The following is a 71,113-nucleotide window of genomic DNA, read 5'->3' as shown; positions in this document are numbered from 1 at the left end:
TTAGCTTAGCTTTGGATGGATAAGGCCCTCTGGCTGCCCTAGCAGACTCAGCTCTCAGCTGAGGGATATCTTCCTTGATGGAACATGGAAGGCGGCCACATCTGCCCTTCTCTCCAGCCCCTGGGGCCCTGACCTCTGTGCCACTGGCCAGGTGTGTCCAGGAATGACCAGGGAGGCAACGTTCCTTCTAAGCACATGAGCCCCTCTGTCCTCTCTGTTTTGGGACCACATGTGACTTGCCTCTCATGTGACTCAGATCAGCCCAGGGCCATGGGAGAGGGATACACTGTAAAGCCATATCAGTTCTCACCAAGTAACTCACAGACGTGTGTCCACCCAGGCCTGAGAGTGCAGCCTGGCAGCTCTAGAATGTTCCTGGGCACCAAGCTGAAAGTCAGAGCTTATGCTGCAGCCCCTCCCTCGCCTCAGTAACTTGCAGCAACCTCACTCCCCACTTTCTGTTTATGAATATTACTGTCCCAGCTGCACAGTCCCTTGTCTATTGCTAACATGGTACCACAGGCCTGGGAGTCCCATGGAAGAGGCTTATTTTGGTCCTGCATGTATGAGGGTGAGATGCCACATCTCACAGAGGCTGCTGGCTGGCAGATTCCCAGAGTGGGACAGGGAAAGACAGAGAGAGTACAAATGTGTGCTCTTCCAGGTTCATTCTGTTCTTATGAAGCCATCGGGACTCAACCTTGAGACCCCTGATGACCTTAGCTAGCTCTGGTCTTAGTCCCCTGCCTACTCACTGTGCTGGACTGAGTTCATGTCCCCTCCCTGTCATTTCCACAGATGAACCCTTGGGGACACTCAGTGGATCACCTCCAGGAGTATCTTATAGATGGCGCCCTATAGTATTTGTTCTTTTGTGACTGACTTGTGTCACTTATAATAGTGAATTCAGCTGAGTGCACTCCAGGCTCATCATGTGACGGGTGACATAACTCTATCACACCCCGGCCACCTCTTGCTCAATGCACATGCCATGATGTCCGTTCATACCCCGCTGCTGCCGCCCCACTTTCTCATAGCCTGGGTTCACCCCACTCCCAATTCATGTTTTTCCAGGAGTCCAAACTCCAAGGGGGCTCTGCTTAGACCAAGGACCTTTCCTTGAGGGACCCACAGCTTGGTGAAGGACACAAGGGGTACAAGTGTGAGCCATGTCCAATAGAGTGGCCTGGGGTTACCTGGCCTTGGGAATGAACCAGGTTAAGGGCTCAGCTTAATGGCTGAGTTTCTACTCTTTGTGGCCAGGAGTATTCTGGAGTTCCCGGGCTGCACCAAGGCCCTGGGTGGACAGGACATTTCGTGTTGACCATAAATAACAGGGCATGCTTATTGACTCCATGTTTCTAATGCTCTAGAGCTTTCTGAGTCTGCAGAGCTAGTGGGAGACGTGCGGTCAGGCCTGTGATGGCTGGGGTCTCCAGGCAGCGGCTCTCTGGGTTAACAGTGGGGAAGAGAGATTCACCATGGCTTTCTAAGGAAGGAGTTTGCCCTCAACTGACTGATCTGAGGTCTGTAGCCACGAGACCTTGGCAACTGAGTAAGGTTCACATCCAGTGAGCTATGGCGGCTCAGGAGGGGGAGGGATAATGGAAGTACTTTTGCTTCCCTACCTATGGCATACTGCCTCATCTGCTACTTCCTACTTCCAGGCACTAGTGGGATTGGGTGTGGTCTTTAGGTGACAGCTCCTTACCCATCACCCCCTAGGGGCAGAGCCTAGTACCCTAGCTGGGGCTGTGCAGGTTCCTCTGATCACTGTATGTGAGAGGGGAAGGATTCAGCAGAGTCCTTGAAGTGTCTCCTTCTATCAGGTGAATGTGGGGGCCAAGGATGCTCTGCTTGGACCTTGCCCTTTGGGAAGCTTCTGGACTCTGGACACAGAGAGGGGCCAGCCAGAGTGGCGCTCTCTCAACTGTACATGCAGCCTGGCTCAGCCTTGCTGCTTTGCCCCAAGGTACCCCTTGCACTTAGCACAGCATCCTATTCCTGCCCCAGGGCCTTTGCACTCTCCGTGCTCCCTGTCTTGTATATCTTCCGGAGTTGCAGGTATATTCCTATGAGTGATGGCACAGGACTGGCTGCCATGACAGGCTCCAAAATAGCTGTGACGTAAACAAGGGGAGCGTTTATTCTTTGGCCAGGAATACACAGGTCAGCAGACTCTCGCGACCCGATTTTGTACCGTGTACTCCGATTAGCAGTCTTATCATTTACTTAATGTTTTAAAATCATCTTGTTTTTTTTTTTTAAGCTTAAATGCTTATGACCTACATGGCAGAATCTGGAACTGTGGGATGGAGATGCTATATATATATGTATTCAATACATGTGACCATAAATAAATGTTAAAACAGTATTTCTCTTTCTTGCTGGACACCCTTTAAAATCGTCTGTCAGTTCCCTTTGGGAGGTTCTGTGCTGCCTGGCTGAGAAGCTGAGGTTTCCAGGTGTCACGTGCCTCGGCCTCTGAGGGTCCTGGCTTCGATTAAGCCATGGCCCAGGCCACATGCTGCCCTCCTCCACAGCCACTTCACTGCCTCCTGGAGTCAGACTCCTTCTGGAGAGGTGTCTAAGTCAGAGTGGCCTTGGAATTCAGACCTGCAGAATCCCATGTGCCCTGCTTGCATGATGACCTGGGGGGCCTCTTGGTGGTTGTAGTCAATCTGGTCTGACCCCTGACCCCTCTGGCCTCAGTGGCTTACACTGGCATTCTGGGCTCACCTTTAGTCTCTCATACTGCTCACTGGTTCTGACCACTCTGTGCTCTTTGTCCTTTAGTTGGGTGTCCCCTCCCACTCCCTCTGAGAAACCCTAGCTCTGGGCCCCACCACTCCCTCTTTTGGGGGAGATTTCCTCTGCTCTCTGATAAGGAGGAGCAGAAGGATGGAGCTCCCACCCTCTACCCACAGCGGCTGGACCACTGAGAAGGAATCTTTCCCAGAAATGACTCTGGGCTCTGTGTCCTACAAGGTTGGGCTGCAGGAGGGACTCGGAGATATCTGGCGTGATGAGCAGGACTCCTGTGTGCCTCCCATCCTGTCTTAGACACTTAGGGTCTGTCTGTCTCACACTCAGAGATGCCTTGGAGGTATTATTGTCCTTTGCCCCTAAGCAATCCTTAGTCAGGCACCTGCTGAAGGCCCTGCAGGCTGGGAGGGTATTTGTGGTCCAGGGTTGGGGCTGGTGGAAAATGTGAGACTTGGATTCCCTGTCTGGAGATTGGAGGCTGAGAAGAATGCACAACATGAATGGCAGAGACTCAGTCTACCTCACTTGATCTGAGGAGGGAAGGGGAGTCTCCGGGGTGGGGGGAGAAATGGGGTCTTGCTGGATGAGGAGGTGAACAGTACATCTCTGTCACTCTGAGGGCTGCTTCTGTCTATCTTGTGGCTTGTCCTTCCTCCTATCCCTCCTCCTAACCCTCCTCCTATCCCTCTTTTCAGCCTTTAAAGGCTCGCTGCTCATGGCGGTAGGTCACTTAGCAGCCTGCCAGTACCTTGGTAGGGTGTAGTTACATCTTCCTTTTCCTAACTCTCCTGGTGTGTAACAAAGTTTGACGACCCCCCATTGGGGGACATTAGTGCCCGCCATCTCCTAGGTGAGTGTGGATGTTGGTACCCTGGGGCTCTGAGCTCACATGTAGCCCAGGCTGCCTTGTATGTAGGGCTTTATCTACCCCTGGTCTGCCCTGGGACAGGGCGAGCTCCTGAGTTTGCTTAGTAAAGCTGCAGACCTAGCTAGTATCCTGGGGGCTGCTGGAAATGTTGAGGATGGGCTAGGGGGATGGAAGGATGGGGGTGGGGCATATATCCTTAGCTCCTGACCACATGGTTTCTTAGAACCACAGCTCACTTGAGGGAGGCTCAAGCGCTAGCAGGCAGGAGAGTCCCAATGGGACAGAAACAGTGGTCTTTCAGGCTGCTCTGACGTGGTGACCTGACATGATTTTGGGGAAGTGAGTCACAGGTCCAGCCCACCCTCAAGATGAGAGACCTCATCCCTGGGGGAATGAGCAGCAGCCTGGAGCCTCCACGCCCAGCCTGTGGGGTAAATTAGAGGTTGCAGCCTGCTCCTGGCCTTCGGTGACAGCCTCCTGTAGCTGGGTGGGGCTCTGCTGGGTGGCCTCTGGCCCTGCTTATGTAAGCTAAGGAGCACCAGGACCTGATGGTCCTATAGTTGTCCCCGCTCGGAGGTACCCTAGCAGTGGCTGCCTCCCCTCCCACCAAAGCTGTCCTGGCTGCAGGCACAGCACGGGGAGGCCAGTGCTCCCACCCCTATACCTCTTTCTAGGCCAATGGGAAAGGGTATAACCAGTTTCTCTACTAAAGTGTTGCAATTTTCCTGGAAATGTAAGGGATCCCAGAAGGGGCCTGAACCACTGGTCTCATTGCAAGCTGCGCCATGGACTTCAGTTGGCGGGGCAGCAATTCCCAGGGTGGCCTTTCCAGGAACTGGTGGTCAGTAGCCAGACCGAGGCCCCCATGGGCACAGCATGGAGGAAGACATCCAGGACTAGGGAATAGTTGGTGGGGCAGGGCACAGGGAGAACATCAGGAAGTGACAGAGTTGGTTAAGACCCTCTGGCTTCCTGGTTGCTTCCAAACTAGCTGAGCCTTCAGGGTGAGGGGCTGTTCCTGGGGCTCTCTGGCTACTTTTCCTCCTCCTAAGGGCTTTGTTCTCCTGGACTATGGGGTAGCTTTACAGTGTGGGGATTAGGTCCTTTGAGGACTATGGTTGGCCTGAGGTTGGTGGTCCCAGTATTGTTCCAGATTAGCCTTGCTGTGTGACTCAGAGGAAGGCTGTAGTGGTTAGTTACCCCAACCCCTCCTGATGCTAAACTTTTTTTGTGTGTGGTTAAGGGACAGGGTCTCTCATTGATTCAACTGAACCGCCTGGACGGTGAATCCAGGGATCTGCCTGCTTCTTCTCCCCAGGCCTGGGGTTACAGGCGTGTGTTATCGTTTTTATAAAGATTCGGAGCATCCAAACTCAGGTTCTCCTACTTGCATGGCCAGTGCCTTCCCAACCCGGCCATCCCTTAGCCTCTGACTCCTTGCCTTTACAAGATGCTCAGGAACCGATGAACTGATCTGCTGCTCAGAGAGACCATAGATCAGTCCCTGGGCTGTGGTTTGCACACTTCTAGGGACTGGCCTCACTTGAGTGTTGAGGAAATGAAGAAAATACAAGCAGACAGTCACAGAAAGGCTGGGATCTGGTGGGCTGGGCTCTGGTGGGCGAGCCCCAGTACCCTGGCAGCTCTGTGTGTTTACACAGTTGAACAGGGAGGTGGGGTGATTGCATGCAAGAAGGAGGGTTTCAGAGAGAGCTATGGTGGGTATTTTCTGCATGCATTGTCAGCATTGGCCCTCTGACCTGAGGACTGCTTTTCCATTCCTCTGTGCCCTGCCTGGGGAGGGCTTTACCACTCCCATAGGGCTGGGGCATCGTGTTCCGTGATATGGCCTCGCCCATGTCGACAGGGCACAGCCACTCAGGATTCCCTCTTCCCTAAACCCTTGGGCTGGGTTCCTCTTCTGCTTACTGAGAAGAGGATACCCTGTGGCCTAACTGGACTCCTGCATGCCTCTTTTGATTTCTGTACCTGTTTTTTCTTCCACAGGACTTTTAGGGTCAAGTAATAGTCCGGCATATAGTCTGCTCTGTGGGACGTCACTGGAGCCAGCACCAGCCTGCACACTGCCCGCCGTCCACACATCAGTAAAAGGCACACTTTACCTCAGCTCCACCCCCCACACCACCCCCTGAAGGCGTTGGGTTCAGCTTTTTCTGGGCATTGATAGGGTCTCTTCCTCTGCCTTTCTAGAAGTCCATCAGGCAAATTTTAAGGTGACCCCAAGGGGGAAGGTACCATTTTCCCACCAGGCCCTGTCACCCCCTCCAATCTGGCTCCAGAACCTTCCTCTCACCTTGGAAACTTGAGGTAGTTTCCGGCAGCCTCATGTTGACCGGGATTCCATAGTGGCCTCCCAGTATAGCACTCTTGTTCTGGGCTGCAGGATGCTACCCCAGGCATGTAGTCTCCTATCTCCAAGTCCACAAACCCATTTCTGCCCCAACCCCGTTTTCTGCTACCTTGGTCATTACCCAGCACTGCCCCTGTGGTGTAAACTACCCTTAGCCTCACTTAGCATCTCCCCAGGGATGAGTCAAGAGCTCAGTCATTCTTTCTGGGTCGACGCTTACACGCCTTCCTCTGGTTCTCCCCTCCACAGGAAGCAAGGATATCCCCCTTTTCCAAGATGCTCAGGGGCCCTCCTACCCACTGCTACCCTGGCAGACCTCCCATTCAGAGCCAAGGCACAAGCTGCCTCACATCAATGTCCGTAACAGAGCTGGGAGGGCGGACCTCAGCTGCCACTCCCCCACCTTTACTACAATCAGAATTCTTTCTGCCCATCTCTGGGTGACCCCCAGAATTTGTTGTTTCCCAGCCTCCCTTGAAGTTAGCAGACTCACCTGGGTCTAGTCCAGTCACTCCCCAAACTAGAAAGGGGCATGCACCCTGGACTTGCTGGTTGAGCCCAGCCCCTCCTTTAGCCTAAACTTCTAAGGGACAAGCAGAGTGAGATTCGAGTAAGGTGTTGTCACTTGGGTCTGTGGTGCACATTTATATCCAATAAACACGAAGACAATGGCTCTGTCCATAGCAACAGGACCCCTTCCAGGCTGCAGTGGGTTAGTTCTTTGGCCAACCACTTAACTCTTGGAAACACCAATCCAGTGACTCTTTAACTGGTCTCCCTAGACCTCCATGGGGTCTCAGGTATGCTGTGGAACCACCCGGGTCTCCAGGGTGGGACTCTTCCTCACCTGAGACTCCCCTAGAGCGGAGACCACCTGGCACTTAGCCCAGGGTATTATGTGTGCAGGGATATCTCAGAGCCTTACTCCTTTGCACATCTCTGGATCCCTGTGCAGCCACAACTACAACACAGCTTCCTCCTCTTCCTCCTCCTTCTCTTCTTCTTTTTCTTCTTCTTTTCTTGTCCTCCTCCTCCTCCTCCTCCTCCTCCTCCTCCTCCTCCTCCTCCTCCTCCTCTTCTTCTTCTTCTTCTTCTTCTTCTTCTTCTTCTTCTTCTTCTTCTTTCCTCCTCCTCCTCCTCCTCCTCCTCCTCCTCCTCCTCCTCCTCCTCCTCCTCCTCTTCTTCTTCTTCTTCTTCTTCTTCTTCTTCTTCTTTCCTCCTCCTCCTCTCCATTATTTAGCTCTGTGACCCTCTCCATGTAACAGGTATTAGCAGGACTTTTTTTTTTAAAATCTGTTCTTGTTGTATGATAAATACCCTGACAAAAACAACTTAGGGAATCACAGATTTATTTTATGTATAGTTCCAAGTTGTGCTCCATCATGGTGGTGGTGGGCTCATGGCAGCAGGAACTTGAAGCAGCTGCTCACACCTAGAGTCAAGATCAGAGACGGGATGGATGCATATGTGCTCTGCGTTCATCTTGAGGTCTTTGTTGTTACAGTCCAGGATCCAAAGCTAGGGGATCCCACTTCATCCCACACTGCGTCTTCCCATCCCAATTAATGAACGCAAGTCTTCAAGTTAACAAGGTTCAGATAATCCATGTTGAGATTTCTCTTCTTGCGTGATTCTGGGTTTGTGTCAAGTTGACAAATCTAACCATCACAATGTCATCCTTTGTCAACTTGACAGACAGACACTTTACGCCGTAAACATTCAGCCTTTATTCCTAAAGTCTCATGTGTACCTCATAATGTAAAACGGAGCCCCATCTTTAAAGTTCCATGGTCTTTAAAAAGCCTGGCTCATCAGTGAAGAGCAATTGCTGCTCCTTCGGAGGACCTGAGTTTGACCACAGCATCCTCAAGAGCTCACAAGTGACTGTAACTCTACCCCCAAGGGATCTGAAGCCTCCTTCTGGCCTGCACGGGCCACATACACACACCCCTACACATACACCTACACCCATTCACACCCCACCCACACCCCACCCCCAAATAGAATCTTTTTTAAAAGTTCCAAAAAAAAAAGTGCCAATACTTTACAAGTTCAAAGTCTATTCACTATGTCTATAAAATAAATTGCAGGCTTTCAACATACGATGGCATATTGTGTTCCTGCTCCAAAATGGAAGACTCGGGGCACAGCAGAGAGCCACCACACCAAAGCAATACCAAAACCCAGCAGGGAGCAGCGTCCAGTTCTGAAGTTCCCTGTCCAGCGCCAAGGGCTTGTAATGTAATTATCTGGGTCCCAAAGTGCTTGAGTACCGCCACCCCTCAGGTCTGCCATCTCACCACACACAGACTTTCCTCTAGGCTGGCTACAAACCATACCTATAGCTCTCTTGGGCAAGTGTCCCATGTTCTGGGCATCTCCAATATTCTGATGTCTCACTGAAATTGAGGCTTTTCCTTCATGGATTCATGCCTCTCAGGGCCTCTCCACAGAGACTATGAACCTGCTACATGGTGCTTGGCTGCTCCCCCAGAGCCCCTCAGTCTTCCACCTTTGCTTTTAAAACTGGTACCTTATGGACATTTAGAACATTGCCAGGTTCTGTTGCTACCTGCTTAGAGATTAGCCTACCACATCTGTTCCAGCTGTGCACTGACCCTGGCTATTATCCTAATGTGCAGAGGAGGCTGTAGTGGTGCTAATCTCTGTCACAACTGCTTCCTCAACACCAGCTTAACTCCAATCCTGCAAAGCAAGTGAGTCTATCATCTTTAAATTCAACTTCACTTAGGTTCTCAGGAAATGGACAGAACGAAGGCAGATTCCTGGCCAGATAGCCCCTAGTCTAGTTCCTCTCAGAGTTCTTGTCTCCTCTGAAGCTTTATAAGTTCCCCGTTTCTCTCTGAAGCACTGTCTTCCCCTCTCCCATCAGGACAACCCTAATTTGATTTGCTTACAGCAGTCAACGACTCCTCTATCTCAATGTGCCAGGTGCTTCTGCATTCTTCCTGCTAAACAGTTCAAAGGTATAAAAAGCCACATGGTCAGGTTTATCACAGGAGTAGCTGCCTTTCTTGCGATTTTTGTCTTAGTTTCATTTCTTGATGCTATGGTAAAATGCCCTGATAAAAGAATCTTCAGCCACAGTTCCAGGTCATAGGTCCATCACAGCAGGAAAGGCAAGGCGGCAGGAACTTGAGGCAGGCAGACAATGTGAGTGATGGATATGTACTACTCTCATCTTGCTTTCTCCACTCTCACCCAGTGCAGGATATAAACCTAGGGAATGGTGCCGCCCTCTCTGAGGGCTGAGTCTTCCTATATGAATTAACACAGTCAAGACAGTTCCCCACAGACATGCCTGAAAGCTAATCTGATCTAAATGATCCCTCCCCGAAACACTTCTCCTAAGTGATTCTAGATCTCAAGTTGACAGTTTAAACTAAACCATCACAAGCAGCAGGCGGGACACATAACTGTTCTGTACAGAATCTGTGCTTATTTGGGTGGGTTGGCCCAGGACTGGGGGCAACACATCCCCGCCCCAACCCCATGCATCCACTAGATCCACTAGTGACTGGGCAGACTAAACAACAGCTTGCAGAATGAACGACAGCAAGGTTGGCAGGGCACAGGGGGTTGGAAAGAAGTTGACAGGGGCTCAGATCCAGCTCCTTCTTGCTTTGTGTGCCCACCAGGTTCCTGATGAGAGAGAGGCATTTACATAGTTCCAGGGGCAGAGGCAACTTCTCGAGCCCAGCTGCAACCTCTGCTAGCCTCTGCTTTTTCTCCCTGCTGCTCTGGTGACCCCTGGACCCAGCTTGTATCAGGATACTGACAAAGGCTCTGCTTCCTGTTCTTATGTGTGTGTGTGTGTGTGTGTGTGTTTGTGTGTGTGTCTCTGTGTGTATCTGTGTGTGTCTATGTGTGTGTGTCTGTGTCTCTGAGTGTCTCTGTGTGTGTCTGTGCATATGTATCTGTGTGTGTATATCTGTGTGTAATTGTGTGTGTGTATGTGCCTCTCTTTGTGTATGTCTCTGTAGGTGCCTGTGTGTGTGTCTGTGTATATGTATCTGTGTGTGTGTGTAATTGTGTGTGTCTATATGTCTCTCTCTCTCTGTATGTCTGTGTGTGTCTCTGTCTGCCTCTCTCTGTGTGTCTGTATGTCTGTGTGTCTCTGCATGTGTCTCTGTCTCTCTTTCTCTCTCTGTCTCTCTGTCTCTCTCTCTGTCTCTGTCTCTGTCTCTCTGTGTGTGTGTGTGTGTGTGTGTGTGTGTTGCTGATGGGGGTGGAGGCTGAATTCTCTAGATGTAATTACTTCCTGCTAGAATTCCTAGACAGAGTCAATTACCCCAGCCCACAGCACCCTGGAGACAGGAGGTGCAGGTACGGCCAGGACAGGAAAGGCAGGTCTGGCTGGGTTGGGAAGGCTGTTTCCCTTCTGAAGACCCAGGGTTGGAAGGGAAAAGGGACTTGGGGTCCAGGAGCACCACGGTGAAGGAAGAGCTTTGACGGATGATGAGGAGCCTGTAGTACAGCAAGGTTGAAAGAGGGGATTCTGGGATACAGAGGTAATATGTAGGTGTAGATAGAAGACCTCAGAACACAAGGGAACGAATCCCAGCCAGGGTTCCCTGCTCAGATCACTCAAGGTTTGGGCACTTCTGTAGGTGGGGACGGCTGGCTGAGGAGCAAGCGATGATGAGCAGTGTGGCTTTGGGTAGAGGCTTGCTCCTTGGTGAGTGCCTGCCCAGGTGTCACTGTGGTCTTAGCTCATAGGCTGAGGCTTTTCTCCAGACCTGGGTCTCTCTGGTACAGTGGCCCTGGCCATATGGGGTGGGCTCAGCAACCACCGGGTGCCTGGGTCTTCTCCTTTGCCATTCTAACTTGGACCTTCTGGTGTTTATGGTCGGCACGCAGCGACTTCCTGTTTTTGAAGAGAAGGGGATTAGAAACACTTATTAAAACGCCTTTGAAAGGCATCAAAAGACTTCCTGAACGTCAAATGACTCTTACAAAAGAGCTGTTTAATGATTTAAAGGGTACAATGAGAAACACACCGCTGGCCCCTCCTTTGGGCTCTGGGGTCCTACTCAGCCGAGGAGGGTAGTGGACCGTGTGTGTGGGAGAGCTGAGAGGTGCAGAAGGACTAAAAATAGCCCTTGCTCTGACTCAGGTATTAAGGGGATGTTAGGGGACATGGCTCAGGCTTGGTGAGCAGCCCCATCCTAAACTCTTGCTCTAATCTCTCTTGCTTCCCGAATCTTGAACCTCCGCAGGCTACTCAGCTCCTCCAAATTTCCACCTAAAATCTTCCGATGCTTATTCCCGTTCCAGCCACCCAAGTGCCACCTGCATGTCTGACCTGTCCCCATCCTAGCCCGCACACATCCTGCCTCGCTCTGCTTCTTCTATCTGGGATGCTTCTCGGTCCTTCATATACAACCCAGGACTTCTCAGTTGACTCTGCACTGCTGTGGATCAGCTCATCTGTGGCCCTCTGCAGTCACCTCAGGGTTCCGTCATGGATGCAGACGACAAAGGAGAGTTGCTGACAGCCCCTGGATCCAGTAAGGCATCCATAGGTGCCCAGCTGTCCACCGATAAGGTGTGGTGACAGCCAGTAGCTCCGTCCTGGGAGCTAGAATAGCAGGGATCTGAGACACACAGGCAAATGCCAGCTCCCCCCCGCCCACCCCAGTTCCCTGGAGCCTATCATCACGGCAGATGGGAGGCCCCGAGCCATGCCCTCTGAATTGTGGGTATTGCTGCCCTGCTTGAGTTTGACCCCACCCAGAGGCCCCACTACCCAGACTCTCAGCCCTTTCAGAACTATCATCCGTCCCCAGAGCTGGTGACCCTGCCACAGCCCTGTCTCGCCCACCAAGCCAGTCAGCGAGTGCCCCTTGGTCTTGCCACTTTGGCCTAATTCCCACGCCTGGGCTGTGACCTCGTGTGTCCTCCCAACCTTACCCCCAGCCGTGACTCTTTTCTTCTCTGTTTTCTCCAAAGAGGGCACAACGTTACTTAGGCAGCTATTAAACCCTTCAGTGGCTCTCAGAAAATGCCAAGGAATTCTTGGAATAAAAATAACAATGAATAAAGTTGCCTGGAAATGAGGCTGTAGGGCTGAATTTGATTACACTCATTTGGAAGAGAAAATTAGCTTATTACAGTTGAGGTGAGGCAAGGTTTTCTGTTTGCCTCAGTAAAAAATAGTGCCTTTGCGCCTCTCCCACCAGCCTAGCTCCCCCAGCCATGAGCTGAACTGTAGAGGGTTTGTAGCTGAAGTCACACCCCTGGACTGATCCTTTAGGAACAACTTCCCACAGTACTGACTGTGTCTGGGGGCCATACACTCCTCAACCATGGTGGCTCTGACCTGACTATCTACACAGGTAACAGACAGAAGGGGCCACACTCCAGGCACCTCTGTGAGGTGAGGCCTGTGACTGCCCTGTACACCACCAGTGCCTGTCCCTCACCCTCACTGTACAGTCCACAGGGCATGTTGAAATCTAAGCAAGAAACTTCCTTCTGGTTTTACAGTGCAGTGTACACATTGTGAGAGGACAGGACTCTCACGAGAGGTGGCAACTCTTTGCCTTATGATTTCTCCCTAGACCCATACATAGGCTGCCGTAGGGTCACAGTGACAGCTCAAGAAAACACTGAGGGATGAATGGTTCAGAACTAGACCTGACGACAGATGGCCCCCTGGGACACCCGACGAATTATAACAGAGGGTCAAGAAGGGACCATCACCAAACAGGCCTCTATGTGCACACGTCCCTCTATTCCTCTGCAAGTTTTCATGAAGCACCTACTGTGTGCCCAATGCTGGCGTACAGGGAGAGCTCCCAGCCAAGAGGATCAGTGTCCACAATGACTCTGACAGTGACCTGGGGAACAGTGGCCACTACAAGAAGACGCAGTGTTAAATCCCTGACCCCTGATGCCACAAGGAGAAGTTTCAAAAATGTGGCTAGGTCATAGCTCTATAGCTGGAGAGATTGTGATGGGTTCCCAGGAGCCTTGAGAGAGGCAGGCAGGCAGGAACATGCACGGGCTGCCTAGAGAGCGCCATTGGAAGTATTTCTGAGTGTGTTGCTCAGGTTGGCTTGTGGAGAGAGCAAAGATTGCACTCAGGCCTCCAGCTCATCTCTGCTACAAATACCTAGTTGTCTTGCTTTAGCCCTGCACTAGATGTTATAAGTTAAACCAATCCTGACACCGTGACTTGGCCAGGAGGCTCTCTAGAATCCAGTGTTTCTCTGGCCCGACACCTGCTCCTGAGGCTGGCTCAGTCCCTGCTCTGTTTCTGACAGTGGTCTCTTCCCAGACCCTTGCTGGGTCTCACCTCCATCCTGCCTGGTGTTTCTTCCTTGCTTCCATCTTTTCATGGCCCTGGTTTCTCAGGTCTGTGGGCGTGCAGAAAAGGGACAGGGCTTTAAGAGCTTGCTGGTTTGCTTGCGTCGTCTCTGTCCTCCACTAGTCTCAGGACACAGATGCCACTCACTGTCAACCTGCTGCTGAGAGCATGAGCTTGGGAGTCACAGGTGGGTTCATGTCTCAGTACCTCTGCTTTCTAGGACTGTGACTTTGGGTGAGCCACCAGGTTACCATTAACCTAGTTGTACAGTAGAAGCAACATCAGGGTCCCTGTTTCCATGAACTGGATCATGCCTGGAGAGCACGTGTCTCAGCAAGTACAGGCATGCAGAGGCTATGTGTACACTGTCTTATACCTGTGCTCTCTCCCAAGCTCTGGAACCTAATGTGTCTAGTGTGTGTAGCAGTGTTGCTGGCCTTGGGGGTGACTGGGTGATGGCAGTATTGAATGGATGGATGTCTGTAGAGTACACAGGACACAGTATGACTTCCACATACAGTGTCCATGTCCTTATGATGCCATCACAACAGGAACCAGGGCCTATGTGGAAGGGGCCAGGCAGGTGAGAGGCACCTGCTAAGTGTGTGCATACCTGTGCAGGAATGTCAAATGCAAAGGCTCTAGCATTGCCACAGGACATGGCCCTAGGACCATATATTGGCATCTGGCTCTTCTCTGTATCTTCTGATCCTGGCCAAGAAAGGAAGCAGGACAAACCTGGGCAAATGGCCTTGGTACAGAGAGCAGACACAAAGTCAACGTGAGAGGCTCGGAATCTGTGTTTGCTATATATGGGAGAGCTAAGATGGAAGAACGCGGCCCTTCTCAGACTTTTGAAAGGACCAAAGTACTCCCTTTCGCTGGTGGGTGAAAATGTTTCTATGAATGAAGATCCAAAGCAATGAACAGTTGGATGGGCAAATGCTCTGCAGTGGGCACCTTGTTGGGTTGCTGGATTAGAGCTGGGCTATGGATGAACAGACTGTGGAAAGGTGGAAGATCAGTGAGTGGGCGGATCTATGGGGCAGTGCAGGAATTGACAGAGGGCTGGATGGAGTGGCTTGTTGGTTAGCGGGCTCAGTGAACAGACAGTGATATATGGGTAGATGGGCAGGAGGACTGGTGGATGTGTGGTTGAATGGATGGGTGGATAGAGGATTGGATGGAGGGATAGCTAGATAAGGTGATGGATAAGTGGGTGGACACCTAGGTCTGTCGCGGGAGGGATGGACTGAGGTGGTGTGGTGACAATAGCGGTAGTGTTAAAGCTCCACCTTAGCGGATCACACGGACAGGTCACTACACTGGTGTTAGCTGCATGCAGGATAACCAAGTGCCAGGGACAGGGGAGGACATGGCATCTCCCACTTTGTGTTGCTTTGAGTTGCTCCTGCCTTGTCACGTTTCACAAACTGACTGGGCTGGGCTGGTTCTTCTGATACTTGGGTTAGGCTTGGGAGCTCAAATGTAAGCCACGAGGCAAAGGACAGCATGCTTGGGAGCAGAGGTTAGACTCAGCTTGAGGAAATAGCTCAGGTGCTACCCCAGGCTAACCTGGGAACTTGACCACGACAGAGGGCCTGAAGAGAGCTCTGATGGGGGATGTGTGGGTAGCCTGCAGAGGCATCTCTGTGCCTTCCTCTTCTAACCTTGGGCATGTATGCCTTTCTTGGGTCTCAGGCCCCTTGTATGCCTCTCTATGGATGAGATGAGACACCCTCTTAGGCCGCTTGAAGCCAGCCTGCCAGGGCAGGAGCCAGCACCTGAACCAGGCCAGCAGGATAAGCTGAGAAGATCCTAGGCAGGGCTGCCTGCCCTCTCTGGTGAGCAGCTAAGGGTTCTGGGGCAGATGAGGGAGCCACAGAAAGACAGGGGGTGTGGTGGTATAGGCGGAGAGGAGGCTGCCAGACCTGGGCTGACATCCAGGCTCCAGCGAGTTAGTTCCCACCCACCTACATCCTCTCCTCCTCCCACACACAGACTCACGTGCATGCTGCTTAAGCACCCTGAAACACCTGCACCCCCAGATCCATCCCAACAGCCCACACCCTCTGAAGATCCCCGACAGCATCCTCCTCATGCTCCTGAGGACTTCTCCCACGCTCCGCTCCCCGCATCAGGAATACAAGCAGCCACCAACTTAAAGTCCTGGAGCCTATGACCACACCCACACGGACACGCCTACTCCTCAGAGCTGCTGGCCACGCCCTGTGGACCAGGCAGGGACTCTGTGAGAGTTCCAGGGGTACCTTCTGCTGCATCCCTCACTGAACCCCCAAAGGAGCAGAAGCAGTTTACAAAGAGGGGTAAGGTAAGTCTCAGAGGACCCCTCCCCACAGCTCCAGGTTTTGGGGATGTAGTTTCTTGTCTCAGTTTCTTTACTATGTAATAGGAACCTGCTCGGTCCAGCCCAGGCTGACCTGTGTCTCTTGAGAGCTACCTTTTGCATCAGGCACTGTGCCAGGGTTCCCCCTCCCTCGCCAGGCCTGCACAATCCACACGCCTAACAAGCCAAGCCTGGTGGTGCAGGTCTATAATCCTAGCTACTCTAGAGGCTGAGGCAGGAGGATGGCATAATAACCGCCTGTGCAATGCAGTGAGGACGGGCTCCGCAGTCAATGTGAACACAGGGCTGGAGATAAAGCTCAATGGTAGAATGGCTGGTTGGCATGTTTGAAGCCCCGTGTGCTGAAAGATCCTTTCTCTCTTGGGGAGGAAAGCAAATGCCTTCTCCCCCATGCACCAGACCTACCCACTATTGAGAAAGACTAGGTGGAGCTGGGGAGGGGTGCTTAGCCCATTCAGTCTAGCCAGAGCCCTACCTGTGCTGACTCCTACACGGCCACTCATTCTGCACCGTCACAGGGTGGGTGAGGCTGAGGTCCTGAATTTGGACATCACTCTGAAGAACAAATGGCTCTGGCACGCACTTGCGAGTTCTTCGCATCACAGGCATGCTTTGCTGAGAACAGTTAGGTGATGCTGGGGCCTCCGGGGGATGGGTGAAGATTCAAGTCCGTGCTGCTGGTGCCCTGGACTCCACCTAGTAGAATCCACTCTGAGCTGGCTAACAGGGTCCAGCCTAGACCCCTCGTGGGCCCCAGTGGCCTCAGATAACCCTTCTGAGCCTCCTGTGCTGGGATGCGTGGTGGGGAAGCTAGCTCGTTGGCTTGGAGCCGTGGAGTGTTTGTCGTGTTCTGCGATGTGGCTGTGGATGCCTGCCACCGCTTATCATTATAATTAAGTACAATTTGGCAGAGGGTGGGTGGGGGGAGCTGTCAGACCCGCCCCCGCGCCTGCCTGGCAGCACAGGTAGAGAGGCCTTGTGTGGTCTCCCGCTCCACCCTCTTCTGCCCTCCCCTCTCACAGAGCAGAGGTCACCCTCCCAGCAGGACACCAGGAGACCAGTCTAGAGCCAATAGCCACCCACATACGAGGTACGAATTCCCTTGGGGTGGACTTCCGGCCTCAGTTTAGCTGCAGGAAGACCTAAAGGGGTCAGATGAGAAGCCAGTGCCTTCCTGGGGAGGGAATGTGGAGTCTGGCCACAGAGAGCGGTTGTGCGGGGGTTCCACCGATCAGCATCTTTCCCAGCAGGGGCTCTTGGCTGTCATGTTGGTTTTCTGGGCCTGCGCTGTCTTCCGATTCACCCCACTCCCCTGCTCACCTCTCACTCCACCCATCAGATGATCAGAAAGAAGCTCCTGCCACCCCTCCTAAAGCCACTTCTGAAGCAGTCTCCCATTTATTGCTGCTTAATAATATGCGAAACTGTCTCTGAAATGTCTCTCTTCCTCACCAAAAGGAAAGCCGAAAGGGTAAGAACGGCGGGCACACTTGTCCGGCTTCCTCGGGTCTTAGCACGGATACTAAGGAGTGCAAATGTGGAATGTGGCTGGTCGCCAGGCAAATCAGCTCATAGGCAGGTTCAGAGGAGCTTCACACTTCGCTCTGCAGCCCTGATTGCTGGTTCTCTGACCGGAAGGCTACCCGGCAGTCAGAGCTGCTTTCCAGACTCAGAAGCAAATGTTCGTGTGTTTATTGAAGACTAAGGGAGAGTTTGGATGATTAAGGTGCCATTAGCTTGCATGGGAGGAAAAATCCAGGGTCTGAGTCTTGGGAGAAAAGGCTACGAGTCTGTGGGGAAGACAATCACGGGTACTCTGGAGCCTGGTGCTTCCTTGTCCGAATGGATCTCCGGTCTTTATCTTTGGCTAGGCCAAACCTGATTAGTGCTTGACCCTTGTTCCTCAGGCCTGCTCCCAGGCTAGTTTCCCACCCCATAATCAGAGATGGTAAGATGTTTTTTTATCTGATCTGTTTTGATCAAATGGTCATTGTGATGATTAATACTACCAGGTTTTCTGTCACAGCAATTAAAAAAAAAAGTAACTATAGCAATACCTTCTGTACTGTGATGAGAAATATTCTGGTAATTGACAGATGGGTGATTGATTAGTGATGTCTGCCATGAGTGTAGCCTATGCAAGACATGGACATATGTGCTCAGGGTCTGAGCATTCCTGTGCTAGACTGTAGAATACAGATAATTAGACAAGGAAAGTTATGAGACATTTTCAGTTTGGAGCCTTTTATGTTATGCAAGGGGGATCCTGAGACGCAGAGATACACTATCAGGACCACTACCAGATGTGGGTGATTCCTAGATTCTGCAGAGATTCAGGCCCGGTACTTGGGAAGGCAGCTCAGGAGTTCAGCTGTGGCTTTGGACAGCAGGAGCAACAGGCATCTAGTACTCAAGGGCTCTCTGTCAGCCACCTGTGTCTGCAGCAGGGCTGGAGATGCTTCCAGGAGGGCATCTAGCTAGGCAAGAGATAGTTCAGGCACAAAATGGCACACAGACCAGCTTCTTCCTTCACTCTCTGGAGAGGTTTTATGGGTGGAGGGCTGGGGGGGGGGATAAGGTAGATTGGGGCTCACGGGCATCAGGAGGATCTTCAGCTTTATGCGGGGGTTCCCTGCTGCGTCCTGTGCACAAGGGTCTGGGGGCCTCACTAGCACTTGCTGCCTATGCTCCAGAGCCCTGACCGCAGTCGGTAGGCAGCACATGACTGTGCTATCCATTTATAATCTACAGTAGATCAAGACCAGGAAGGCAGGGGTGCAGTGGGGCAGGGAGGGACAGGGGTCGAAGCTGCAGCTGCTGAAAACAGTTTTTCTGGTAAACATGTAATCTCCCCATTTATTAAAGATGGTAAAGTAACGTTCTGATGACAAGGGACATGCTCATTCTCACATAAAGGATGAAATCCTGGTTGAATATTTGATATTGAAGGACTCAGAATATTTTCAGTGTTAGTACAAAACGGCAGAAGCCTGTCTGGGGCCATTTCAGGCCTCTTTTTTTTTTTTTTTTTATTTTAGAAATTCTGTTCTAATCTCAAGCCAAATTAATTTAGCATTTTAAGGAAATGAAACTCAAGTCAGCCTAGATGTCCATGGATGACGAAAATGCACAATGTAATTTTACTCAGCTCTAAGGAAAGCTGAAATGAGGAAATGGCAGGAGAATGGATGGGATTGAAGAATATTATATCAAGTGAGCTAACCTGGGCTCAGACAGACGAGCACATGTTTTCTCATAAGAAGGCCCTGGCTTCTGACTTTATATATGTGCATTTATATGGGAAAGAGTTTGTGCCATCAGGGAACTAGAGAAGGACCCATAAGGAGTGATAGAAGAGGCTTCTAGGTTGGGGAAGGTGCTAGAACACATTTGAAGGAGCAAGGTGGAACAGTGAGGGTGGAAAGGTTTAAGGGGGAGAGGCAGGGAGGTGGGGGAGAAAAGGAATGGGTGAGGGGAGATCAACTCCAAATGAGGATCTATGAAAAAGCCACAGGCAGTTCTGATACTTGATAAGCTAATTAAAAAATAAAACAGTGGCTGACAAGGCAGTTTGGTGGGTAAATGTTCTAGCTGCCCAGCCTGGCAGACAACCTGAGTTAGATCCCCAGAGCCTATGTATTGGAAGGAGAGAGCCCACTCCTGCACATTGTCCCCTGACTTCCATACATGAACTGTGACATATGTATACTCTCTGTTTATCTTGTATATAACAAAATAAATCAAAATCAAAGAGACTTTTAATGGTGGTACCCTTCATGAGTATATAAAGCTACTCCCAGAAGGCACAGGTTACTAAGATAAAAATCTCAGAGCCACAGTGCAAAACCTGGCATTGGCCAGGGAGGCCTCTGAGTCCCCAAACAATCCAGGCTGTCACTACTGCAGTTGATTGCCCACCAGATATAGATATAAGACCTTATTGCTGAAGATGTGACATTCTCCTGTTGTAGTACACAAAGAGATCAAGTTGGAAGTGAGCTGGAAGTGTCGTCTGTCCTGCTGGCTAGCCCTCATAGCACTGAAAGGCGCTGTACAGGCTGTTAGGGGTGGGGTTGTGATCACCAGTCTTACCCGGCTGTGGCCCCTGTGTGCCTCACTACCACAATGCCAGGCAAGATGTGCCCAGAGGTGCTATAGTGGCATCTCTCTTATGGGAATCACAATCACTTTCTGATTGGATGGAAGGTTGGCTCTACAGGATGGAATTTAGGTCTGGTGTTGTAAACTTGGTCCTGTGGCTGTGGAGGTCATGGGATCCAGGAGGGATAAGCCATAACTATTGTTTGGCTAAATGGCCGAGATGCGCCAGTTGGATTGCCTCGAGCCGTGCTGATCCCATAGCCTGTGCTACTGACTGCTTTGGTCAGAGAAGTGTCCTTCACAGTGGGTACCTGCGGAAAATCGATGGTCACAGTGCTGGGAGCATGTGACTGAAAGGCATGGCATGGCTGTGACATTCTTGTGACATCATGACTACCTGCACAGGACCTGTACAATACTGAGCCTATTACTGTTCTGCCATGGACAGAGGAGAGGCTCATGGGCCCCCAGAGAGGCAGTTAATGGCTACTGAGGGTGGGAGAGATATTCAGTGGTGTTGCCTCTGGTAAGCTGCTTATGCTCCGGACACCATCCATATACCCATCCCTGTGAAAGTTCACTGGTGTGTGCATGTGTGTGCATGTGCACACATACACACTGACACACATATACATAAACACACAAACTCACACCTACACATACACATACAAACGCACATACAAACTGACACACACATATACACACACCTACACACACACACACACAAACTCATACATACAGATATACACACTGACACACACATACATACATACTCCTACACACCCACACCCACATCCTACACACACACACACACACACAGACAGAGAGAGAGAGAGAGAGAGAGAGAGAGAGAGAGAGAGAGAGACATGAAAGTAGAAAGGGGGACTGGTTGGGAAGGGAAAACAGATCAAGAGGAGGGGGCTGGGTAAGAGAAGGTGATGGGGTGAACATAATAGATGCGTCATGCACATGTAGAGAAGTGTCACAGTGAAGCCTATTATCATGGATAATTAGTATATGCAATAAAACAAAAGCAAACAATTCGTTGATGTGCATGTAATCTCACCAGTTATTAGAGATGACAGCAAGTTCACATCCCAGTGACATAGATATGCTTATTTTTACATGAATTAAACCTTGGTTAAATGCTTCACACTGCAGGACACAGGGCATCTTCGATGCATTTCAGAGAGACTGATATTTTGATCTTACAATCGTCAATGCTGGGAATGAATGCTGCTTCGTGTAAATCCATATTGTAAAATGGTAGAGGCATGTGTAGGGACATTCCAAAAAATTAAAAATTCTGTTCAAATCCCAAGTTAAATGATAGCAAATTTTAAAATGAAATTTAAGTTAGCAACTCAAAAAAAGTGTTTAAAATCAAACATTTGGCGCTGGAGAGGTGGCTCCATGGTCAATGGTGCATATTGCTCTTGCAGAGGAACTGAGTGCGGGTCTCAGAATCACGCTGTAGCCAATAATCGCTGGAAACACCAGTTTAGAGGATACAAGGCCTTCAGCTGGCCTCTGGGGGCACCTGAACTTACATGCACAAACCCATGCACATGATGACACAGACATATGGACACAGATGCAAACACAGACTCAGATTCACACACAGACACAGACACATGGACACAGATACACAGACACAGACAGACATAGACACATGGACACTGACACACAGACAGACAGACAACTGACAGACATAGACACGTGGACACAGACACAGATGTCGACACAGAAATGGACACAGATGCAGACACATAGACAGGCAACAGACACAGGGACACAGACACATGGACACAGACACAGGTACAGGCACAGGCACAGACATAGACACAGATGCAGGTGCAGACACATACACAGACACACACAGACACAGACACATAGAAATAGACACAGACTCAGATGTAGATGCAGACACAGGCACAGACACAGACACACAAACACACAGACACATAGACACAGACTCAGACACAGAGAGACACACAGACACAGACACACAATACACATATACACATGGTTAAAAATAAATCTTCAAAAAGTATGTTAAAAACTACAACAAAGCAAAGTTTCAGTAATTTGATGCTCACGTGTTGAAGAATACAAAAGGGAAACATTAAAAGTCTTTATTAGGGAGGATGGAGAGATGGCTCAGCAATAGTTAAGAGCACTGGCTGCTCTTGCAGGAGACCAGGGATTTGAATTCCGGCACCCACCTAGCAGCTCACAACCATCTGTAACTCCAATTCCAGGAGATCTAATGCCCTCTTATGGCCTCTTCAGGCATTGCATGCATATGGTGCACAGACATATGCACAGATAAATACACACATTTTTGAAAAAAGTCCCACTTTCTGTAGTTAAAACATGGTTTCTGTAATAACTGAAAACTATGCATACTGTCAACACTGCACGCAGCCCATACCACACTCTGAGCTGTGGCACTGCAGGCTGTGTTTGTGGGTGTGGCACGGTGTGGCATGGTGTGGCAGTGTGCACCTTGCAAAGTGCACATGTAGTGTGTTTGAGACCAAGGCTGCAGTGAAGTTGTGTGATATGGCACAGCTGGGTTTGAATTAATTCAGTTGTCCTTGTGCCTTAGGAAGATGTTTAGTGCTGTCAATTTCCCCACATTCATTTATGCAGCCCCTTCCCCCTGCAAGGAGTATCAACCCAAATTTTAAGAAGATCTGAAAAATGCTTCTTTGCACAGCCTAGCCTGGAACTTTGAGCATACATGGCTTCAGGTGGTTAGAAGCTCTGAAGCAGGAGGGAAGAGCTTGGACAGTGGATATGGAGCCAGGGACACAATGATTGTCACCTCTGTCCCCAGCAACACCCATCTGGGGTCCTCAATCGGGCCTTTTCCTTCCTCTGGGCTTCCTGCACACAGCCCCAGAGCAAAGCTGAGGCTGTCTCGTCAATTGGCATAACACGAATTTGCCCCAGGCTCTCTCCAAACTCCTGCCTCTGGATCCCTTCTCCACCCTGTCGGAAAAGCACCCTTTAGCACACTCCGAAGTCCTCTGGCCATCTGGCTGTCCCTTTGCCTCTGGGAGCCAGGTTCTAGTGTCCAGCAGGAAGGGTCTGGGCTCTGAGTCCCAAGACTAGGCGGCACCCGGGAAGTTACCCAGAGCTGAGTCCTGTCCAGCCTGGCACCAGTGGACATTGCTCAGGGCCACTGTGTTGCAATCCTTCTTGGCCACTGACCCATTTTTCTGGCAATTGTAGTTTTTCTCGGCTATGTTTTTTCCTCCTAAATAGTCAATCTGGAAAAAGAGACTGGAACACTAAGAAGGCTGGCTTCAGTTGCTACACTATGTGCCCCAGCGACATGACTTCCACCCCAGAGACATGCCTCCCACCCTAGAGACATGCCTCCCACCCCAAGGACACACCTCCCACCAGCCATTCCATGTCTTCCTCCCACCATTGGCTTTCAGGGAGGGGCAGCCCTCCCCCATCCCACCCCCACCCCCCCAGTGTGATTCCTTCCCTGTGCACACTCTTGATGGTCTCAACTGTCTACTCAGACTTTCTCTTACCTGGATGCCTGCTGCAGCCTGCTGCAGACTGTTCACCAATGACACCCACTCTTGGCACCAGGGGCCTCAGTCACAGAGAGGTCAAGACATGTGCTAGAAGCCATATAGCTGGAATAAACAGGCACCAGGTCCATGGGGCCCTTTGTGAAGGGGACTGTGGTGAATTTGGACTCCAGCCTCCTTCCTGTGTGGGGGATCTGAAACAGACTCCAGTGAAAGGCTCGGTCTTGTTTGCTTCATCAAGGTGGCCCCACCCCCATGATCTCCTCCAAGTCTATCACAGAGAATGACAGACGGATTGCCGAAGGGATCTTTGGGCTCAGCACCGGTTTCAGTAATGGGGAAACTGAGGCACAGATCAAGGTGAGTGCGAGAATAGATTACGAGGATAGGGTTTGGACCTTCTGAGCCTTGATCTGGTTTAACCACCCAGGCCTTGCAACCTCTTTTCTTGGGTGGGCAGTGTGGGAGGCTCAGAAGATCCCAGAGTGACCTGTGGTCACTGCCGTGGGCATCTCCAGGCTGGGGCAGAGGCTGCAGGTGTTTCCTTCCATTGGGTCCTGTCCCCAACCTCAAACTCTGCCCCACCGTAGGATGTGTGACTATGGCTGAGCATGTATTTGGAGATTTGGAATAGGGGGAGTGGGTACAGCTATCTGAGGCTAGGCTGGGACGTCAATTGTTCTCAACAGTAACACCATTTCATGTTGTTAGCCATGATTTAAAAAATTAACACCACTTGCACGCCCTGAATAGATGGAACTTCAGAGGGTGCGTGGAAGGCCCTGTGCCTAGTGGTTTTACGACTGGCTTGTACGCCAAGGTTGTAGGAGCCAGGAGTTAGGTTTTTAACTTCCACAGCACCTCCTAGCCAGCCACAGGCCCATGGCCTGCCTTCACACCAGCCCTATCATACCCAGTTCCCAGGGGAGACAGGTCCAGGCCATTATCCTGGCATCTCTGCATGTGGGGGCAGGCGAATGAGCTGTGAGGTGTCCTGGTCCTCATGTCCATAGGCTTAGGCCGGCCATGTGGATCACTTGGCCACACTCCCCGGGGAAAACTGTATTTCCCTAGGGCTGAGCCAATCATCGAGTGGGCCTGGGTTTGTTGCAAGGGTCCCTGATACAAGGAGAACCCTGGTGTCTCCCTTCTGGGAGTTTTAGGGGTGAAACCAGGGGAGTCCTGTTCGGCTGTCCTGCCTTTTGTTCTAACCCTCGGAGTAAACAGTAAACAGGAACATTAAATCACGACGTGGGGGTCAGGAAACTGGAAATAATCAAAACATAGTGTCCTGTCCTCTGCCTGGGCACTGGGCCGCCTGTCACAGTCCCAGCTCTGCTGCCGGAGGTTTTCCCAGCTCCACCTCCGTCTGAGTGCTGACCCTGCTGTGCCTGGGTGTGCCCAGTGGCCATGACAAGGAGCCACCCCCACCTGAGCTTGGGTATCACTTAGCTGTGGACAGTACCCAAGGCTGGCTTTGCACTACCTGACCTCTGCAAGAACCCTGGGGATAGGAGTAAAGATGGGGGGGGGGGAACCCTGAAAGTGCCCAGGATCTGGAACTCACTAATTGTCCTTCTCTCTGCTACTGGGACTGGCTCTGTGCAAGGGCTCATCCCTCCTACCTTGTCTGCATCACAGACCTGGGTCCAGGGAGGTGGGGGAGGGTGTCTCCTGACTTGGTTGTGGCTGGATGACCTATACCACAGGGCACATTGGGTCACAAGCACCCTCTGACTGACCTCTTTCCTGATATGTACTGTAAAGGCTTGCAAGTCTCCCAGTAGTCTCTGGCGTCCACTTCCATAGGGGAAGCAGGCTTTCTGAGGGAGAGCGATCGTGAGGCTTGCTCTTAGGCTTTTCCCAGATTGATCTCAAAGGGTTAGCTCTGTTCTGGCACCAGTGGTCAAAGGGGAGAGAGAGCTTGAGAGGATACCTGGGCACATTAGACCCTGCCTGGGTCCTTCCACTCTCTCCCTCCCTCCCTCTTCTCTCTCACACCATGGTTTCCCCTTCCCCTTTCTCCCTCATTCTCTTTCTTCCACGTACTCTCCCTCCAAACCCTGCCATACCCCCCACTCTCAAATTTATAGCTTCTTTTTCTTTTACTGCCATTACTGTTTTACACACACACACACACACACACACACACACACACACACACACACACACACCTAGGTCTCTTTCTAAAGGAGCTTCTAGTCTCAGAATCTCAGGGTCACTGAAGAAGGTAAAGACAGGGACTGTGCTGAGGTACGTGCTACACAGCCCCAGCCCTATGTGCTATGGATCCAAGTGCCTTGCTACCTACCATTCCTGCTGAAACAGTAGAGAATGGCTTCCTCTTATGAATGACTCTGGACCAATGGCCATTGGGAATAGGAGGTCCAGTCCTCAGTTCCCTTGATGGATACTAACATGGGGGGGGGGGGGCGCACTCTTCCTCCGGCCTCTGGGCAGCATTTGATAGCACATGCTTCTTGGCTCCTTTCTGCTAGGCTCCACACTGTCTTTGAGATCTCTGTTGTACTAGAAATGATTCTTCCCTGTCTAGGGTTGATCCCTAGATCGGGGGCTATTGGCAATTAGGAGGAGGTGAGGCTGGAACAATATATAGGTCCCCGAGGAGGACTTGGGGACAGAGTTAAGGCTGGATTCTTCCCAGAGGAGTAAAGAGCTATTGAAAGGACTGGCTTTGGACATATCTTGCTTCCTCCAGGGCTGGTACAGACATGTTAGTACAGAGGATGGAAGAGGAGGGTTATCCATATACAGTAAGGGGCATGGGAAGGGCCACGTGGAAGGATACCACGGCATCAGAAGAAGCCTAGCATAGTGACTGACCAGATGCAGAGGAGGGCGGAGCCATGGCTTGGCCAAGGGCAGCGGAGCAATTCAATGCAATCTTCATTCATATGAGATTGCTCTCCAGGAGACTCCCTTGCAACCAGGAGTGACAACATGAACCAGTTCTTACCAGTAAGATGTATAAGGACATGAACTCAAGGGTTTTTCGGTAGAGACTTTGGGCTCTCTGATAAGAGGGACGATGCAAAGAATGTCTCCATCTCGCTTTCTTCCTGCTTCCTGCCTTTGAACATTACTTAGAATTTGATTTTTTTTGGGGGGGGGGGAGTTAATGTAGCTATCTTGTAAACATGAGGACAAAGTCAGTGGAATTCATGAGGAGGGCCAGAGAAGGCTGTCCCAGAGTTGTAAAACCAATGTCAGTAGATGATGAGTATATTAGTCAGGGACCTATAGAGGAACAGAACTGACAGAATGAATCTCTTTCTTTCCATATATACACATGCATACATATTCATGTATGTATACACAGACCTGTAACTCATTTATAATAATTATATATAAATGTATATGTCTACCTATCTGTATTATATATCTAGATATAACATATTATATATAATACCACATATATTTGTGTGTCTACCAACAAATATATTTTATGTCTCTCTATAATATATTATATAGAATACCACATACATGTCTACCAATGAAAGTTTCAAAAGTTCAGCTAGATATCTTCTGGTTTCCAGTATACACTGGAATCCTTAGAAGTAGGCTTTAATGCCAGTGAAGAAATGCTAGCAAAAAGCAAGAGCAAGCGGTCAAAGAGAGAGCCAGCATCCTTCTTCAATGTCCTTTATATGGGTTGTCAGCAGAAGATATGGCCCAGATTAAAGATGAGTCTTTCCACCTCAAAACACCTAGATTAAAGGTGTGTTTTACCACCTCAAAGATCCATATTAGAAGTGGCTCTACCAATTTCAAATGTTTTAATTTAAAAAAGAATTCCCTCATAAGTCCTCAACCATTTGGATTTTAAGTAATTCTATATGTAGTCAACTTGTCAACCAAGAATAGCCATCACAATGACCCAGACTTCTCGCTAGTCCAAGAAAACAAACCATCATAGGTTTAAATAAACTCATTTCCGGGGTCTTCTAGTATTTGGAGCCTAAAGACATTACCAAAAAGCTTTGGCAATAGGAATGGGGTTGGAAATACTATGTCAGTCACCCACTAGCAAAGTCTGTTGGAGCAGAGGAGGTAGGTAAGAAGAAAATGTTAGAGATGCCAGTTTAGGGACCTCTGAGGGCCATTCAGGAAGAAGAGGCCACGTGGCAGCTGAACTTGCCCCAGCAGAGTGGCTGCTGGAGATGTAAAGCCAGAGTGAGGGGCAAGGTTGCTTGGGGATAATGAAGAGAGCAATGGCCAGGTGGTGCCAGTGGGGCACCGGGAGGTGGGTGGGTGGCAGAACGTGGCCACAGTGATGGGGGTGAGCTGTGGAAATCCCAAACTGAAGCTGTCCGCTTGTAGGGCCATCACCAAGTGCCAGTCTCCGCCTTCATGACATCACACACTGAGTACTGCTGTTATGCCCACTCCATAGATAAAAGCTCCGAGGCTCTAAGACTGGGGCATGAAGGGATGGTCTAGAGGCCTCTTCTCCCTCCCAAAGACATGTTGGTAGAGGTGCTGCCTGTCTGAACAGCCAGCAGGGAAGGTGGGCATGTCAGGGTCTGGAAGTGAGACCTTCCAGGCTAGACACAACAGGGTTGGTGTGGTCACAGTCTGGGGAGAGGGTAGTGGGCACTAAGAGGATGGAATCCCAGGCTTAGATGTTCACCTATGGCCAAGCATTGATGCAGCTGGGGAGGCAGCGTGACCAGGGCCAGCTTCTCCCACGGAGCAGGATTGTATGCTCAGGAGGGGTTGTGCAGAAAAGTCTCCGGAGGCAAGGCAAGACCACAGTTGGAGCCCTTGGCCTGTGGCCACCGTGAACAACTTGTTCTTATTCTCATTGAGTAACTACGTTTAGGCTCTTTGGTCTGGGCCATTTCAGGACAGTGGGATTGCTGGCAACCCAGACAGGGAGAGCCAGGACCCCTAGTTTCAGCCCAGGCTCAGGAGCCTAGTGTGTGTGTGTGTGTGTGTGTGTGTGTGTGTGTGTGTGTGTGTGTAAGAGAGAAAGAGAGAGAAAGAGAGAGATCCATGGGCAGCAAGGCTCACAGGGAGGCCAGGCTATTTGCCGTGGCGTAAGGTGGGTGGGGCAAGAGCGAGTGGGCAGAACCCTCTGGGGCGGACTGACCCAGATCTCCCGCCAATGTCGGGATGACCATGTCTTCCACTCTTGGTGGGAAGACGGGTGGGACTGAAAAGGACACCATTAGCCTCCATGTGTTTGGATGGAGGATGGTGGAGAATGGTCATAGGAGGGTAGGGCTGGCCCAGGACAGGAGATGGAGCTTCATCCTTCAGCCCCATCCTGGCTCCAGGATGTGAGGTCTCAGGCAGGTCCCTTCTCATCCCCTGATGTCATCTGTTAAGTGGGCTAGATGGATAGGAAGCCAGCTGCTGCTGGTGAGGGCTGAGAGGACTGTGATATCTTAGGGCTGGGGTGTGGCTCAGTGGTAAATCACTCACCTAGGAAATGCAAGACTCTGAATAATTCTGTCCCCAGACCTGGGGTGGGGGTGGGGAGAGAGGGAGAGAGGGGGGGCAGAGGAGAGAGAGAGAGGAGAGAGGAGAGAGGAGAGAGGAGAGAGGAGAGAGGAGAGAGGAGAGAGGAGAGAGGAGAGAGGAGAGAGGAGAGAGGAGAGAGGAGAGAGGAGAGAGGAGAGAGGAGAGAGGAGAGAGGAGAGAGGAGAGAGGAGAGAGGAGAGAGGAGAGAGGAGAGAGGAGAGAGAGATTTATATGGAGTTCCAAGCCCGTGGATTTCACAAACAATTAAAATTTCAAAAAATCAAGTTTAGTTCCTGTCTCCGGGTGCCAGCTTTCTGTTTTGCCAAGAAAGAACATTGAAAACAGAAAACAAAGTACTAGCTCCCGTGCTTGTTAGCATCACTCCACAGAGCACTGTGTGCATGGGGTAGAAGGTAGGCCCCTGCAGGGTGAAAGGTGGCTCGGGCTTGCAGATGCGGATGGATTCCAAATCCAACCTACCCTCCCTGTTCCACCCTGTACCTCTTACCCCAGGCAGCTAAACTCTCGAGTCACTGCTGGTACGATGGTGCCCATTTCCCATTTCCCCACTGTAGGTTGTAGCTGCTTCCCTGCAGGCTGACCCCTGGGAGAGCAGAGTGGCAGGAGGCCATCCTGGGATAGCTCTTGGGTAGGAGTGTGGGACTCAGGTGCTTGAAGCTTCTACAAGTCTGATGGTCTTCTCATGTGGTCCTTCTGGTCCACATTGTTCTGAGTGATGGATGTCAAAACCTCCCTTACTTCATGATCTAGATCTGAATCCAAACTTCCATGTCTCCCTCTGGCTGGAAGGGACTCTCCTTTCCCCATGGCAGTCCAAACGGGCCACGCCACTTCTCCTGGTGTTTACTCTGTTGGCTCATCCACCTCTCTCAGCAAAGGCAAAGCTGTTTGGAAGACTCTGGGCATATAAGGGAGGGGGTTAGCTTTGGGAGGGACTGACCAACAGGCCACATAGACTGGGACATGAAGCGGTTTTGGGCATTGCAGCTGGGCTGTTGAGGTTGATGAAGCAGGGTGCAAAGACAGTTTGTGGTGGTCCTCCCAGATGAACCAGCTCAGGGCCCCAGAACCAGATATAAGGAGCAGCAATAGGTGGTAGTAATTTCTCTATCTTCAGGGGCCTCAGGTATGGAGTACCATTACGTTTCCCCCTATCGAGCCTTAAGTTTTAGGGGTCCTTAACCCTCTATACCTCTTTCTTATATGTCTACTTACATAGACTGGATACTGGGTAAAAGGGGCTTCTGAGAAGAATATATATATATATATATATTTTTTTTTTTCTATGTCCTTTCTGAGTTCCTTTTCAGGAGTTGACTGAAATTGCTCCTGAGATGGAGGGGAAAAAAAGCAAGAGACCTCCTTACAACAGCCTCAGCGGGAGGGGGCATTCTAACAGAGGGAGTGAGGCTCTGCTGTACCAGGGTCCCTATAACACTCTAGGGGTGTGAAGAAGAGGCTCTGCTTAGGCTGCCCCTGGTGGAGTAGGACCCCAATACCTTCCTCTAGGGGCCTGTCCCAGGCCGGGCGATGGACCTCAGGGTCCCCAGCCCTTTATTAGAGGAAGCAAACTTGTACAGGAGGCAGATGAGCTTCCCGCTAAGGCCATGGACTCTGGACTTCCTGTGCTGGAGGAAAACTTCTGTTGTGCAGCGGAGCTGGACAGGGTAAGCAGAGGTCCAGAGCTGAGGCTCTGAGGCTCCACGTCATTGGAGCCCTGCTCTTCTGAGGAATTATAACCCTCACAGTGGCCCAAACTGACAGACGTCTCTCCAGATGTCAGGACTGTACGCTTGCTCATACTCAGCAGCTCCCCAGACAGCCTTGTCACTATGCAGCAGGCCGAGGCCCAGGTCCTCTTTCCCAGATCCATGACTCTGGCATCCCTTCAACTCTGATCCTGTGATGGGCAAGCGTTGTGTTGACCTGGCATCGGGGGTGGGAGGCATGAGGACTCCCAAGGCAGAGCGGCATTCCTCTTGCAACCCTTCTTAGGATTCCTTCCTCTCCTGTTCTCACCTTAGGCTCCGACTACCTCTACCAGGATGCCTCTGGAACATTTCCCTTCCCACATGGCTGCTGAGAACTGGAAGTCCGGGTCCCCAGGGAGCAGGCTACTTTGGAAGCTCTCATTAGTGGTAGGGCTGTTTATGCAGAGTGCTCCTTAGAGCTGGCCAGGAGGCTGCTCGGCTGACCTCCGCCTTGCAGGGTATCTATACCTCGATGAGTCAGGAGAAAGCCTGCTTGTGGCAGGGAGGGTCAGTGGGGGTCAGGGGACCACAAGTGAGGCTGGAAGTGGCTGCTTAGAGGGTAGTGTGGCGTTTCTAGACCCTGGAAACTAGCAGGGCTTCTGCAGAATAGTGATCTGAGGCTAGGACCTTGATTCCTAAGGCCCTGGCCAAGATACCCACTGATTTACACATGCCTCTGTAACAATGTGGCTTTTATGAGGCCTAGAGAGTGACCTGAAATCTCTCTGTTGCTTCTGTTGGGTCAGAATGTGTCTCAGAAGCCCCCACTCACCCACCCAACTGCCAAGGAATCCTGTCCACAGATGGGGAAACTGAGGCTTTCTGGAATCTTCTCTAAGTATTATTCTAGATGTTGATGGCTCAGATGAGGGTCTGCCACATCTCCCCTCTTGCTTGGTGGAAAGACCCACAGAGCCACCGCATGCTTCCTTATGGGTAAGCTTGGTTCTCTGGGCCAATGCCTGCAGCAGGCGCCTGTGTGGAACTGGGTGACTGGGTAAGAAGATCACTGTAGCATGCCTGAGAGAGCACAAGTTTGCAGATGCCAAAGTCCAAGTGTTGAAGGAAGGTGGGAGACCCTGCCTTGCCCATCGCAGGCTCCCGAGCTATTTAACCTCACTGCTTGTCTGTGAGGGTTCTATAGGTGGAGCCCAGGGCTACAGACCTCTGATCCTCAGCTACTCATTAAAGCTGGAGACCTTTTCTGCCTCCTTCAGACAGATCTTTGAGGGATCTGAAGCTCTCGCCGATCAGTTCCTCTCATGGGTACCTTGCTCTGAGGGATAGCTGTGCCTCTTGGAGGAGCAGCGTGGGTCAGAGGAAGAAGGCCCCCTGATTCTGCAGTGGGGATGGTCACCATTCATGATTTCTGGATCTGTCATGAAGGAGAAATTTGCTGTGGGTGTGAATGTGAAGCTGGGGGCCTCCCCACTTTATGCACAATCCTACCTGCATGCCCTGCTTTACATCTCGATTTCCTCAAGTTCAAGCCAGTGCTAGGCTGGCCGAGCCACACCCTATCGCCACGAATCCGTCTGTACTCTTAACTTCAGATCTTCTCACAAGCAATATGGGACTCATCCCACCAGGTCTAAATACCTTGCCCATTTGGAGGAATTCTCCTGATCTTGTACTTCCCCAGCCCCTTCCAAGTAGCTTGGAGCAACCACCAGGCTTTCAGTCATATGTGCAGGCTGAGAATCCCACCTCTAGCCAAGCTAAAGACACAATGTTGCTCTTAGGAGAGTAGAGGGAGATGTTTGGATGGGCCCAGTCCCCAGAGAGGTGATGTTGATAACTATGCTTGCTCCCCACACCCATGTCTTTGAGCCCTTTCCCATCTGAGCCCTTCCTTATCTGCCCCAACAACTCTGGTGTCTCCACCTGTTGGTGCCTGTGTTACCGGCCCGAGGTTTCCAGGAGCCACTTTGCCTGTGCAGTAGTGAGGGTCCTTGGTGGTCTCAACCCTGAGCAGTACTCTCCAGAGTTCAGTCCTGAATCAGTCATGCTTTTGTGGGCTCTGGGGTCCAGCCTCCTCTTTTTCCTCGAACTTGGGAACTTGGTAAATTTAACAGTGTGGTTTGTCTCTGGGCATTAGGTTAGCGGCCAAGATGGGAGAGAGGATGCTTTCTGAAGGGTGTGTGGTATCCTAGGGTGAGGAGGTTTTTACGGGCCTTAAAGTGAAGTCAGGCATCTGCTTTCTCCCAAGGACGAGTAATGACTAGATGCTTGTGTGGGTTCCGAGACCCTCAGGGGAACCTGGAGATTTGAGATTAGCTTGACTTTACCTACATTTAGTGGACGCTACCTAGTCCAACAGTGGCCATCTGCACACTGAAGAGGCAGAGAACCTAGTAGCTGCGTAGCTGCAGTACAGTACAAGAAGCTGGGAGCCCCAGAATGAGAGAGAACAGTGATTCAGCCCCAGGTTCACGGCCTGGGTTTTCCCTGGGAGCCACTGATGTGAGTCCACGTAGCTGTCGAAGCACTTGCTGCAGAAGATGGAGTCTGTGCTTGCTGGCTGGCATTCTTCTCTTCAGCCTTTGGGACAGCACTGCCCACATCCGGTGAGTGTTTTCCCTCAGTTACTGCCCCACATTTCAGTCCTCTCTGGACATGTCCTCACAGACACACCCAGAGTGTAATTTTCTGGTCCCTTAGGCAAATTGAGGATCTTCCTATGTAGAGCAGGCTGTCCTCAAACTTACCATGTAGACCAGACCAGCTTTGAAATCACGGAGATCTGCTTGCTTCTTTCTGCTCGCATGTGTTTGAGATTAAAGGCGTGTGCCACCATGCCTCGTTTCAGACTGGCAATAAAGTCCAAGCATCACACACAGCCAGGCTCTCAGTATTCCCTACCGTGGCTTCCCTCCCAGCTGACCCAGTTGACCAGGAACTTTGTTACCAGAGCTGTGCAGCATCCTTGGGTCCTGTGGTCAGTCTACAGTCTCATAACCCCACCCTCTGCTCATGGAACCAAGCGCTACACAGTTGCCGCTCTTTACCACTCCCGAGTTCTTGCATGCTCACTGCACCTGTACCTCCTGTTCCCTAAGGGCAGAATGCGGTCATGAACCTCAGGAAATGCTCTAGACTGGGTTCCCTCTACTCTGTCAGCACCTGCATAGGGTCTTCTGAGCCAGCTGTAGCTCTTTATCAGACTTTACCTGGCACCCTTAGATGTGGGTCACTAGGAAGGGGACCTGCCCTGAGGGAGGGAGCTCTGTTCAGCTGAGATCCTGCTCATAAAGTCTGATAGCATCCAGCTGTCCTTGGTAGCCAACTGAGAGGTCAGTGAGCCAGTGAGCCAGGTGCCCATTTAGACAGGGAAGCCAAGCCACACGCCCCAGGGCCACTGGAGAGTTGGGAATTCAGAAAGGACATTGCTAGTCCCCCAATGGCCGGTCTCTGTTGGTGCTGCTCTGTGCTCTTTTGCCACCAGTGTGGGCTTTCTAAGACACGACCTTGTGCCATTGCCTATTTGGAGCCTTCTGTGACTCCACACAGTTTTTCAAAAGCCCACGCTGCTGGTGGTTGCAGACGCCTCCTGCCAGGCCAGCCAGCATCTCCCCTCCTTTCTTGCTAGATTCATCTCTCCTCGGGGTTGCAGCTGGCCAGGCCAGCCTTGCAACTGCACATGCTGTCTGTGGGATGCTGATATGCAATTGTGGACTCAGTAATTCTTTCCTTCCCCTGAATGTTGTGTTAGGTCCACACTGTTTTTGTGTAAGAACTACTTATCCGCAGGAGCCAACTGCCCAGGAAGCCTTTCCTAATTGTTCCTGCTCCTCAGGATTGCACCGCGTGGTGCATAGCCGGGCAGGATCACCTCTTACTTTGGGTGGAGCCTCCTTGAGGAAGACCGGATGCGTGCTAGATGCTTGTCTGGGACTCCAGTCTTCAACCCATACCATAGGATCATGCCGCCCTTAGCCCAACCTAGAACGAGAGGGATGCAGAGATCACTCCCGTACACTCTGAAAAGACATTTTCTCAAGCAGCTGGCAAGGCCCCCACTCACTCCGGAGGATTTTCCAATCTGCTCCGGAAAGGCCCAGTTCTTAGCGCATGGGATCATTTGGGGACATGGTCTTAGCCACAGGGAGGGGTGCTTTCCTTTGCTTGTCTTTCCCCTGATCATATAAAGTATGAGGTGAGAGGGGAGGGGTCCCCAAAGCCCTCCAGCCCTTGGAAAGCTTTGGATGTGGCCAGAGTTGCGCCCAGGGTAAGCAGCATCCTGTCTGGCCGCGGCTGCAATGAGTGATAGGTGGGAGGCCTGGGTCTCAGGGTGGCTGCCTGACTTTCCATCTCGTGTTCTTGGACTCGTGTGTCTGTGCGAGCTTGTTCTGGCTGCCCGAGCTGAGGAGTGGAGCCACAGGTGAGAGATGCCAGGGGCCGATGGGGCAGGGCGGGCTGTGGCCTCGGCCTCGTGAGGGGCATCTCTGGGGGTTTCCTGAAACAGAATGGAAACTGTTTGTATATGGGGTTTGTCCCTGGCTGGGCCTGGCAGCAGCTTGCATCTTCTGGGAGTTGTTTTGTTCATGGTAATTGGTGAGAAGTTTGCTTCTCAAATTCTGCCCAGAACCCCAAAGTGGAAGCGGGCAGAGGGCCAGTGTGAGTGGAGAATGCTCTTTTACAACACATTTTTATAGAAGCGTGTTTGGGATTGCTCTTTGGACCCAGCCAGTTTGGAATTTGATGCAATTCAACAGGACTGGGAAGGGCTCACCTTTGCCCTGGGGGCCTAGTAAGGTCCTGGAAGGAACAGGGACATCCCACTACCCTGGAGAGGGGTAGGTGGGGCTTCTTGGGACAGTAAACCTTCATGCTAATCACAGGAACACCTTACCTGGTTACAGCCAGATCCTCAGTTGTCCCCAGGTTGTCATTGGCCCAGCCAGTGCTGGAAGTAGAGAGAGGGGTTTACTTGGCTCCTTGGTCAGCCAGGCTGCAGCGGCTTCTGCCAAGCGCACAGCCAGGGTAACACGGAACATGCTTTCTGGGCTCTGCCCTCTGACCCTGAGCGGAGTTCTTTCTTTCTGTACCTAGTCAACCATGACGGAGCCAGACTGCTTGTTTTCCAGGGAACAATCTGGCAGCTGCAGAGAGGAGAGAGAGAGAGAGAGAGAGAGAGAGAGAGAGAGAGAGAGAGAGAGAGAGAGAGAGAGAGACGAGGTCCTTAGGGTGCTTCCGTGTATGTAGCAAAGTCCCTGGGAAAATGCTTTCATGAACCCGTGGCAAAGACAGGCTGCGCACACCACTTCTAGCCAGACGACAGCTTTGAGTCCTCTGAGTTTCTGAGCCTCAGTTTCTGTACTTGTTAAGCGGGGAGAAAACCAGACTACTCTCTAAAGCTATATCCTAGTTCAAATTTTTCTCCTGTCCCTCAGTTCCCTGACTCCCCCAACAAGGGGAGACTGTTAGACATCGGAGGGAACCTAATGTTAGATTCCGAGACAGATTAAAGAGACAGGAGAATGACCTCCATAGGCTGGACTGTTTATTTCTAACAGCAAGGGACAGACACAGAAGGAGAGGGGTGTCTGCTAAAGAGAAAGGGGATACTTGGGGTTTATGTGGGAGAACTGGGGAATGGGATGTTAAATGTGGCTTCTGGACCATGTGCAAGGCTGCAGTTTCTCTCTCCTGGAGTTGTCTGTCCAGACAAGGCTGTTTTATCTTTACAAACTGCGTTGCGCGAGCTATCAAGATGTGGGTCATAGTGGGCTTGGCGATGTCAGTGAGGGGAACAGGGCTAGAGTTTCAACACAGGGCTTAGTCAGGCTCTAGAAGAGCTGGTTCAAGGCTTGCTTACCCCAACAGAGACCAGGTAGAAAGCAGTTTCAGAAGAGATTTGGGGATTCTTCTTTTTTTTTTTTTTTCAGATCCTCATAGTTCAGACGGAACCCAACTTAAAAAACAGTTAGAGAGGACCAAACTTAGAAAGGAGGAAAAGTGGGGAAGAAGTTTAGCATCCACAGGCATGCATTCTCATCGTAAGTACACTGCACCACGAACAGGGCAGGAGTGATGGCCTCAGGCTACACTGCTTCTCCCTTGGTCCTCAGCCTGTGGGCAAGCTGGAATCTCCTGGCTGTCATGTGGTGTGGTACCCGGCAGCCTCTGCATGTTTACCCGCTGTGAGCACAGCCCTGGGAGGCAGAGCCTGTCTGTACTTTGGAGCTTCTTTCCCTGGTAGATCCTCCCAGAAGCCAATCAACGCTGGAGCGTGGAGCCGGGTACACACTCTGGTCTGTTCATACTCATCTCTGGCATGGAGGCTCTGAAGTTAGCGGTTAGTAATCTATTCCAGAGTCTAGCTGGAACATTTCACAGCCCTGGCTAGAGAGAGGTGGGCCAGGCACAGGTACCTTGGCATGTTGCCTCTGTGTGTGTCCATCTGTCCTTCCCATAGGGACCATCTTCATCAACATGATGCCAAATGCTCACAGGGCTGACTGCTAAGGCCAGTCTGCTAAGGACTGTGCTTCTCTCTTGACCTCACATCGCCTCGACGTCTCTGCTTGTGACAGACAGAAAGACAGACAGACAAGCTTATCTCACTTTAGAGAGATGGAGTTTGGAGCTGGTAGAGGTTACATCACATGCCGGAGATCATCCAGCTGGGGTTAGCAGAGCCTGGAGGCCACCTTATGTCACCTGACTCCAGACACACGTGTGTGCCCCTCCCCTATCCCAAGTTCCTAAGGCTAGGGGAACTCTGCGGGTTTCAAGGCAATTTCAGATGTGTCCGGACAGCTCTTTTATATAATGGCACATTTTTTTTCATGTGTATTAGAAAAAAATATTCCAACAAATTTGGATTTTTATTGAGAGTGTTGTCTAGCAGAAGGCAGGTTTAAAACTTGAGACTATTTTGGATTGAATCTAAGGAAAATATTAAGTAGAAAGCGGTGGAAATTGGAGGATGGCGAAGATTAGCCTTGAAATAAGATGTACTGCTGCACAGAGCCACCTCTGCCAGGCACCCTTGCGCTCCTCCAGGATCCCACATGCCCGTGTCCCTGTTCCTCATACCTTAAAGCCCCCTGCTCACCCCCAAAGGCTCTCACATGTCCTGTGTGGTCCTGGGTTGACTTTACTCTCTGTGTTGCATCCTCTGCTATCTGCCATCCGCTCCCTCCACCCCCAACGTAGCCATCTTGGTTGATCTGATGGACTGTACTGACCCAGCTAGCCCATTCTTTCTCAGGACTTCTGGATTTGCAATTCTCATACCCCCCCTTTTCCTCTGGGGATCCTCCTTCTCCCAGGGCACCCCCAAAGGCCCTTTCCTTTCTATCAACCTTAAAAGTCTGCTGTTCCTTAGACTCCTCTTTCGTTCTCACTGGGTCACCTTTCATTCTCCCAGCCAGTCTCACTGCCGCCTTTGGTACCCACTGCTAAGCATCAGTGGTCAATCCCTTCCCTTACACTCTCGGGCCATTTTCTGACGTCCAGACCTGTATTGCCTGCTGGGCACCTCCTTTCAGTCACTCTACAGTGCCCGAGTCTGGGCTGGTGTATCCCGACTCCCAGTAAAGACACAGGCACACTGGCTCTCCCACAGTATCCTCTACCACCCTCAATGGCTTCACTCAGTGCCAGTGTCTTCCCCAAGCTCCCTCTGAAGCCCATGTCCAACATGCTGACATCTCTCCATCTCTCTACCATTGCTCCAGTTCAAGGGCATTTGTTCTTCTACTTGCTTGGACCCAGAGTCCTAGCCAGGATAGAGTCCTGTCTTTATGAAGACCTCCTTCACCTGTCTCTGCTTCTCCCTGGATGGGATTCTGCAAAGCTCCCTGTTTGGGCTCTTTGTTCTGAGCTCTGGGAGGGGCCGTGGCAAGTCTTGCTGCCCGACACTCACTGTAGGTTAAGTGCTAATTTCCCTCAGAGGCCACAATGGTGTGGACAGGGTCCAGGTTCTCCTGGGGCAGCTTCACAGTGCCAGCTCAGCCCCTATGCTTCTCATGGCCCTGCTGATCCGCAAGTGACTTCTCCGTGCCATCTAAGATGAGCCTTTCTTTCATTTCCTGCCCTGAGAAGGTGAGAACAGGGTCAGAGGGCATTGCCCACACCCAGTGATCAAATGTGCCATGTGACCAACCTAGATGCTTAAGGAGGACAGAAGGTACTACTATTTTTGGTTGGGAAACTACATGCCTAACCACCCCTTTGTCCTCCTTTAAAAACTGTGTTTTAATTTTATTGTGTGTATGTGGCCTATGTACCTGTATGGGTGCGTGCATCCATATCTGCACTTTAAGAGGCCAGAGCAAAACGCCAGCTATCAATCAATCACTGCCTTATTACCTTGAGAAAACGTCTTCTACTGAACCCAAAGCTCTCCTTTCTAGCTGGGCTGCCTTGCCTCATAGTCCCTGGGTCCTCCTGCTTCCAACATTCTTCCCAAAGCTGGGGTTATAGGTGCAGGCAACCATGCTCCACTTTTTAGTGTGGGCACTGGAGACTCGAACCCAGGTCCACATGCTTTCAGAGTAAGGGCTCTTCCCTGCAGTCCTCCAGCCACTCCTCATATTGCTGCAGAGGATGCAGAGCCCTGACAGAAGCCAATAGGATTCCTTCCCAGGAAAGGAAGGCTGCCTCTGACCAGGGATACCTCCATCTGCACAGCAGAGACATGTCTCTTGTAGGTGGCTGGGAAGACCAAATGCAGTGGCCAACGGGGAGAGCCCTGCGTGCAATCAGATGCGATTGAATGTGGCCCCCATCTGCCTGCTCCTGCTTCAGTCACCTTGGACTTGGCATGTGGGACCTGTGAGTTCTGGGCAGGGTTTTTGAAGCTGTAATGTAATAGGGCCGAGCCAAGGCAGCCCCGTGGCGTCCTGCTTGCTTGCTGTCTTTTCTGTACCACGGCTTTGGCACACAAAGACTTCGGGAGCTTCGGGAGATGAGGCTGGCAGGGGTAGGCGCATTTGGTGCGTGGCAAACCGAACCTGTCAATTCCAGAAGCCTTTGGCACATTGTTGAAGCGACTACATGACTTTGAGAAGTGTCTGCATGTTTTTTCCCCAAGTGCAGTTATTTTTGCTGCTGTGAAATGTTCTGAAATCTGACAGTTTTGTTTTGAGTCTCAGCCCGATGTGAAGACGGAAGGGAACACTGCCTCCCAGTTCTGCGGCACCCGCTTCCCGGGGTCTCCTGAGGACACCCAGATCCTGGCAGAGGTGACCAAGGAGAGGCCTGGGGACTGAGGTTCTGGGGCGAGGGGAGTACACATGCAGGTCAGACCATGCAACCTCTGTGTACCCCCAAAGAATGGCCAGGGGCTAGCTTGGCCAGTGTTCAAGTACTACAGTGTGCTAACATGTCTCCTACCTGATGTTACCCAGTACCCATCCTGTTTCTCGGACCTTCCTCATCAGATGTCCTCTTGTACCTACTATGTGCCAGATTTCCTCCACTAGAAGTGCCTACTGTGTGTGCAGAGTCACAGGAGGACCCTCAGTCACAGACATGACAAGGTTACAGTGCCATGCTTCTAGGTGAGGAGATTTCGGAGGGAACAAGACCCTGGGAGGACAGAAAGGTGGCTTTAACCCACTTCCTCCCCTTAACAGTGGTCTGAGATGCAGGCAGGGTGCTGTGGTGGGGTGGGGTTAACTTAGTGGTCCTCCTGTGAGCTGATACCTACCTTGTCCCATGTCACTGCTCCCCAGAGTTCATCCAGAGACCCCTGTTGTCTTCCCCAACAAGCCAAGACCCTCAGCTCATGGTTGCTGTCTCTGCAGAGGCTGCGTTGTCACAGCTGCTCTGTGACTGTCAGGTCCCCCATCAGCCCAGGAGCTCCACTCAGGTTTCACACGTTTCCAGCTAGCTCTCTCAGTTCCCTCACTGGCTGGTCAGTCCCCTGACTCAGGCATCCCTGGACAGCAACATCTTGCTGACATTTTCTGACCTGAGTCCCACAGTGTTGGGTTTGCGTGCTCCTGAGAGATCACTGGGTACTAAGTATGGTTCTGAGTGCTTCCCTTGCAAGGTCCCATGGAATTGCCACATCCACCCTCGTGGGGCGGGGGATATGCATCACTGATGGAGAGAGCCATCTCTACTTGGGAGATACATTGATCCAGCTACCTAAAGACAGAAGCTCACTCAGACTTTCTGGAAAGAGCTAATCACCTGCTTGCCCCCCTCGGTGATGGCAAGGGCCAAACTCTAGCAACACATTTCATACGTGTACAGGCGTGCACCTCTGTTTACAGCCCGCATTTCCGCATCACCATGGAGACGGATGATGCCGCTTTTTCTTGAAAAGGTAGACATAAAGAATCACCAGCAATCTCACAACAGCTTCCTCCCAGTTAAATAGCACAACACAGAAAACAACCACCACCACCCCCCCCCCCCGACCATGGCAAGCTTCCTTCTTTCCCTCTCCAGCTGACTGTCAGGACCTGTGTGTGCCAGACGCTTGCTGCCTTAAATGCCAGGGCCAGCAACAGTAATGAGGGTCCCAATGGATCTGTGAGCATCATGAGGAAGGTCCATATCATTTTTCTGTGTAAGCCAAGCTGGGGTGCCTAGCCTGCTGCCAGGTCTGGGTACTACGGGCTCACACCATACCCTGTTGCCATCTTCTCCAAAAGGCCTCGCCTGTCCTCAGACCCCACAATGTAGCCTGATGAAGAAGACAGAACACAGCATGTCCAATCACGCCCCGCCGACGAAATGCATTGTGAGGATGTTGGGTGCATCGTCCTAGAGGGTGGCTCTGTAACCTACTGGAGACCAAAAGGGTCCTCTCAGCAAAGAAGGGCAAGTGAATGTTGGGGACACATGATGCACAGTGCCATAGCTTGTCTTACTGGACAACCAATGTCAATGCAGACTCTATCACACTCAGAACCTACTTGGGACCTTTCCTTGGGACAGTGGATAGCTAAGTTTAGGATCTGTAGATGCTTCAAAGCCCCCTCATCACAGCTGGGATAAGCTCAGAAGTGAGCTATCTGACTGCTGGGGACTTGGCAAGAGTGTGATGTTCTCATGGAGGGGACAGGAAGGCAAGTTCAGCAGGACACCCGCCTCAGACACTGGAAGAGCTACCAGCCCTCCACCCTTCTCTATGGCACCCCGTGCCTACACAGGCCTCCTTGAAGTCCACCTTCCTATTCACCCTTCTGTGCTCACTCCCTAAATGGACCTTGCAGAGAAGTATAGTTTTGGCAGAATGCAGCCTGAGGTGTCTCTGGATCCCTTGGTGGGGAGACTGTTATCCAGTGGCACACACGGGGCACCCAGGCCATGACACATGGTAGGGAAGGTTGGTTAGTGGTTTCGCCTGGTTCATTAGACATTAGACAAGGCCTCACTGATGGGTCTCCTCTAGGCCTAGCTCTTTATACTTCATGAATCTTCTCTTTACTTCCCAGGGCTCAGTTCTCCACCAGACCCTTCTCATGGACTCATTGGCCACTCCCTGGATGCTGGCAGAGGAGCTGAGAGACGGCACTCTCTGTGGGCCCTGGCCTCATCTGATGGAGGATGCTAAAGGAGCCAAGGCAGCCTTTCTCTTCTGCTGAGACCGTCTTCAGAGCCGCCTGCTCATATCATAAAAGGAGCCAGTGGCTCTGCCATCCATCTACTCTGAGTGTGTGTGGTCAGTGCCGCTAAGGAGCTAAGCCCCACAGGCCTTCTAAACCTGTAGGTGTTGCTTGATCAAGGATCCATTGTGTACTGTGGACCAATAGCTTTTCCTCTCCCTGTGTCCCCAGGCTCCTTCATGACTACACAGGCCATGGAGGTTGAGGGGACCCAGGGGAGTCTGTCACAGGGCTTTGCATTTAGCACAAAGCTGCCCCTCAGCAGTGGCTGGAGCAGGACAGGAGCATGCATCTTCCTCCTGGCATGCTCCAAACACATGTAGGTCAAGGGGATTATCCTAGCTTGCTTTCTGAGGCTGGGATAAAATACTGACTAAAAGCAACTTGGGGAGGAAAGGGTTTACTTCAGCTACCAGCTTCCAGCTCAGCGTGAAGGGAATCAGGGCAGGACCAGAAGCAGAAACCTGGAGGCAGGAACTGAAGTGGAGTCTTAGTGGGATGCTGCTAACTGGCATGCTCGCTACGGCTTGTTCAGCTTGCTTTCTTATACACCCCAGGCGTGTCTGCCCACATCAATCATTAACTAACAGGCTCGCCTATCACAAGTCTGATGGAGACCCTTTCTCCATGGAGGTTTCATCTTCCTAGATTACTTTAGCTTATGCCAAGCTAACAAAGGTCTAACCAGCACAGGTTAGCAGTAAGACCCCACAGCTGGCCTGTTGTTCTGTTGCCCTCCACAAGGAGCTCAGAACTCATGGACTAAGATGGGAGGTGGGGGGCAGGGGGCATGTTCCTCTTATCCCAACTGCATTCTGGCTAGAACCAGTCAGAAAGGAGGACATGAAGGATGCAGTCCTGTCCCCTCTTTTAGACCAAGGCCCAGAATGTGTAGATGTGAGTCTACTTCTAACCTATGAAGTCTGCCCACTTGAGTGCCTGTGTGCACGATTGTGTATGTGTTGTGCATGTGTGTGTGAGAGCGTGCTTGTGTGTGTGTGCGCTCTCTAAGTACGTGCTGCTGCATTGACACTCAGTGGCTGGCTTTGACTCAAGGCCTCTTGGCTCAGCTCAGGTCTGTGTACTCCTTTGCCAGTGCTTTTGGCTCAGGCGTCTTTGTGGGAAAGAACTAGGCCCATGGAGAGCAGGGAGGACTTTGTTCCGTGGTAGTCATTGCCACTCCAGAACCAGGGATGAACTGCCAACCCAGGCTTGTACCTTTATAATCAATTGCTTTGAAGCCCAGGATACCCACTATCAACGTGGTGGCTGGAGGTGATCCAGGCAGCTGGTGTGTGAGCATAGATCAGGGCCCACAGGAGCCTCGCCGGGATTCAGCCTTCATCTTCATGGGGCTCTAACACTCCCTGCTGTGGGAGCCTCAGGATTCCTTTGCCTGTGGGGACAGTGGAAGTGAATGGATGGCATGAGTTGGAGTAAGCCAAAACCTGTATCCTGTGTTTGACCAGATAAAGGTCCCAGAGGGATTTCACAGGTATGTCACAGCTAATGAGCGGGATCCCAGATTGTCTGATGGGTCCAGTGTTACCACAAAGGCAAGAAGGAGATGGAAAAGTCATAGCCACAGAGAAGGTGATAAATGCCTTCTAGGTGCTATGGAAGGTGAGGAAACAGAGGGCTTGCAGAGCTGCCAGCCTGCTGCTGTTCTGATTTGACACAGTAAGGGCTGTCTTGGACACTCACCTTCAGAACAGTGAGATCACACAGGCCAGCAAGCCCACAGGGCTCTGCCGAGGCAGCTGCAGAAACAGCAGTCAGATGGCATGGTGCAAGGGTCTGGTGGCTGACGGGAAGGAAGCTCATGAGGTAGAGCCTGCAAGCAATGAGGACACCTTGCTGGGAAACAATGACTTCTTAGACCAGAGTGGAGGGAGGGTTTGCCTGGTGAGACTTACTGAGAGGGTTGAGTCCTGTTGGGGCTCTGACCTCCAGTTGAGGGTCTGTGTCCAATTTGGAAGGACAAGGGAACCCCTGAGAGCTTCTAAATAAAGTCTGATGGGAGTGCAGTGTGTGAGGCCCATAGACTGCCTCTGGGCCAGGAAATGGTGGGTGTCTCAAGGCAATGGGAATATCTGGCCTCACGGAGGATGCTGAGTGCTTGAGGGTGTATATACTGCCCCAAATCCTCCTGGAACCAGGCACATCACAGAGCATGGTGAGTGTAAGCGGACAGGGCTTCAAGCAGAAAGGAAGAAAGCAGAGACAAGAAGGCACAACTTTATTGAAACAAACAAACACACAAACAAACAAAGGGGTCTTAAAGACATATGGGGAATCCTTGTCCAGCTTTCTCTAGTTTCTATTAGGTCAAAAATGCAAGTCGCTTTGAAAACTTGATTTGGCTATGTACTCACTGATAAGTGGATATTAGCCCCAAACCTAGGATACCCAAGATATAAGATATAATTTGCTAAACACATGAAACTCAAGAAGAATGAAGACTGAAGTGTGGACACTATGCCCCTCCTTAGATTTGGGAACAAAACACCCATGGAAGGAGTTACAGAGACAAAGTTTGGAGCTGAGATGAAAGGATGGACCATGTAGAGACTGCCATATCCAGGGATCCACCCCATAATCAGCATCCAAACGCTGACACCATTGCATACACTAGCAAGATTTTATTGAAAGGACCCAGATGTAGCTGTCTCTTGTGAGACTATGCCGGGGCCTAGCAAACACAGAAGTGGATGCTCACAGTCAGCTAATGGATGGATCATAGGGCTCCCAATGGAGGAGCTAGAGAAAGTAGCCAAGGAGCTAAAGGGATCTGCAACCCTATAGGTGGAACAACATTATGAACTAACCAATACCCCGGAGCTCTTGACTCTAGCTGCATATATATCAAAAGATGGCCTAGTCGGCCATCACTGGAAAGAGAGGCCCATTGGACTTGCAAACTTTATATGCCCCAGTACAGGGGAACACCAGGGCCAAAAAGGGGGAGTGGGTGGGCAGGGGAGTGGGGGTGGGTGGATATGGGGGACGTTTGGTATAGCATTGGAAATGTAAATGAGCTAAATACCTAATAAAAAATGGAAAAAAAAAAAAGAAAACTTGATTTGGAAATAGTTGCTGGGAATTTGAAAACACGGCTCATCCAAAAGACACAATAAAAACTCGTGTGAGGGTGACAGAGGCAGGTTCGGGGCTGCGTGACTTCTGTCTCCAGACGATTGCTAACAGTGTTAAGAGGGTGGGGCTAGGAACCCAGGAAGGAAGGTGACAAAGGCTCTCGGCAAGAGGATCTCCATTCTCTGCAGAGACACAGCTCTGGAAAATCCTGTGCAGAGACCAGATTCCAAGTGCCCCAGAGTTCCTGCTTCTGCAGGGAGAGAGAACAACACCGACTCTTGCCAGAATGGTATGAGAGTAAACAGCGTGGAAAGTCACTCCTCCTGCATCAGCCAAGGAGAGTCTGCTGTTGTCTGTGCAGTAATAGCATTGGATGAGGGACCTGGTCACTGATGATAAGGTGTCTTAAGAGCAGGGCCACCTCTTCTGAGACTTTGAACTTCATTTTCAATAAATTGTACTCTTGAACCTAGAAGTATTTAAGCCCTTCCAAATCAGAGGGTCATCGTCTTCCTTATAAGAAAAAGCTCAAACCCTTCATGGATGTGCCAAGAGGTTCCCCTAGGGGCAGCTGCCTGGCTTGTATCCTAGGGAAGGATGCAAGAGGTAGGAGGAGCTGATGTCCCTGATACCTCTGAATGTGGTCTTGGGTTCAGCCAACAGGGAGACCCCTCCAGAGAGGCCTGGAGAAGAGACACCCGGGACACCGAGGTCTCTGGGTCCTGCCTGCTCTTGGAAGTTAGAGCCCCAGATACAAAAGGTCCCTAGATGCTCTCTGAATCAAAGGGTTTCCTCTGGAGTTATTCAAAGTGTGAGGGCCTAGTTTCTCCATCCTGAGCCAAGTGTCTGGGGATTAATTAGTTTAATTGGTTCCTGCCTTAGGCTAGATAGTCAGTGTCAAAGGAGAGAAGCAAAAGATACTTTTTGTGTGGGAAGGCAGAAAGTGCCTGGTCACAGCCCAGGGTGGTCACAACAGAGCACTTCCACTGGGGCCGGCACGGTCTGGGAAAAGGTTGGATCCAGTCACAGAGCCCTGCTGCATATCGGGTTGAGCTGTGGAGTTCTTGGAAAGGATGATGTCATGATAAGGTCCCAGTGTGGGACTGTGCACTGGTGACAGTGCTCTGTTGACAATCTTAGGCTGATCAATCTCTGGGTTCAGGGGTTTCGGATCCTGCTGTGAACCCCCACTTGGAGCAGGAAGCCCCCTCTGGATCTGGCTGGGGTTCCTGGCCTCCTATTTGCATATGTTAATTTCATGGGTTCAGTGGGTGGAGGGATGGATAGTGAGCCAGAGTGCAGAGGGGAAGGTTTGGCTAGCAGAGTGACTGTGGAGTAGTCACTGGGACCATCTCTGGGAGCATCCCTATCTGCAGTGTGCAGCACGACCCTGTGCATCCTGCAGCCACATCACGAGACTATTGTACTGATACACAAGGAAGCTTCATCCCAGCAGTCCAGGAAGCCATGCACAAGGCTTTGTGGCTGGTGCGTGCATCTCAAGGAAGCAGGACCTGCTGTACTTTTTAGAACTAAGGAGGGTCAACAAGACAGTGGTTAGAAAGCGCATGAGGCTCAAAACAAGGCAGTGACTCTAAATAACCCAAACGGAATGCTCTCTGTTTGTAGTCTGCTACCCAAGTCCAGGTGGAAAATATTTATCTTTGCCGTTTTTTACGAATACTGGCCTCTGGCCAGATGAAGCAATGCCAGGTACAGAGAGACTTTGCTCCATGGAGCTCCGAGGGCAAAGGTGGCAGGAAGGTCCCTGCTGACCGCTCATGTGCCAGATTGCCTTAGAGATCCCCGGGCTGAAGGCTGGAGCTCTCTGTTTACTGTTGGTGGTGGTGTGCTTTTCTCTCCCTTAAAAAAAAATCTGGGAAAAATCTAAGTAAGGTAAAAGTCGCCAGTGCAGCATTCTTTCTTTCAGGGCTGGTGGTGGAACGCAGGATCTGAACTCATGCTGCGAGCATTTCACATCGGGTTCCGTGCCAGTATCAGTAACACTGAGTACCGCGGTGCTGGTGTCCACGACCGACTGCCACCCGGCTCCAGCATTCTTTCCATTTTTCTAAAGTGGAAGCCACTATGCCTTTCCCTGGTCCCTGGACACCTGCACCCTTGTTTTTCCTATCTCTTCATTTGTCCACACCAGGACCCCCTTCAGAGCGGGAGAACACACTGTTATCCTGTCGCTGGTTCAGACATCCTAGACTGGGCAAACGTTTCTGGGTTCTTGGCATCTTACTTGGAGAATTAAAGACACATGCACAGATTGCACAGTGCTGGGGACTTGCTCAGAAACAAAGCAGTCTTATAGCTCAACGGAGCAGCAGGTCCCTTGAGCCAGAGCATTCAAGGTTAGTGTTTGGGGTTTCCTTTTATGGGGTCAAGGATAAGGAGGAGCTGGTTATTAGGGGGCATGATATGGAGGGCTCTGTCTTGATTGACAGGCTTGGGTTATGTGAGCCTTTGATACTTCCCATGATGCACCTGATTTCAATCGTGAGCATGCCCAGTTCTGCATATGATCTCAAGTAGGGATTTCCCCTCAAAGTTCACTCAGAGGACATCGTTTGCTCGTTGCGCATGCACCCAAAAGTGGTTCAGACTGGAGCGGCTCTCTATCTCTCATTCCCAGGGGGTTTCACGATTTGTTTGAATGGAAACTGACCACCAAAGAGGAGCCAGAAAGGGATTGCTACGGGAAAGGAAATCCATCCCATTGTTTGAGTCGGGTATGAGTTCAGCTCTCCGAAGATGGGCTCCTAGGATACATAGTTGAAGCCAAGTGCAGTCCCACGTTGCTAAGCTGTCCCTGTGCTCGCCTGCCTCCATCCCAGGTGTCCACCCTCTCCACTTAGCATCCTCAGATAGACGGCCTGGTCCAGGATCATCTTCATCTTTGGTGACAGCGCTCATCAGCTTTGCTTTTTATGATAAATTATTTGCATAGCTTTTGTATTGAATCATGCAGTAAACCATACACAGCACAGAATTTCCCTGTTTTGTCAGTTTTTTTTTTTTTAAGAGTAGTCACAGCGTATCACAACTGCCACCATCACTACATATTGCACCCTTTAAACTGATTCCCGTCACCCTCTACCCAGCCTATGGTCACCCCTGTTCTTTCTCTGTCATGGATTGACTACCATGGTTTTCCCTTGTTTCTGGCTGATGTCCTCAGCATCGAGTCTCGGAGGTTCTCTCACAGGTATCTAGGCCGTGACAGGATTTTTCTGTTCATTTGTAACTGAAGAAGGCTCCACATGTGTGTGGTCACATCTGATGACCGTTATCTGCTGACAGACCTTCAGCTGGTTCCACTTGCGAATAACAGCACCGTGGACATAGACATACAATGATTTGTTTGGATCCTGGATTTCAATGATGAGTGATTATTCTTAAGACAATTCTCACTTAACCCATGTATTAGGGTTCTCTAGAGTAACAGAATTTATGGAATGAATCATTCTCTCTCTCTCTCTCTCTCTCTCTCTCTCTCTCTCTCTCTCTCTGTCTTTACGCGCGCGCGCGCACACACACACACACACACACACACACACACACAAAGGGGATTTGTTAGAATGACTTACAACTGTAAGTCCAACTAATCCAACAGTGTCCATCGATGAATGGAAAGTCCAAGAATCCAGTAGTTGCTCAGTCCACACAGCTGGATGCCTCGATGGCCTTCAGTAGACGCTGGAATCCAGAAGAAGTAGGCTCTAATGCCAGTGAGGAAAGGCATTATAAGCCGGCAAAGAGTAGAAGCTTCTTTTCCACGTCCTTCGATAGACCTCCAGCAGAAGAGATGACCAGACTAGATGAAGATTAAAGATATGGATTGAAGGTGTGCCTCCCCAACTCAAGATCTGGATTAAAGGTGGATCTTCAAAGATCCAGTTAAAAGTAGATCTTTCTACTTCAAGTTAAGCAGAAGTCTCTCTAAGGTGTGCCTTCCATTTTTGGGGGGGGGTGGGTTAGTTAATTCCAGATGTAATCAAGTTGATAACCAAGGCGAGTTATCACATCCCAGGCTAGACTTGAACTTACCACCCTCCATCCTTGACTTCCTAAGTGCTGGGATGATAGGTGTGTTTCATGCGTAGTTTCTATGGTGGTGGGGATTCGTGCATGCCAAGCAAGCTCTTTATGAACTGAGCCACAACCCTAAGCCTGATTTCAAGGTTTTGGGCTATACACAAGGAAGTTGAATTGTTGAATGTCACAGTCACTGGCTAGTTATCTTTCTGAGAGCCACTAACTGGTTTCCACAAAGGCTATACCTCAGTCCTCCCAGGGGCTGTGAGGTGGCAGCTGTGAGGTGGCGTCCTGCCATGGCTTTGATTCGTGTCGCCTGAGGGCTAGCTAGCGATAGGAAATTCATCCCATGTGTAACTTCTTAGAGAGATGCCATTCAGTCCTCTGTGTCGGGTTGCTCAGGATGAGTATTACTGAGAACAAGTACTTTTTTTTTTTGTTTGTTTCCAATTTAAATTTTCTGGCAATTTTAGGTTCATAGAAAAATGGAGACGAGAAAACAGTTCCAAGACTTCCCGTAGACCCCACACATCCTCCACCTTCCCTGTGCCCCTGCCAAGAGTTCCTGTAGACCCCACACATCCCCCACCTTCCTGTGCCCCTGCCAAGAGTTCCTGTAGACCCCACACATCTTCCACCTTCCCTGTGCCCCTCCAGAGAGACCTTTGTTGCATCGGGCCTGAATGAACATCCCAAGTCTACAGTTTCTTACAGAAGACTTTGATCTGTGTAAGAGGTGCTCTGTGTGGAGGGTTTAGGTAAATAATCTTGCTGCACCATTTTCGCTGGGCTCAAACCTGGGGCTACACTCGTGCAAAGCAAATGCTCTACCGATGAGCTTTACACTCAGCCCAGGATTTAAACAGTATCACACTAGACCAGTGGTTCTCAACCTTCCTAACACTGTGACCCTTTACCACAGTTTCTCATATTGTGGTGACCCTCAATTATAAAACTATTTTTTCTGCTATTTCATAGCTGTGATTTTTTTTTCTACTTTTATGAATCATATTGCAAATATCTGATATGCAAGCTCTCTGATTTATGACCTCCCTGTGAAAGGGTCATTGACACCCAAAGGGGTTTCGATTCACAGGTTGAGAACCACTGCATCAGACTCTCGCTTTGGATTGCCAGATTAGTGTGTTTAACTTGGAAAATCTATAGAAGCTAGAGAGGGCTCATGAGTGGGGAGAAGAAGGGGGCGTGGCAAGAGGTGAGAGGATAGTAGAGCACACGAAGAAAGAATCGTGAAGGGAGTCCTTTACGTGTGAGAGCAGATGGGGAGGTGGGAGAGGAGAGGCTGATGGAGTGTTAGCCAGAACTAAGGATATAGGAAAACCGACCTTATAGAAACCCACTACTTTGTCAGCTGTTACAAAATATAATTTAAAAAGGAAAGGAATTTGAATGCAGGTACCCTGAATAGGTAGACAATGTTTTCTCCAGAAGTCATGAGCTATTTAACAAAAATATTAGTGCAAGGCATGAGATACTGCTCCAGTGAGTTATTTTGGTTAGGGAGACCCTTGAACAACAACACAAGCAACACAGACTACACAGATTACACAAACAACACAGACTACTGCCATTGCCCTTGGATTTTCTACCAGAACAAAGTGACGACACTCCATTGCTGAAGATATAAGACGCTTGGGTTATAGAATACAAAGAAATCAAGCTGGAACTCAGCTGGCCACTTCTTCCCTGCTGACTAACTTTTGCAGTGCTGGAAGGTTCTATGAAGGCTACTGGGCAAGGAAATCTGTCAATAGTTGTACCTAATGGTGAACCCCGGATGCTACCATAATGACTGGCCAGGAAGGAGGCTAATAATGGTATGACTGTTTTGGAGGTAACCCGTTGTTTTCTGGTTGTATTTGAGACCTGCTCCACAAGAGGGTATCTGTACTCTGGTATGTATACTTCAAACTTGGTCAAAAGCCCATGGCTCAGAAATTTTAGAATCATAGGTCCTAAGGAGAACCTACTACTGCCATTCAGCTAGATGGACATATTGTCAAACTGCCTTCTAAATATTTGTGTTTATAGTCACAGGTTAGTGATGCCCTCCACCTTGTCTAGAGAAGGTTTTCTCTGCAGTGGGCAACACTCAATGCAGAGACTTACAACTGGTTCAAGTTCTCAGAAATAGCGTTGAGTGCTCAGCCTTAGACAGGACAGCTGTATCGACTGACCCCTCTTCCAAGGTTTGGAGAGCACCAGGGAAGCAGAAGGAATACAGGAGCTGGGAAGATGCTGCCTTCCATCTGTGCTGTGAAATTCTGTCTTCTGGACCTGACATGGCTGTTAGATACATAAACTCATTGCAGCAGGTAACTCATGGGTACCTGCACCAGATCTTTACAAAAGCAAGCCAGAAAAGATCAGTCAACATTGCAGCAGTCAGCACTGGTTAGATTTAGTGGGTTACAAACAAAACAAAACGAAACAAGACAACAAACGAAAGAGGACATGAAGGCGGAGGGTGTGGCTAAGGGAAGTGGGAAGCCCGCGTTGAGGGGGTGGGTATGATGGAGATACATTGTATAAATGTTTGAATTGTCAAAGAATAAAGGAAAATAACTAACCGAATAAATAGCCTAGTGGAATGGGACTTAGTCTTAGTGCTGGGTTCCTTTGTTTTGCTTCAATGTTGCTTGTGAGGTAAATACCTTACTCACCTCTTCACTGTCCCAGCCCTGCTTCTGCTTGGAAAAAATCCCAGAAGGGGTGTGTGTGTGGGGGTGGGGGTGGGGAGCAGGGAGTAGGATGTGGAGGAGGAGGTGCTTACACTGGTGCTGGGATGGCGACCACAACTTGGCAGCCTTCAGTATGTCCTGTGCTAGGATGAGGACTTTCGCTCAGGGGGTTCTTAGGGAAAGCACAAGGGTCAACTCCACAGCAGCTGGGTGGGTGGGGTCAAAGGAGCAGTTGTCAATGTGTCACAGAGGACAAGCATGCTGGGCAGTGCAGGGATCCCACGCAAGCACCAACAACAGATACTGTGGAGGTAGGCGAAGCAGCCCCAGATCCCAGCGGGAGTGTGGACCAGAAACAAGGTGATGTACCCATGGCCAGGGGGCCCTGTCGCACCCACTCCACCCACAGCAGTAGAACTGGTGGTGGCGGCTTTCCCTTAAGATTATTTACTTTCTTGTGCCTGAAGGAGGTGGTGGCATTCTCTGGTCCCCTAGGAGCCCAGAGACCCTCACCTCACCGAATTGCAGGAACCCAGCCCCATGCCAGGGCTATTAACACCGATGCTTTAACCAGCCCCGTGGGGCTGGCCTGCTTGGCTCCTGGGCAGCATGTTAAGAGGTGTGGTCTGAAGCAATGAATAATGCACCAGCTGGCCCTTGCTCCAAAGACAGCAGAGCTCTTTCCTCAGCCCAGCTGTAATACCACACCGTTTCCTATGCAGGAAAGGGCATGTGGTAACTGCCAGGGGTGCCTGTGGAGGCTGCTGAGGAAGCACCACCGTGCTGGACCGGAGGAACACTAGCTGGGCTATCCCGTGTAGGCAAAGCTACTGGCCCTGGGGAGAGCGTGGCAGGATGCATGTGTAGCTCAGGGCTGGAGAGCATCTCTTCCCAGTAAGCATGATTAGAGGGTCACCTCTGGAGCAGGCTGTATTCACAATGGCCTTTTGTACCCTGGAAAGGGACAGGCTTCAAAGAACAGCACAGCCACCTTCATCTGGAAGCCCTAGAATTCCACTAACTTGGGCAAACTGTGGGCCCTGGCCTTACCCTAGGAACCCAGCAATGGGTGCTCTCTTGTGGCTACATTGCTTTGCCAGGATGCTCAGGTGAGACAGTAAACAGCTCAGAAGGGCAGTGCATTGGCTCATAAAGTCCCAGCCATATTTCAGATCCTGTTTACTCACAGCTCTTGACCTCCTTACCTTTAACTTTCGCTCCTCTCAGCTCCCTCCTGATAGATAGAAGGTCAACTCTGACCAGCTATGGCTGGTCCTGTAGAAGCTGGGAGAGAATGTGACCAGTGGAGATGTCTTGAGTTGAGGGATGGTCTGGGCATTTGCACTGCATGTGACCAGTTATTGGAGGCATATCACCCCAAGATTGTCCCATCTCTGAGGGTGGCGAGTATGTCTCCTGAACTGCTGAGTCACCAAATCTCATGTGGTGATTTTCTTCCTTATGTCCAGTCTGTCAAGAGCCCCATGAAGCTGTGGGGACCAAATGGCCCCAGAATGCCCCTTGGTGTCCAGGCTCCTTAGGCAAATGGCACAGGATATGATGCCACCTGTGCCCAGCTCTCATACATTTCAGATCAGTTCTAGGCTTCTAGGAATCATTTCACAGTATATGTAAATTTGCTATAAATGTTGTGTTGTGTCAAAGAATACTACAAAGGTGAAAACCTGTAAGCATTTAGCATCTCTCAAGTATTTTCCATGCTTAGTGGAGCAAATAGATGCATGTAAGTCCCACAGTGCAGAGGCCTGGCTGACCTGAAGCCAATCAGCATCTCCCTGGATGTCAGCACTCTCCTGCCTCAGGCCTCCTTCCTCCTGGCTTTGAGTGCTCACTGTCTGTGCTCCCTGAGGAAGCCATGGCTGTTACCTTTCTGCTCAGACCTCTGCATGGGGCAGACCTCAGAGTTGTGGCATGGGGACTAGACTGTCACTCTCCTCACACCTGCCAATCAGAGGCTAATGCCAGTGGGCACTGACCCCGGGCCTGGCCTACAGCTGCATTGTTTTCTTCTAGGTGGAGCTTGTTTCCAGGCTGCTTGGGGAGGGGACACAGGGTGCTAGGCAGAGCACTGAGGTCTCTCCAAGGGGCTGGGCTGCCTGGGCTCAGGGATAGAAAATGGGAGGGGCCATACAGCAGATTAGGAGACAGAGGACCTTTAGGATGGAAATTAAACTCTCCTGCTATTGGAGGTGACATGAACTGTCCAGGGGTGGAGAGAGAGAGAGAGAGAGAGAGAGAGAGAGAGAGAGAGAGAGAGAGAGAGAGAGAGAGAAAGACTTACACACAGAGATAGAGATAGAGACAGACAGAGAAACAGACACACACACACACACACACACAGACATACACACAGAGACAGACAGACACACATACACACACACAGAGAGAGAGTCATAGAGACAGAGAGAAAGACAGACAGAGTGAGAGACAGACAGAGACAGAGAAACATACACACAGAGACAGAGACAGAGAGAGACAGAGAGGAGACAGACAGAAACAGAAAGACAGAGGGAGACAGAGACTCAGAGAGAGAGAGAGAGAGAGAGAGAGAGAGAGAGAGAGAGAGAGAGAGAGCCCTGGGCAAGCACTAGAAGAGTCACTCTGGTAGTGGGTCTAAGATGAAAGGGAGTGATTACTGCAGATGTGCCCTAGCCAATCTGGTTGCGGTGTACCAGGGCCTGGCTAACTCACTGGTCCAATGTTCATCAAAGAACACAGCAAGAACCAGATAGATGCTCAGCCAGGGACAATTCATTGTGCTCAGCACCTGACCAAGGACACACCAGGAAGCTAGATAATGAGATTTCTTAACCAGAGAAGTGCCGGCCTTGTAGAACATGAGCCACATGTCAGGAACCCGGAAGTGGCAGAAAGCAGTGAATGACTGGCTGTTGTAACTACATCCTAGGGTTTAGGAGGAAATATGCACAACCCAAAAGCAGCCGGAGCTACATCTGAGATGGGAGTTTCCCTGTAGAAGGTTGACAGGTGACCAAAAGAAGGAACCTGAAGACAGAACAGAATAGCTGGAAACGCCAAGCAGGTTCCTGTGACCGCAGAAGGGTCACATATGTGTGTGGGATGGCTTGGGGGGGGGGGGTCAGAGTGTTTTCAGAAATAATGTCTGACTGAAATATTCCCAGAGGTGATGCAAACACTACCTCTATGTCTAAGACATCATGGAGCTAATCGGGATAGATTCACACTGGGACTGCGTGCAATCCCACCTCCATCACACTAGATTCTTACTACCACCACCCCAGAATCAACTGAAACTCCAATTAGAGAAAAAAATCCTAAAACTATCCATGGGGGGTGTGGGGGGAGACACGTTCTGCACACAGGAGCCAGGTGAGCATGTCAGCAATGCAGTTCCTAAAGGGAGAGACACTGACAGAAATGAAGAACGCCATGAATTCAGGGTTCTGCACAAATAACATTTAAAAGTGGGGGCAAGAAGTTTTAAAGAGTCCATTAGATCACACCATGAACAATGCTAGGAGAAGGCAAATAATCAAGAAGAAAATGAACTAAAAAGAAAATAGAATAAAAATGCAAAATATGTAAGTAAACGTAAAAAAGGAAGAAAACCCTAAATCGGAAAGCCCATTCTAAAAAGCAAATAAATATTGACCTTAAGAATTTTTTTTAATATATTGTTGGAATTCATCGCTCATGACTGTTACTGGAAAGGAAAAACATGATTAGGTATGCTCAGATTCTGGCTGTGGTACGGACCACAAGCTCATGCCACCACTTATAAGCTGATAACAACAGGCCCCTGAATTATACATTTTCTGATGAGCAACCCTCCACATATCTTATTTTATATTTATTATAAGTATAAAAAGACACAAACATATGTGGAATACAAATTGGTGTTTACACGAAACATTTCACGGCATTGTGCGCTGTGATTTAAAAACACTTATTTTAAAACTTTCCCCATCGTTTGATCTCCTTAAAAGGTAAATGGAAAAAAAAAAAAAACAAACAAGTAAGAATTCTCTCTGCAGTTTGTTCCATGCTGAAAAGGGGTACCCACCACACGGGCTCTGGTGCCAAGGCCAGCGGTGGCGAAGACATTTCACTGCAAGATTCTTACGTCATTCCCTGAAGGGAGTGTGGACTGAGGTAACATGCCAGACTGTGGAGTAATCTACTGACTTTTGAAAAAGGAACCAGGTAAATTGCTGTCTTTAAGCACTGGCTGGAATCATGGGGTATCCACACATAAGATTATTAAAAAAAAAAAACATAAAAATTCATGTAAACCTTGTAGAAAAATATTGTTACCCGAATTATAATTAGTCACACTTATATTATTATATAAATATGTAACATTGAAATCTGCTTTAAAATATAAAATATCTATAAATACAATATTTATACATATTATAAATAAATAAACATGAAATGCAACATTTGTATTAAGATGTTTATGATAATATAAACCTTAATCTCTCCCTCATTCACAATACAGAAAAACTATAATGGACCACAGACCTAAACATGAAAGTCCGGGCTATAGACCCTTTTAGAGAATAACTTTTGACCTTAGGGTAGAATTCAAAACACCACCAAATAATAATGTAAGCTGATAAAAACTAGCGGAAAAAAGTACCCGCCTCTTGTAAGGTTGTCTTAAAAATTAGTTAAGGTATTCATGTGTGTGGTATGGTTGTGCTGTGCCAGAGCATGCGCGTGAAAGTCAGGGGCAGCTTTGCTTTTCAGGGGTCAATTCATTCTCTCTCTGCATCGTGTTTCTAAGGAGGGCTCTTGTTTCCACACTATGTACTCTAGGCTTGCCGGCCTCTGGCTCAGGAAATTTTGGGAGACTGTTTTGTCTCTGCCTCCCACCTCGCTGTAGGAGTCTTCGGATTACAGATGTGAGCACTGCATCCGGTTTCCATGGATCCGGGAATTGAACTCGGGTCATAACGCTTGTGCCGCTGCGACTCTCGTCTTCCAAGCTGTCTCCCCGTCTTCTTCCTCCCTTAAAGACCAACACGATTAATCACACACAGAGGGGAACAACTTGCCCTTCTCCCAGCTGATAGTCTCACACCCAGAATATATCAAAGGCATTCACAACTCCAAAGCAACATGATGCATGATCATTTAACAGGTGGATGGACGACCAGGAGGACACTTTGTTGACGAAGACAGATGTAAGTATTGGCCCGTGCCCAGCCAGAAGTGTATTCCCTCACCACCACCACCACCACCACCACCACCACCACCACCACCACCACCACCACCACCACCACCGCTGTCTTGACAGCTCCTCCCTCTTCTCTGATCTCCTGCTCAGGGAGGCCTCTCCTGACATCCGGTGAGCACTGCCTGCTGCGTCAGCCTCTCCCAGCTGCACCCATGCCCCAGGTGCCCAGTGTCCCTGTCATCCTGTTTCCCACAGTGTTCAACTCCTTTCTCATGCCCTGCAAGTTTTACCCATGTGTTCTGCGTACAGCTGCAGCATCTTGACCCTGGAGGATCTGAGGCATAACCAGCCCATCTTTTGATTGATGTATCTAGAAGCACCTAATAGGTACTTGGTAAATGTTTCTTTTCTGACTGAGTTGAATTTATAAATCCACAGTAGGCTGTACTTGTCCCCTTTACCTTTGGCATCGTGTAGTCCTACTATATGACAGAGCACGGAAGTGGCTTGCCCACACTTCTGTTTAATCTAAGGAATCAAACTTGCTCTTGAGTTTGGGAGACTTCCAGCCATCACAGCTTCAGATATCCACCCTGTTACTTCTGTTGTTTCCTAGAACATCAGTTAAGTGCAATTTAGATTCTCAGTTCTCAACTTCTATTGCTGTGATAAACACCATGACCAAAAGCAACATGGGGAGGAACGGGTTAATTTCAGTTTCAAGTAATAAAACAGTCCATTGTGAAAGGAAGTCAGAGCAGGAACCTGGAGACAGGAGCTGAAGAAGAAACCGTGCTGGCTTGCTCCTCATGGCTTACTTAGCTTCTTTTAGCCCAGGGACAGCACCACCCACAGTAGGCTGGGCCCTCCACCTCAATGATTGATCAAGAAAAGGTGCCTCACAGACTTAACTGCCGGCCAGTCAGACAGAAGCATCTTCTCAATTGAGGTTCCTGTAGAAAGTAAGGTGCACTGGTTAATATTAATATTAGTGTGGGGGGTTTCTATCCACCTTGGATGATTTAGTTCCCAGATGAAAGACACAAACCCTTCATATATTTATGATAAGCCTTTACAGCACCAGAACTGGGCAGATACCTACTACCCTCTAAGCTACTGGTATAGTGAGGACAGGGCTGTTCCAAGGTATGGCTGAGGGAAGGCTTTCATTGTAGATATGAGGAAGGGTACAGCCAGAGGCATCCAGTAGAGTCCAGAGCAGGGGAAGAAGGAGACTGAACCAGGCCATGAGAGGGGAGAGATGGGAGGAGAGCAAGAAAGAGAAGAGAAGGAGCCGAGAGACCCCACAGCTGACCCGGTGGTTACATAGGAAGGAGAAGCTGTGGGAGGGAAGCCTCGATCTGGAGAAGTTTAGGGGAAGGGGGCACGAGCTGAGGAGAGCCACAGGTAGCTGTTATACTGAAATAGCCTCAGATGCACCACAGTCAGCTGTTTGAACCTGATGGTTCCCTCTTCCCAAACAGCACCACCTATCTGGTTGACAAGAAGCTAGACGGCACCTGCTCCTCTCTGCCTGTGGAGCCTATCTTTGGACGTCACTGGGCACTCCTCCTGCCTTTTCTGGTTTCAGCTAGGTTGACTCTGCAGTGTCGCTCAGTAGTGAGGTTTTCATACCCAGTGAGATTCCCATAATCTGCTCTGCTTGGTTCCTTTTCAAGTTTAGTCTTTTCTGGAGAGTTACTTTGCTAAATGCCCATAGTTTTGGCTCTCAGTTTCGTTTCTTTACATACTAAAAGCATTTATTTAGAGTTTGCGAGATGGCTCAGTGGGTAGAAGCATTTGTCATACAAACCTGGGGACCTGAGTTTGGTCTCTGAATCCACAATGGGGAGAGAACTGACTCCTGAACATCACCCTCTGAGAGCCCCCGCCTCCCCCCCCCCCAAGGCACATGAGCCCCACAGAGCATGAGCCAGGCTGTTCCAGACCCCAGAAGAGGTCTGGCCCTGCTTTGGTCTGTGGTGATTCACAACCCCCTAACCCTGCCCTTTGACTAGAGCCTGCCCCCAGCCCATGCTCACTTCAATGTACAGAGAACTAACCCATTTCTGGTGGCTTGGGGGAAGAGGAGTGTCAGACAGGTGGATTTCAGGTGCTCCTTGGCACCTGTACCAGCAGGTGGGTTTGCTCTTAGTCCCTTCCCTGGGGCCTCTGAGATCCAGTTCTGAACAAGGATGCTGGGCCCTTATGTTCTGACTCGAGTGTGTACGCAATAGCTCTCTGCTCCTGGATGATCCTGAGATCTGCAGGACCACCTACCTGGTGCCTGATGTTGCTGTACTCTGGGACGTCCGCTCTCTCTCTCTCTCTCTCTCTCTCTCTCTCTCTCTCTCTCTCTGCCCTCCTCGCTCACAGCCCCTGGTAGGCAGTGCCTCACTTCCTTACACGAAAATAGTGCCTACATTTTAGGCAGGCAGGTCTACAGTTAGACTCTAGAAGAAAGAATCACAACCGCCGCCATCCACTTTCCAGAAAGGGAGACATCTAAAGCTTGCTCAAGCCTTTGCCTGGGGGATGACTTGGAACCTCGATGTGGGGACAACCCTAGTTTTGAAGGGAGAGAAAATCCTTCGTGACAAGCCACAATGAGACAGGCCTCCCAGAGGAGGTAAACTTTGACCCAGCTGGAGGAACTGCGGGTTGGCTGATGGGTGGGCATGGTGGAGGGCCCAGCTTGTGCAAAGGCCTGGGGGTGCGAAGAGGCAGAGACATATGTTAACTGCTCAATAAATATTTGCTGAATAAATAAATAACCAAGGAAAGGAATGAGAGGCTGAGCATCGCTGTGGGTAACCGTGAGTCAGGCTCTTGCAATGGCTTGTGCTTGACCCACAGCCTTCCTACCTGCTCTTGCCTAATTCTTCAAACCAAACAAAGCGGGAGGAATTTGTGGAAATGCCAGGGAATGAGACTCTCTTCAAGCTTTCGAAGCAACTGCAGTTACCTAAAATTACAAGCTTGTCTGATCTCATTAGCAAAATAAGACTCAGCGAGGACCCAAGGTGGAAGTATCGTCCTGACAAGGAGCTGTGGAGGGCTTTGTCCCTTCTCCAGCCCCTGCAGAGAGTTCCTGGCAGTTAAAGGTCTGTTGAGCTGGCTCCCTGGGGTCTTGTCCATTAGTGCACTCAGGGAGGAAGAGAAAGCAGTCAGAGGGAACTCCGAGTAGAGCCTGGACTTCAGTCAAATCCCCATTCCTTTATAAACACCCCTGTTCTGTGCTTAGTCCAACAAGGGAACTTGAACGAGGGAGGACTCAGCATGCTCCAGAAATTCCAGAGAGATCCACTGAGGCACATGCAGGCTGTAGGCACTGAGAGAAGGGTCCAGGGACTGGGGAGGACAAAGCGCAGAGGCAGAATCCTCGGCCAGTACTCCCGGAACTCGAGGTCACTAGGGAGCTCAGCAGAGTTAAGCTCGCAAGATAAAATCGAGAAGGCTTGTTTGCAGAAAGAAGCCAAGGGTCTCCCAGGAGTGTTTGCAGAGGAAACCCTGTTGGCTGCCTGATGCTTTGGAGGTTGCTTAAGAGGAGGTATTTATTGATCCCCTCCAGGGGTGGGGGTGTGTGTGCAGGGCTGGAATGAAGGTCTTGACACACATTAACTTGAGCAATGCTTGTAAAAGCCAGGCAAAGCAGGTATCATTAGCCCTGTTTTTTTTTTCCAGATAGAATTGAAGATGTCAAGTAATGGGTCAGGTGACTCAGGCCCAGAGTGTGACCTAGGGACCCTGCTCACCCTTGTGGCTTTGAAAATCCACTGTGAGAATGTCCGTCTTGACAGAATGCTTTTAGATACCCCCTTCCCCCTCCCAAATCTATCTAACCTCGCCTAAAGCACACACACACACACACACACACACACACACACACACAAAGTGAAAGTATCTGACGGTTTGTTAAAAGTAATTTTAATACAGATAACAGTAGGATAGAAGGGGCCCTTGAAAGTCAGTTCAGCTCTGAAGGATCCTGGGACCCTGTGTGGCTTGTCCCATGGGGCAGGGAGAGAGCATGACATGATGGGAGCGTGGCCAGCTGGCAAGGTGAGACGATCCAGGCAGCTGGGGAAACCCAGGTCTGCACCCCGGGGTCATATGATGTCAGTAGAGGATAGTAACTCAGCCTGACGCCAATCTTGCAGCACAGGGCAATTCTGCTTGCCTAGCAGGGTCTCAGGGATGGAAGAACATCACAGAGGGGCCAGTAGGCATTTGATCCTCACTGAGACCAAGGGGAATAGAGACTGGGGGGTGGGTACAGAAGAGGCAATTGCAGGGATGGGGAGGGGGAAGGACCCACCTGACAGTGGAAACAGAGAATGGACAGATTCTGCCCTCCTGACATATATATATATATATATATATATATATATATATATATATATATATGTATATATATATATATATATACATACATACATATACACACACACACACACACACACACACACACATATATGTATATATATAGTTTTTGGGGCAACTTTGGGTTTATAGAAGAACTTGAAAGAATGCTCCCATATATTACCCACTCCACTTTCCCTGGGCTAACCATTCTATTGTGGTGCCTCATCTAGTCTAAGAAATTGGCACTGGGCCACGATGTTCAGTGATTCCTCAGGGTCCCATCCATGTCCCCTCTGCTTCAAGATCCAAGCCAGGTACTTGCTCGCATTCAGTCGTCCTATCTTCCCAGGAGTGTCTGATCTGTGTCACTCAGTAGTTTGATACCTGCTCTGGTCACATGGGGGTAGATAGAGCTTATAGCTAGAGTCCGGTGCATGGTGCTGCGAAGAGGAAAGGGGTGGTAGGCTTAAGAACTGCTTTGAGAAAGTGGGGGAGGGGAGCTTTGCGTGAAATACCAGCTCGAATAATAACCTCCGGTACTGTATTTTGATGGGATAATTGTTTTGTATTTATAAAGATTTTTTTAAATTATCTCCGGCAAATGCATTTAGCTCACTTAATAATTGAATTAAAGAAAATGTCTTTTTAAGTATTATGAGCGGTTGCTATAATAATAATAATAATAATAATAATAATAATAATAATAATAATAAAGAATAACTTTAAAACACTTCCCTATATGACCTAGACAAACTCCTTATTACCCAAAGCTGAGTAATGGCACACGGGTTCCCAGCAGGTGCTCAGGGAACAATGCTATGGATGATGTAGTGGCACTGCCCCTTCTTTGGGACCCCTTTGCTGACTTCCTCTGGAATTGGTCTTTTCTTTAGGGCACCCTGGCCAGGCTCTTGTTTCTGTACTTATTACAATGGAGGTGTCTCTAGGTCTGTTCCTTGTTTGACTGACCCCCACACTCTGCAATGTCTTATTAACTTTGAGGATAGCTTGCTTGCTGTCTTGCGCAGAAAGAAGTCCTGTGACACACACCGCTTTCCAAAGCCAGCAAGCAGCTCTTCTTACCTAGCCCTTTACGAAGCACTCTCCTGAAGCAGTGACACTGGATCAATGCATCTCTTAGCATCCCTGACATGAGATGAAACGATCCGTTTTCTTCCTCACATTGGTGGTAGTTTTTTTCTCCTCCTGGGTCAAGTGGCCCAGAAGCATCAAAGAGCGCTGAGCATCCTCGGTGGCCCAGGCAACCAACTGATCAGGCAACCCTGGGTGAACTGGGGTGATCATAGGAGCCCAGACAGATAGTCCCTGAACTTTAAAGAAAAATCAATATTCACCAAGAGTTTATGGTATCATAAAGTCTCTAGTATAGAGCCACTTCCTGGCTTCCAGGTGGCCCAAGGTGAGCCTGGCTGATTGCAGAACCTCTGGCAGGCCACTCTCCCTGAATATCAGGTTTGGGGGAGAGGGAGAAACAAGAGTCACCTGGGTCTGGCTGGGCTTCTGATGGAGGCAAAACCATTCCAAGACCCAAGTAGTGGGTAGCTCTCCCATTCCTTTAGAGGCACCCAGATGCAACAAATAGCCAAGTGTTGACTATACTGAGGCACTGAAGCTTTGGCTGGGATCCCCAGCTTCGCTGCTGTACCCAGGAAGCACCCAGTGCATTGTGGTATCCCTGCTGCGTGAGTAAACAAAACTCAGTGACTGCAGACTGATAAGTGTTATCCACCAAAGCCATAAACAGGGGAGTGGTGCCGAGGGCTGCTGGGGACAGACAGGGCTCCTTTGCTTCCCATACCTTGGGGCTGCTTCCTTCTCTTCCTTCCTTCTTAGCTCCCCCCACCCCCACCCCCAAACTCCATAGCCTCTCCCACTGCGTTGACTCTCTGTCTTCCATCTTTCAGCTGTTCCCCCACTCCCCTCCCATCACAGTCCTAGTGTGTAAAAGACCAACTAGATCCTCTCCCACCAATGGTCAGCTCTTTTTCAGTTCTTAGATACTGCCTGGGCTTTTAGCTAGTGCAGGATGGTTGAACCAGAATAGGGTGTTCCTGGGTGGCTCAACGACCTTGTCTGGCAGCGCGATGATCCAGCCATAGGCACCCTGTGGGGCTGAGGTAGAAAGCCTGGGCTGGGTCTTGTCTGTTCCTTACAAGGGTGTGTCTTTGGCAAGTCCCTTAGCTTTGCTACCCGTTAATGTAAAGTTCAGAAGTGCCCCAGAGGTAGTATGTATGTCCATGACCAAAGAGTTGCCATCATGGCTGCAGAGTCCCGAGGTCCTGCTTTGAATTGTGTCATAACAGTCTCCCGACACCCATGGGGTCAGGGAGTGTGGAGGTGTGGTGACTTACATAATGTCAGGGAGAAGTGGAGATCACTGCCCATAGAATGGCTTCAAAGGGCAGCTCCAGCCCAGGCGCCTCCTTGCTGATTTTATAGAATTCCACATCCTTTCAGGGTCTTGGGTTACAAAACAGTCACGGAGAACTCATGCGCCCCATTAACACTGAGACTTTTATGTATTTACAATTCAGCTTAAATTTTTACCCAGAGAAGTTTTCAAAATGTAACATGTGTTAGTCACTGCGTGAGTTGCGAAACCAAGGAAATATCTGCAAAGTGCTGGCCTTGACAATGTAATCTGGCAAGGCTTAGGGGGGGAATAAAAATAACACTCATGGCTCGGTAGCGTCGCCATCTCTGAGGGTGGGGGGGAGAGCAGAGCCCTTCCCAAGCCCACAGGTGGCTGCTGTGCATATGGGTACACGGGATGGGTGCCTACCCCAGGCCTTTCCTCTCTCTTTTCTCCAGGGCCAGCTCAAGTAGTGCCCCAGGCGGGATGGTTGAGCTCAGCCAGAAGTGGCAGGGACAGACACCAGTGATTCTGCATTCAGATGGGGCTTTTAAGACTGTACTCATTAGCCAGAAGGTCTTGGGCACAGAGACTGGAGGACATACAGGGAGTGGCGGCCTGTTCTGCTGTAGGAGTCCTGTTTAGGATGATGGACTTTGCGTTCCCCTCATGTGACAAGGCCAGCTTGAGTTTTCTAAACACAGCGAGCCTGCATCTCCCCACTGTGTTACAAGCCCACCCGGGTTTTTGGAGCTGACATAAAAGTTCCCGTCTGCACGTGTGTTGTCTGGATTTCTTGGATTTGTTTTTCTTGCTATTACACTCCTGAAAGATTCCTAGCCTAGCAGTGTTTCTGCAGGGGCAGAGGGCTGGGGCATCAAGCCCCTCTGAGTCTTGCCTTCACTGTCCCTTCCAGACTCACCAGCTTCAAGGGTTATATATACCTGTACCTTCCTCTGAGGCCCAAGGGGCCCACTCCCATTACCGAGGCTAGACTATGTACAGGATCCTGAGCTAGCCCAACCCCATATACTGCAAAGGCACTAGCCAGGCTGAAGGGCTTTGTCTGCTGCTTCTAGCTGCAGGGATCTGTAGATAGTATTGCCTGCATCCCATGCTCTCCCTGGAAGGGGCTCTGCCTACCTGGAACCACAGCTCTGGGATGTTACAGGAATGACAGCTGAGCCTCTTGAGACTCAGAGAGAGTGGTCTGTGATTCTTTTTGATCTACAGAGGAGGGAGCCAGGATGTGGTAGCACCTTGCTTGCTCATCACATTGGCCGTACACGACAGACCCGGGGCTGCACATGCCCAGGAGTCCCGCGTGTCCTCCCGAGGGCATACCTCTTTGATCTCTGAGCTCCATGCTTATTGCTCTACTGTAGTCCCCATAGCCTCTCCAACTGTCCCTGAGACTAACAGCTTATATTCCTAGGTTCTGCACGTATCTCCCTCCTGTCCTCACATATCACCTCCTCATTTCTTCCTTGCTGTCTGGTGACAGTATCTGACTGTATGAGTTTTGCCAACTGTCTAGTTTGTACCCTCCAGGAAGATGGCAGGGTACAGGCTTGCTGGCAGAACCTGGCCTGGGCCAGCCTCATAGCAGACTCTGAACCTAGCTCCTTGAAGGAAGGGTTTGTTGATATTCCCCGAGGCTGGGTTCCATGTCTGGGCACAGGACCATTCAGCTCCCTCCTATCTCCAGGTCTTTGGCTGGTCAGCATTTCAAACGATATTGTTTCATATTAAATTATTTCAAATTCCACGGACCCTGGTTTCACAATCAAATAATTTGATCTTGTTTATAAATGGAATTTTTATGTTTTTGACAGCTTCTAGCTTTGCTAGGCTGGATGGTCAGTGGAAGTTTGTCCTCCTATGCCCTCCAGTCCATCTCTGTTACCTTCCCTGGAATATCTCGGAGTCCGGGAACTGTCCCGGAGTTGGGAGGCCAGCGAGGAGGGTGAGTGTCCTTAGGCGTCCTGTGAGGAGGTGACTTTACTAGCTAGGGATCCAGTGCCCAGGGCCTTCTTGGCTTTCCTGGCCTTTTCCATCTTCTGGCTACAAGCATGAGAAACCCCACAAATAAAGGAATTAGAAATGAAGCTTGGTACCCATCGCCCCCATGGCTTATCCTTTGGCTACAGAAGCTAAAGCGCATGTCCCTAAGCCCTGTCCCAGGTGCTTATACACTCTCTCCAGGAGTTTTCCTTTCTTCTGTCATCCCTGATCACCTTAAATGTCACCAGGGACACCCAAAGCCTTGTGGGATGAAGACCTAGATGTGAAAGACGTGACCTGTGGAGGCCTGGGTTTCGTGTGTGGACCTAGGAACTGGTGGCTGTGGGTGCTGATGTAAAGACTCCAGAACACACTGGTGGCTAAGCTGTCTATGCAGCAGGTCGAGGGGCCAGGCTGAGGAAGGCTGAGTACAGACACTGGGCTGAGGAAGAACGTTTGTTGTCGAGAAGACCATACTTGGCAGAAGTTGCCAGATCCCACCTGAAACAGATAAGAATATTAAACTAGTGTAAATATTTTAACCAATGAACTGAATCTCAGGCTCTCCCTAAGAAGTCCCCTTGCCACCTGGGAGGCTGTGCTCTCTGGACGGCCAATAAAATGGTGCATTTGTACAAGGTGCTGGCTGACTCATGCACTGGGCGAGCTGGAGCCCAGGGAGAACAGGGAGGTTGCCTTGTGCCTGAGTCTCAGAAAGGTCAATCGCTAGCTGCCTGAATGAGTCACCCCCCAAGTTTTCACAACTTGGAATCCCAAGTCCCTGGTGCAAATAATTAGGAAGTGGGGGGCCTTTAGGAGGGGGTGAGCTCATGATGGTGGAGTCCCTTGGGTGGATTAGCGCCTTTATAGAAACAAAATGTCTCTGTCTTCCTTTATCTGACAGGATCTCATGTGGCCCAGGCTGGTCTCAAACTCACTATGGAGTTAAGGACAATCTTGACCATCGGACCCTTCTTCCTCTGTCTGCAGAGAGCTGGCACTCTGCAGAATGAATCCAGGGCTTGGTGTAGGCCTGGCCAGCAGTCTATCAACAGAGCGGTATCCCCAGTACGTTCTCTCTTTCTCTGCCCCTCCCTCTCCCTCCGTGTCTTGTCTGGACAGAGAGGTCAGCCAACATGTGGCAAACCAAGTTAGTCTTTTACCAGAACCAAACAGACAGGCCCCTGGATCTTAGACTTTCAGGCTTAGACATTAAGCCTTCGGTTCAGTCTCAGACACAAGGGAAAGTCTAGATGCCCTAGTGCAAAGCCGTTAGGTAGAACGGATCCCCTAGTACTGGGAGGTGGGTCTACCTTTTGCTCTCTCCAGCCTGGCAACTGATTGGTTGAGGCCCACCTATATATCTGGGAGGGAAAACTGTTCTCTGGAGCCAATCCATTCCCATTCTAAAGTCATGCTCAGATGCCCGAACAGAACTGGCCCCCAGTAACACGCGCTCTTTATCTGGCTTCCTGGCCCTGCAGACAGAAGCAGACTTGATCGTCAGAAGACATTCTAGGAGCCTCTTGTCTTTTTCCTTCCTTGCTCTTCTTTGATATATCCCAACTACAGTCCCCCCTCCTCTTCCTCCTCCTCCTTCCTCCTCCTCTCTCCCCCACACTGATCTTCCACTCTACCTCCCCTTAGAAAAGGGCAGGCCTCCCAGAAGTATCAACTAAATGTGGCACCACACGCTTCATTAAGACCAGGCACAAACCATAACACCAAGGCTGGGTGAGGCGGTCCAGCAGGCAGAAAAGGGTCCCATGGATAGACAAGAGTCAGCCACTCCAACTGTTAGGATTCCCATAAGCTCAACACCAAGCTACTCATCCATATCACATGGACAGAGGACCTAGGCAGAATCCCACAGGCAAGGAGTCTCTTTTTAAAATATTCTCTGAGTCCCACTGGGGTGATAAGAGGCATCCTGGTCTTCTGGCTGAAAGCATGGATGACCTGGATCAGCTCCATCAGCATCCCTGCTCAGAGGGTGTCTGGATGTTTCCACAAGGCAGATTGGAACTGAACTGCTGAGAGAGCACAGTGAGGACCCTAGTTCTACAGGCTTCCCCGAGGGGTCCCCAAAGCTGGTGCTAGAGGGCGGACTCAGGAAAGCTCCAGAGAGAGTCGACTGGTAAGGTCTTAGTCAATTGCTCTAGGCTCAGGTCAGGCACTTTAGTCTGAAGAATCCTCTGGGTGTTGGATGCAGGTCAAAGCTTGCCGAAACTGTTTCCCTAGGGCACCCTGAGTTCTTCCAGAGCCTGGTGTTCCTCACTGCACCGCCATGGTCTTTGTTGGCCCATATGGACTCTCATGTCTGCTCTCATATTAAATGTTGGGACCATGCGTAGCTACAGACCTTTAGCCTCTATCTCTACAGAAGCCCTTAGCCACCAAGGGCTAAGTATCCAGACTGGAGGATGCCCAGCTGATGCGCAGGCCTCGTAGAGGCCTGAGGGAAATGGAACCTTCATTTGTGTCATGTCAATGGACGTTTAAACCCAAACAGGCTAAACACACACAGTGTGGATGGTTCAGTGTGCACGCTGAGATCAGCAAATGCTGGGGCACACAGACCTGAGGTTTGTGTCCATGTGTAAGGTGCACCTGCGTGTACCAGGATGGATGGATATTTATCACAGAAAAGAAAGCAATAGATGAGACAAAGCGTGGCCCGTTTGGGGGGCATTAAATAAAAAGAAAAACAGACAGTGGTATATGCTTCTAGAAGACCAGGCAATGGCTGTTTATGTCATCATTTATGTCATCATCAGACACACAAAACATGACAAATCTCATTCTGAGTTCCCTTATTTCAGCGAGCCTTCAGCAGGCCCCAGGAGGTGGGTGGTAGCTTTCCATCCACTTTGTGAGTAAATGACTGAGGACTAGGGAGGGGATGGCCATGTCTAGGCAGTAGAGGTGGTCTATGATGAGGTGGGATGTGGCCCTGAGGTCTTGTCTCCTTATTGATGGTGGTGAGGATGTGGGAGAGTACGGACGAGGCAAGATCTACTCATTCTTCTTTAAACGTTTTCATTCCTGTGTGTGTGTGTGTTATATATGTGTGCTCATGTGTACACGTAGGGCAAAGAGGTATGTGTCTGTTACCTTGTGCACACATGAGGACCAAGGACAGCCTCGGGTGTCAGTCCTCACCTGGCAGAGTCTCTTTTGCTTTATCCCATGTGACATCTCTTCCAGGCTAGCTGGCTATGACCTTCAAGGGAAGTCTTCTATCTCAGCCTCCTACGTTATTAAAAGATGGTGGGATTACAGATAACACCTCCATGAGATTAAGCTCTTATAGGTCTTCAGGCATATGCAGTAGATGTTTTAACCTGCTGGGTCATGCTCCTGGCTCTTGTTTCCATAGTGTGTGTGTGTGTGTGTGTGTGTGTGTGTGTGTGTGTGTGTGTGTGTGTGTGTATGTGTGAGTGTGTATGTATGAATGAATGAGGATGGAGCCCAGAGACGATGACAACTTCCTCTCTTCCTTCCTTCCTCTGTTCCTCTGCCCCCCTCCCTGTGATCGACCCCACTCCCCCATGACAGCTGGCCAGCAAGCTCCAGCACTTTTCCAGCTGAGGGATCTTCCAGTCTCATTTTCTCCTTCTACCTTTCCAGTCCCCTTGAATTTCCCCCTGGGTGCTTATCTGACTTTATTTTACAAACTGCCAACAGAAGATCTCTGGCTAGGGACAATGAGTCTGGGATTCCTTTACTGTGTTTTACTACATTTCAAAGTAAAACGCTGTCATTTTTTTTTTAAACTTCGCCCTATATCGAGGGGAGAGGGTTGAGGCCTGTAGGGAGTTGGTGGAAGAAACAATCGGGATGCTATCAAAGTGTCCCCAAGCCTTGGCGCCTGCTTATTCATGGATATCAGCTCTGTGTGCTGTAGTTCTTGATCAGGCTCTAGCTCAGGTCCTCATAACAGAGATGGGTGCCTGAGGCACAGGGAGCGACTTGCATTTGCTCCAGAGCCCACGTGGCTGCCCTGACTCCAAGCTGGCCAATGACTCTTGCATTGTGGGTGCAGGGCTACCGGGGTCAAAACTGTCCAAGGAACTATATTTAGTCCAGGACAGAACTCAAGGGCCACCTGGCAACAGAAGTGTCCCCCAAAAGCCTGGCACACAAATCACCTCTTTATTTGCCTCTTTCCTTCTCCAAGTCTGCTCTCCAGCTCATTCGCTACTCTTTAACCTGCCTGACAGCTGAGAATGACGTTGCCCTTGGTGACTGTAGGTATCCTGGCAGCCCAGTACAGAAAGACCACTTGAGGCTTCAATGAGTGCCAGGCCTTTCACAGGAGACCTAGGGGTGGGCCTGGTGGTGGCCAGAGGGCTGGGGTTGATTAGCTCTATGACTTAGTCAAAGCCCCCCTCCAACTGGATCTCAGTCCCTTTGTAGAATAAAGGGAGTGGCCAGTCGCTGCAAGTGGATGGCTGAAGTCTCAGGATGGTGGTAGTACAGCCTGTCTCTAAAAATCCTCTCTTGTCCCAGATTCAGTTTGGGGGGATAGACAGGAACGTCTGCCCTGTCTCCATGGGAACAAGTTTGCCCACCCCCCCCCCCTCTTTGGCCAGGTTCCTCATGATGATTCTGGGACATGATGGGTTCCAGCCTCTTGCTGGTTGCTAGCTTTGATCCTAGTCCCTTAGACTGTCCATAAGGCTGAGACCCATACAAGCCAAGCCTTGTTTCACAGATCTGTTGAGAGGCCATGGAGCCAGCCCAGCCCAGTCCACAGCCCCATATACTACTAGCTTGGCCTTCCATGTTTCTCTCACAGTGGCTTTCCAGGGCTTTCTCTACTCTTGGTATCTTTAACTTGTAAAAGGTCTTCTGGGTCCCCAAAGTCCAGGCTTGATGTCCTGGAACAGAGGCACTGACACAGAAGGCAAAACACCGACTGGTCAAAGTACCCTCAGGAGTGTTCACATGGTTGACCAGGACACTGGTGATGGGGCAGGGGTAGACATAGGTTGATCAAGTTGGATTTTTTTTTGCCCTCAGCCTACAGCATGATCACAAGTCCCAGAATATGATCCCCCGGGGCTGGACAGGGCTGTGGATGCAGATTCAGAGCTGGCCTGCTTCCTATGGAAGCTTCCATGTTGTTCAGGTGACTGGGCTAT

The 71,113-nt window shown here is 50.2% G+C and overlaps 3 long non-coding RNA genes across 19 annotated transcripts; 2 read left to right on the top strand and 1 right to left on the bottom strand.

Annotated features, from left to right (window-relative positions):
- Positions 1-30,351: 30,351 nt before the first annotated feature.
- Gm40576 lies at positions 30,352-44,626 on the top strand. 12 transcript variants are annotated; one of them, XR_001780697.2, is made up of 6 exons: positions 30,352-30,539; positions 30,897-33,190; positions 36,512-40,135; positions 40,836-40,908; positions 41,034-41,135; positions 41,240-42,019. It is a non-coding gene; the product is annotated as a predicted gene, 40576 (long non-coding RNA). The 12 variants fall into 12 exon arrangements; XR_001780698.2 differs by having other exon boundaries at positions 30,357-31,559; positions 32,833-33,190; XR_001780703.2 differs by having other exon boundaries at positions 30,357-33,190; positions 36,512-39,407; positions 39,710-40,135.
- A 7,589-nt stretch (positions 44,627-52,215) lies between these two features.
- Positions 52,216-59,052, top strand: Gm34895. 6 transcript variants are annotated; one of them, XR_001780693.2, is made up of 5 exons: positions 52,216-52,398; positions 56,076-56,244; positions 56,863-57,230; positions 57,374-57,610; positions 58,708-59,052. It is a non-coding gene; the product is annotated as a predicted gene, 34895 (long non-coding RNA). The 6 variants fall into 6 exon arrangements; XR_873009.3 differs by having other exon boundaries at positions 52,216-52,349; positions 57,374-59,052; XR_003950264.1 differs by having other exon boundaries at positions 57,479-59,052.
- Gm40575 lies at positions 56,434-62,869 on the bottom strand. The gene is made up of 3 exons (XR_873010.2): positions 62,672-62,869; positions 57,685-58,176; positions 56,434-57,055 (listed from the first exon to the last, which is right to left on the bottom strand). It is a non-coding gene; the product is annotated as a predicted gene, 40575 (long non-coding RNA).
- Positions 62,870-71,113: the final 8,244 nt, after the last annotated feature.

The sequence above is a fragment of the Mus musculus genome, chromosome 12, assembly GCF_000001635.26.
Source record: "Mus musculus strain C57BL/6J chromosome 12, GRCm38.p6 C57BL/6J".
In the NCBI taxonomy this organism is placed as follows: Eukaryota; Metazoa; Chordata; class Mammalia; order Rodentia; family Muridae; genus Mus; species Mus musculus.
The sequence above is the reverse complement of the archived record's forward strand: the minus strand, read 5'-3'. Positions and strand labels throughout refer to the sequence as shown.